At 40.2% G+C, this 72089-nt stretch overlaps 1 protein-coding gene across 2 annotated transcripts; it reads right to left on the bottom strand.

Moving 5' to 3' along the window:
- Positions 1 to 986: 986 nt before the first annotated feature.
- Positions 987 to 50242, bottom strand: IPO5 (importin 5). 2 transcript variants are annotated; one of them, XM_030922030.1, is made up of 26 exons: positions 49935 to 50082; positions 44178 to 44258; positions 41447 to 41639; positions 37596 to 37698; positions 36543 to 36639; positions 36231 to 36335; positions 33476 to 33598; positions 33265 to 33385; positions 29201 to 29288; positions 26224 to 26330; positions 23601 to 23725; positions 23416 to 23505; positions 23152 to 23325; positions 19888 to 20106; positions 18426 to 18509; positions 16562 to 16694; positions 16351 to 16472; positions 13499 to 13595; positions 11321 to 11493; positions 9916 to 10027; positions 9775 to 9830; positions 8712 to 8834; positions 6852 to 7071; positions 5721 to 5949; positions 4132 to 4273; positions 987 to 3522 (listed from the first exon to the last, which is right to left on the bottom strand). In XM_030922030.1, the coding sequence occupies exons 1-26, from the start codon at positions 50022 to 50024 to the stop codon at positions 3436 to 3438; spliced, it is 3294 nt and encodes a 1097-aa protein (XP_030777890.1). In that variant the 5' UTR covers positions 50025 to 50082; the 3' UTR covers positions 987 to 3435. The 2 variants fall into 2 exon arrangements, with proteins under 2 accessions (XP_030777890.1, XP_030777891.1); XM_030922031.1 differs by lacking the exon at positions 8712 to 8834 and having other exon boundaries at positions 49935 to 50242.
- Between the last annotated feature and the right edge of the window lie 21847 nt (positions 50243 to 72089).

Below are 72089 nucleotides of genomic sequence, written 5' to 3' on the forward strand. Positions count from 1 at the left end.
AAAAATTTTGTAATGTTTTACCAAAAAATCATTATTGTACCACTTCTGGATTCATTCTGAGAAGTGAATAAATTTAGCTAAAATTTATCTTTAAAATGTTTGTATTCATCCATTCAAATATAGTAAATACATAGAAATAATCAGCCCAAATGTTGTCTGGCATAACACTGGAAGGATTACAGCTGTGTGGGGAAAAAGGGTGCAAGTCTAGGGTAGCATGTTGTTAGAATTAACCCCTACTCCCCAGCATCACCCTTCAGAAGTTCCAAGTGCTGGAAGTAAATATCCACGCTTCCTCCCAAGTGTGATGTGCATACATTGTGGGTCATTCACTTTCTTCTTCTAAAATAGTGGTACTCATACTTTTAGGGCTGAGAAAGAAAATCTGGTTAGGAATAGCAAACATGGCAGGTTTTGGCTGTTAATCTTTTGTGGCAAAGAAGGTTAAGAGAAGCAAAGTGATTTCAGGTTTTTTTTTAAAAAATTTTTATTTGAGATGGGAGTCTCACCCAGTTGCCCAGGCTGGAGTGCAGTGGCACAATCTTGGCTCAATGCACGCCTCCCGGGTTCAAGTGATTCTCCTGCCTCAGCCTCCTGAGTAGCTGGGATTACAGGCACCTGCCACCACACCTGGCTACTTTTTGTATTTTTAGTAGAGATGGGGTTTCACCATGTTGGCCAGGCTGGTCTCCAACTCCCGACCTCAGGTGATCCACCTGCCTTGGCCTCCCAAAGTGCTGGGATTACAGGCGTGAGCCACCGACCCCGGCCGGCAAGGTGATTTCTGTGCAACACAGAAAACTGATGCAACAATACTCCTAGGCAGAATGAAGCAATTAAGTAAAACATTTACTTAGCTCCTTAGCCTTTCAAGTTGCTTGAACAGGCACCCACTCAAAAGATTAGATCATAAAAATATAATGCTTGCAAGACTGTAAGCTCCCCCCCCCTTTTTTTTAATCATCAGACCAGGTGCACCAAGGCCATTTATTTGGTTATGTCTTTACTGATGGTTCTGTCAAACTATAACTCCAGAATTATAAGGTTGCCTCTGATTACAGAAGTGTCAAATTAGCTTTAAGACAATTTTACTTTTCTTTAAAGATACAGCATTTTAAAAATACTCCAAATTGAGTTATGCGAAAGATTCTAACACTTGTGCGTGTAACTTGTTACAAAATTCCCAGAAAATCTAAGAGCCACACACATTTTTTTCCCTCCAGAAACAGCTTGCATTTATAAACAATATATATCACTTGCTGACATCAAGACCCCTAAATTTGGTACAAAAGCCAAGAAAAAAACTCCACGAATTTTCATCTTGCATAGACAGAATGAGGTATTAAAAATGTTTCCCCAGGTCCTTTCAAAGAATTGTTAGTTCATGGTACATCCTGCAGTTAGTTCTGAGCTCTGGATTTCAGAATCATGTCACACTAACAGCATTTACTACCAACCTTCCCTATTAACTTGATTCAACTCCAATTACCTCTTTGCTTTTCTGCTTTCACCAAGGAGGACGTTGCCAGTCTGCATTGAACAGAGCACTTCTTTCAGAGTTCTTAGAACCTTGCTCTACGTCCATCTCAGGTGTGAGCGGTATGTGACAATACCACTAGTGTTTAAACTGAAAGGTAGGAGGTTCTTGCTCCCAAAGCACTTAGCGCTGTGCCCAGCAAACACTAGGTTCTCCCAAACACATCCTCTGACCACACTGTCATCTCAACTCCTGCAGGTGTGCCATGTTTCCAACATGTTTCTTTTCTGAAAGTGTAGTAATAAAGTGTAGTCATAATTTAAATTTTAAAAACCTACATTGCTCTAGCTGACTGGCATCAGTACATGAATTGGCTTTGCAGATGCTACACAAGAAAGCAGAAATGGGTTGTCTTGACACATTTTTTACTCCAATTCCCATCTTTTTCTCCCAAGAAATACAGGCTATAAAGTTCCAAATATTACCACACACATTACAAGAGCCCACAGGTATCCATCCAGTGAAACCAAGGACTGCGCAGGTGAAGTCATTTAATATTTTGTTTTGCTAGATTCGGAAACCTCCAGGCAATGGTGTTGTGCTGCAAACGGAAAATATATTTGAAGGGCATCTGCTAACAAGTAAACCATCTGTATGTAATCCATTCCATTTTCTATTCCATTTCAGATTTAGTTTTAATAAAGTAATACAAATCATTTAAAGAAAAAACCTTTAATTTAAAATTCTGATCTATGCATAAAATTCATTTTTATATCACGGTTAAATTTAGTACAAACTATAAAAATGTTAACACTGAAGTTTTCAACAGAAGTCTATTAAGATGCCTTAGAAAAATTAAACAACAGCAAGTCATTTACTGCTATGAGGTTAATACATAAAGAAACATTCACACATTTTACTGAAATTTTCAGCAAATAACTTTAGCCATAATACTTATAAGTTCAAAAGTTGTGTGTGGCTCTACAGCAATTATAATTTGCAATGAAAACACTAAGCCAAATCTTTTTGAGCTAATCAGAACAATCCTAGCTACAAAATTGGTTGGAATTTGCAAACCTTAAAAAGAACACCAATTGTGAATGGAATAGGTATCATAACTTAGCTTACAGTGGAAGATGGTAAAAACTCGATGCTTAAGTCTGAATTGCACAAGGAAAATATTAGGGGAAAAAACACTCAGCTATTACTGATAGCTATTACTTTAAAAAAATATTAGATCATTCTTATATTAAAAACATGAAATGAATCCAAGCCAGACAGTACTGAGTTTTTACACAAGCCTCTTTTGTATTCAATGTTGTTTATTGAGGAGTGAATAAGAGACTACTGCCAGACATGCCAATGACACTTCACATTCAAGGGCTGGAAGCTGGAAAGCTTCCCAACTGAGTCACTGTATAAGCCTTCTGGGAAAAAGAACCAAAGTGACATCAAATATGCCATCTTCATGCTTGTTGTCTGTCATCAGTTTTTTTCAACGTTTGGGTCTACTGGTTTGTTGGGTAGTAGGCTTCTTTCTACCCTACAGAAAGACTCACACGCCAATTAACAATGAACACTGAGTGCAGAGCAATCTGTGTGAACACACATCTGCGCTGAGTAACTGTTCTTAAAGCTGTTTTTCCTTAAATTTCCTTATGTCTAACGAGAAAAATTAATTTGATTTCCCTTTCCCCTTCAGGTGGGTGGGTTATACCAATAGAAAAATACTCTTCAGTGCTACTGCAGGGCTTCCAGGAACTCCTTCACTGGTCTGGTAGAAATCCATGGAAACTCCATTCTGCAACACAGCGCTGCTCTTCCTGCTCATGGCTCTCCAAAATGGCCTACACACAACACTACCGCTCTCTTTTGCTCAAAAACAAAACAAAGAAACCTAAACGAAAGGGTAAGCGTTTATTTGTAGTTAGTTTTCTGGTGGGTGACATTAAGGGCCTTCACGCAGAGTTCAGGAGCTCCTGAATGGCGGCCTGCTGCTCAGGACTGAGCTGTGCTATGCACTCAGTCCACAATCCTCCAGAAGTCTAGGGAAAAAAACATGTTCACAGACTTAGACATGGCAAAATGCTCATTTGGAAGGATTTTAATCATCATCATAGGTAGACTGTAATAATGCCAAAATACCTTCTCCCTAGGTAGTTTATTTTGATGAGTATCATTGTAAAAGCAAGAAATCTGTTCATTTTTTTAAAGTTCATTTCATTTACAGTAAGGTTTCTTCATTTTTGCATTGATAAAGCTACACAAAGCAGGTAACATCTTAAAGTAACCCATATACCACATGAACATAGGAAGTAAAAATCATCTAAAGTTTTTTGGCAGGTGCCAAGTTATTATTAAATCTCGGTTTTTTTTCTTCAGATAGGCAGAAAAACTACACATAATAAGCTTGTGTTAAGCACCAACTGGTAGGCTCAAAATGTCCTAAGATGAAGGTTTTAATTCTAACAAATAATAAGAACATATGGATGGATTACATTAAGTATAATCCATTTGAGGCTTACAGACAAGAGACTATGAAAATATAAAAATAAAATTCCCTTAGCTATTAGATTTCTAGTTTCTTCTCATAGAGGAATATAAAAACAAAAAGGCTTTATCTCCCCTTTCCCAGTTCAACCAAATCAGCTTACCTGTACTTGGCGAACGACATTGGCCAGACGTTTGGCACAAGGATCTTCATGTTTAATTGCCTCGTGCATTTCTCCTTCCGCAATTATACTAAATATTTTGGGCAGATTGGTATTGTTTGGGCCAAGAACAATTGGATGATTACTGACAAATGAGAAGAAAACCTTAGTAAGTGAAATTTGTAAGGAGAAATATGATTATGTGTTCACTAAGAAAACCAGCCATTCTTATATATGAACTCTTCATTTCTTCCTAAATTAGAAAAAAAAAAAAATACTGGACTCATCTCTCAGGATTGTTTTAAGGGCCAAACACAACAGAATGCTCTAAATACCTTACAAATAATTTGTGATGTCTTAAAAAAATGTATTACTAAGAATAAGTTTCTTAACAAAATAAAATTTTATTTTGCTACTACAAAATTGGTTCTAAAATAACTCTGAAGTTCAAAAAAATTATATAAACATTTCAAGAATAAACTGAGAAATAAACTCAGGCAAGTTTAACAGGAAAAAACCTAAAAGTGAATTTAAGAATTCTAGTCTTTGTCACTAAGAGAATTTCAGAGTAGTCGTTTTCAAGGGAGATGATCAAATAGCATGATTAAGACCTGGTCTGGCCGGGCGCGGTGGCTCAAGCCTGTAATCCCAGCACTTTGGGAGGCCAAGACGGGTGGATCACGAGGTCAGGAGATTGAGACCATCCTGGCCTACGTGGTGAAACCCCGTCTCTATTAAAAAACACAAAAAACTAGCCGGGCGAGATGGCGGGCGCCTGTAGTCCCAGCTACTCGGGAGGCTGAGGCAGGAGAATGGCGTAAACCCGGGAAGCGGAGCTTGTAGTGAGCCGAGATCGCGCCACTGCACTTTAGCCTGGGCGACAGAGCGAGACTCTGTCTCAAAAAGAAAAGACCTGGTCATTTCAGATGCAGGAGCACGTAGACTGCAGGATGGCTGTTACATTCCTTAATGATGTACTCAGTGGAAGACTCAAACCCATTTCTTATGTGAACCTGAACTTAAAACAAGCATGGAGAATATGCCTGTTGGCCTATTGCTATAAACTCCACTCGTTGTAGCCCTTGAATTTATTCATAACCTAAAAATAATAATCAATAGTGACAGAGCTTAGATCTGATTATATTATGGGGGGAACTTGGACTTAGAAAACAGACACTAAACAACATGCCCTTAGGCCAGGTTTGGTGGCTCATGCCTGTAATCCCAGCACTTTGGGAGGCTGAGGTGGGAGGATATCTTGAGGCCAAGAGTTTGAGACCTGCCTGGGCAAAACAGTTAAGACCTTGTCACTACCAAAAAAATTTAAAAATACAGAAATAAATAATTAAAGTGCTTCATCTGTTGAATCTAATTTCATAAAGAATAACTCAAAATTAGACTTTATTATAAGGACAATGTTAACCGTGATATGGTTTCTTAATATGACTTATAAAGACAGCACTATTATAAACCTATCCAACTGAGGACTGTGCAGAGATCATTGGTTAAACCTTAAAAGACCGATGTTAAGCAAGAAAAATCAGGAAGCACTGTGGAGGGGAAGGAAATAAGGTCACAGTCTGCTTTCTTACCTTTCAATCAGGTCACACAGATAATTGAAAGTCTGAACAGCTTCTTCTTTATCTTCATGTAGTGGAAGCCAAGACAACCAGTGTGGAAGGACCTCTTCAACATTTACACAGTCAGGCTTGAACTTCATGATTTTCCCTACTGCTGAGATGCAGTTCTCTGTAGCATTGACATTTTCTTTGGTCTTAGAATCCGCAGACTGAATAACTCTTACCAGGAGGGGAAGTGCTTCTAAAATAAGCATTTGAAAGAAGTTCAGCCAAAACCTCACATTTTCATGCAAATGAATATACATATTTTTGGTTTTGGTCCAGATATTGATTATGGTAAAGAAATGTTAAAATGTATGGGAAGTGTTGTCTTCTTGGCTATGTCATTACAGAATGGTAACAGAGGGGGACTGCCACAGCATGGACAGGAGCACTAGTCCTCTACTAACTTAAGAGACCCAGAGAGATTAGTGGCCTCCAGATTTATAGTACTCACCACATCACCCAAGGGTACTGCAGCTTTAAAAGCTGCTTAACTATACTCCCCAGTAAGTTTTAAAAGTCCTATTCTGCCGGGCATGGTGGCTCATGCCTGTAATTCCAGCACTTTGGGAGGCTGAGGTGGGCCGATCACGAGGTCAGGAGATTGAGACCATCCTGGCTAACACGGTGAAACCCCGTCTCTACTAAAAACAGAAAAAATTAGCCAGCTGTGGTGGCACGCGCCTGTAGTCCCAGCTACTCAGGAGGCTGAAGCAGGAGAACTGCTTGAACCCGGGAGGCTGAGGTTGCAGTGAGCCGAGATTGTGCCACTGCACTCCAGTCTGGATGACAGAGCAAGACTCCATCTCAATTAAAACAAAACAAAACAAAACAAAAAACTCCTATTCTAAGGCTATTGTATATCACCAAAATGCAAAGAGAAATGCACCCCGGAAGGCTGGGGGCAGGGGATGTCTTTGATTCTATTTCTACGAGAATAAATCATATCTTTTTATCATCTAGAATCCTAAATGCTACAGATGAGATGTTTGAAAACAGACTACAGCAGAAATAGGCAAATAATGTTTGGGAGTGTGGTAAAGAGTAAAGTGGGGATACACAGGATGTCTGGAATGCACGTAACTGAATAAGCAAAGGTACCTGTACAAAAAGGGCGATAATTATCTCCACCATACTGTGCCATGACTCCCAGGCCATATGCAGCTGCTTGCCTGACTTCTGGGCTGTTGTCACATACATATTGGAGCATTGGTCTTAAGAAATATTCTGCATATTTAAATGAGGCTGGACTACAGTGTTCTATGACATCATCAAAGATGCATAATCCCCATTGTCTGTCTGGCCATGGTCTATGTGGACACTACAAAAGAAATTCTCTTTTAAGCTTCAAATACTGGTGTACATAAAGAATGTAAAGAAATATTCACTATAGACTATCTGTTTACATTGATATTCCTGATATAGGCAAAAGAAAGAAGAAAACATAGTAACAACCACTTCTTGTGACCAACGATATTCAATAAAATACATAGATTTAATAAAATTTAGGTTTCAAAGACATGTGTGATTTGTTACAGAACTCTACAATCTGACATTATCACACAGAAGGACTGACAGTGGCAGCACTGTATATAAATCTACTTTGTAAAAAAGACAATGGTACTGCTACATTAAAAAAATACAATAATAATAAAAGCTGCAAAGATCTTAACATATAGTATTTATTCAACAGGCTAAGTCATGTGTGCCTGAATCTTTTAAAAAATGTAATGCACTACTTAATACAATAAAATGCAAAATTGAAAGCCAAAAAGAAAAATTCCAAACATCTGATGACAGCTGCTAATTTATAATATATTTTAAAAAAACCCAATACACGGCTGGGTGCGGTGGCTCACGCCTGTAATCCCAGCACTTTGGGAGGCCGAGGCAGGCGGATCACAAGGTCAGGAGTTTGAGACCAGTCTGGCCTATACGATGAAACCCCGTCTCTACTAAAAACCCAACAAAAAAAACACAACTAAAGATACAAAAAAAAAAAACCCCAAAAAACTGAATAGGCCATTATATGATGTGTTGATGTAGGCCCATAAATGGAAACACATGTATCTACTACCGTGATGGGGGGTGTTAATGGTGCTGAGGCCATACATGCACGGGGGCACAGGCACATGGGAAATCTCTGTACCTCCTGTTCAATTTGGTTGTAAATCTAAAACTGCTTTAAAATAGGAAGTCTAGAGCTGGGAGCAGTGGCTCATGCCCGTAATCCCAGCACTTCGGGAGGCTGAGGCGGGTGGATCACAAGGTCAGGAGTTGGAGACCAGCCCAGTCAACATGGTGAAACCCCATCTCTGAAAATTCGCTGGGCGTGGTGGCGTGCGCCTGTAATCCCAGCTACTCAGGAGGCGGAGGCAGGAGAATTGCTTGAACCCAGAAGTCGGAGGCTGCAGTGAGCCGAGATAGCACCACTGCACTCCAGCCTGGGCGACAGAGCAAGACTCTATCTTGAGAAAAACAAACAAACAAAAGTCTATAAAACATTTTTTAAAACATCAAATATATGGGTGAGAGAAGGTTAAAAAAAAAATATATATATATATATATAAGCTCATTATCCATAATCCATGATTGCTGGTAGTACATAACAAAGATAATTGAATTATTTATGGTCCACTAAAAAAGAAGTAACCATTCTGTTTCCTTTTATTAATTTAGGAGGGCATATATAATCTGAAATAATAAAAATAAATCACTTGTATGTCTTTCAGATGTGTTAGAACTGAACTGGCCTATGGAAAACTAAGTTAGGAATCTTCGAGCACACAATGAATAAGAAAACGTCCAGGGTAATGCAGTCAACTTGATAAAATCAAAGATGTACAATGGAAACAATCATTTCTGAGACCCATTTTAACTTCAAGCATTAGATTTTATGCTGCAGTGAAAAGAATTCTAGGTTAACTATCCAAAACAACTACTAAGAAAGGTAACACTTACAATGAGGTTGACAATTAATGGAAGCAGCTGTTCAAACCATGGTAATACCTTTTCTTTGTAGCTACTGAATATTGAATGTAAAATATCTGACACTTTGGTCAGAATATAAACATCATTATCATCCTAAAAAAAAAAACACACACACACATACACACCCATATGGATTAAAAAGTATATTTTCTATTACCAATAGTAACATTTATAAAAACCTTAAAAAATGCAGAAAATCAATTTCTCATTCCTGTGTTAAGGGTAAATCAAGAGTCTAGAGACTGAAGTCAAGGGTGGGTTATCATGTCTCTTACTAATCAAAGGCCAGTCTTGGAAAGACAAAGGTGTGTGGCAAGAACTGTATTTACTGCAAAGATTTTCCTCAGAACACAATTAAAATAGATGGGTTGAAAAATTATCTCTAATTTCTACATTCTGAAATGAAGGTGTTTTTACTATTTTTACTTTGTTTTCAGCAGAATAATCCTCACTTCGGGGTGGATGGTGGGGAGAATGGGGTCCCGCTGTTAGTGGCAATTTGGGCCTACAAGCATGTGGGCACCTTCAGGAAGCTGGTACTACCTACATGGTAGCACTGGCCCACCAAGTGGCCACAGATGAGATGCTGGACTCTAAACACACAATGAAGTATGCTTGACAGTCCTAGGTGGTTTGATGAGAGAACTAAGTAACCTGGTGAAAAAGGCCCCAGACGGTCAATAGTGTGACTCAGGGCAATCATTTCACACTGGAATTTCAGGTTACTCATCTTTAAAACAGTGAAAGCACCACAAAAAACAAATGGTTGTTGTGAGCAATATGTAAATGAACTAGGAAAACCTCAAGGTGTTTTGCTGAGTGAGGTATTACAACAAAATGCACATAGCACCAAAAGACATATCAGTTTAATTTCAAATTACTCATTCATAAATTAAGAGGGGAAATATATCCAATTCCTCTGCTAAAGACTGATAATTACATCAGAATGACAACTCACATATATCAGAAACTGAGGCATTTACAAGTCTTTCAGATGCAAGTGATCATGTAAGTTCCAAAGGGAAAAATTTACCTCATCTTGTAGTGACTCTTCGACCTGTTCATCATAGTCTTCATCTTGTCTTTTAACTAAAACATACCCAAATAAATGTTTTTAAATGATCACCAAAATGGTCAAGGATTGTATTCAGAAATAAAAGCATGGAAAACTTACCTTGTCGTAATTCTTGATTTTTAAAATGTTCTTCAAGCTTTGCTTTCAATATACCTCCCAGTTCTTCAAAGTGTTCATTATTAAGGCATCCATCTCCCATTACTTCAATGCACTAATGAGGTTGAGAAAAGAAAACAATCCATAAGATTAGGGGTGTTGAGAGTCTAAAGTTAAACTCCACTAAGAATCATACGGAAAAATGAACACAGTTCAGTATCCTGGAAGATTAATTATTTACATATGCTTAGCTTGTATTTGTTAGAATGACAGCATTGTAGAGATTGGAGTTAGAAAAAACATTTTCTTTTAAACATTACTGAGCACACCTAGGTGCCAGGCATCATGCCAGGTACTGAGGATTCAAAGATGGAGCACACACACACCAGCTCCTAAGGAGCACAACTGCTATATCCATACTCGGTACACACAACATAAAAGAACACTGAAGGAAGGGTATTAGAGGTAGAAGAAATAATATAGGCAAAGGTATGGAAGCACGCTTTTTTTGGAAAAACAGAAGGAATTCTGAATTACAAGAGTGTAAATAAGGACACATAAAGATGCTGAGAAACTGTAAATCTTCAATCAAGATTGGAGCAAACTACAGTTGTGCAAAATGGGAGTGACACTGTATGAGAAAGGAAGTGATTCAATGAAGAGCAAGGCAGTGCTTGAGGAAAACAGAATGAACTGAGAGCAAAAGAAAGGAGATATCTGGAGTAGACCAAGGGGGCTATTTCAACGGCATGAAAAAGAGATGCGGCAATGAAAAAAAAAACAGAGAGGAACTGAGGAAAGTAGAAAGAACAGAAACTAGAGATGATACCCAAGCTTCTGTAGTTGGATTATTAAGTACAAGACTAAAATACTATTCAGAATTTCTTCTCTTTTTCCAAAGAATGCATGCTTTCATGCTGTTGCCTGTATCATTCCCTCTAACTATACTGCCCTTCCAAGGCAAATTTACCCTCTTTAAAAGAAACATAATAATACCAAAATATTAAAACAAAAAATTTAACATTTTTATTTTTAAAAAAATCATACACTACAGCACATAAAAATTTATTTAGCTGGCCTACACCTGTAATCCCAGCACTCTGGGAGGCCGAGGTGGATCACCTGAGGCCAGGAGTTTGAGACCAGCCTGGGGAATATCTACCAAAAATACGAAAAGTAGCAGGTGTGGTGGCACATGCCTGTAATCCCGACTACTTGGAAGGATCACGCATGAGAATTGCTTGAACCCAGGAGGCGCAGGTTGCAGTGAGCTGCGACTGTGCCACTGCACTCCAGCCTGGGTAACAGAGTAATACTCTGTCTCAAAAAAATTTTTTAAAAAACTTTTAGCAAGACTAATAAATGAACATACCACCTTATACATATTTTTTAAGAGAAAAATATTCACCTTTGCAAAAGAATGCATTATTTCTGAGAGGACGTCTGAATCTGGTTCTGTACCAATGGCCTTAATTAGAGCATCACACATAAAATGCCACATCTGTGTGAGATACTCAGGACCACGGACTCTTGCACACTCCAGGAGAAGAGGCATGGATTCTGCTGCTGCCACTCGAACACGTTTGATTGTTAAGGAACCTCAAAAGACTGTTTATTATTTCACTTAAATGTTAAAGGGTTCAATGCATTAATAGTAGTGCTAGGCAACTTCTGTTTATCTAAGATATCCAAGAGCTTGTGTTAAATATAAAGCATGTATGAAAATAGAAAAGACATACCTCCCATCTCCTCTGTCACCTATAATAGTGGCAGGAATGAGTCCAGCAGCAGTGAAGGGCTGCCTACTGCTCAAATGCAAACCAAAATACAAAAATGACTATGAAAGGACCTATGACCATTAGCATGCCTCAAGGTGTACCTACCTCAAAACCTTAGGTAGTATCTGTTTCTAATAAATGCAACTCAAGCATTTCCCTGAAAAAAACCACCGAGGACCTCTTCCTATGCTGGCCTTTTCAGTTTTTCAATAAAGATTAAATTGTCTTTCCCTATAATCTCATTTACAAAATAAGGTCTTGATAACTTCCTCTTAAAAGCAATTTCGCTTTGTCCTCTGGCATCCTGGGAAGTAGGTCTTTGCTGGGTAAAAGCTGTCTTCTGTAAAGGACACCACTATAAGATATTGTAGGCCGGGCGCGGTGGCTCAAGCCTGTAATCCCAGCACTTTGGGAGGCCGAGACGGGCGGATCACGAGGTCAGGAGATCGAGACCATCCTGGCTAACATGGTGAAACCCTGTCTCTACTAAAAATTACAAAAAAAACTAGCCGGGCGAGGTGGCGGGCGCCTGTAGTCCCAGCTACTCGGGAGGCTGAGGCTGGCGTAAACCCGGGAGGCGGAGCTTGCAGTGAGCTGAGATCCGGCCACTGCACTCCAGCCTGGGTGACAGAGCGAGACTCCGTCTCAAAAAAAAAAAAAAAAAAAAAAGATATCGTAAGAGGAATGATGACAAAGGGGCTTTGGAGTCAGAGAGATCGGGATTTGTGTCTGGGCTCTAACATTCTCTTGTGTGTAAAGACATAACAATGTACCGGAAAATATTAATTTTGACTATTATTATGTTAAGAAGGATATTGGAATGCAGTTGTGGGTGGATCACCTGAGGTCAGGAGCTCGAGACCTGCCTGGCCAAAGTGGTGAAAACCCGTCTCTACTAAAAACAAAAAACAAACAAAAAAACAACAACAAACAAAAGTTAGCTGGGCATGGTAGCGCATGTCTGTGATCCCCGCTACTTAGGAGGCTGAGGCAGAAGAATCACTTGAACTTGGGAGGTGGCAGTTGCAGTGAGCTGAGATCGTGCCACTGCACTCCAGCCTGGGCAATAGAGTGAGACTGTCTCAAAAGAGAATGCAGATGTATCAAGTGACGTTTCCCCCTAAAGGTGCTATCCACATTGGAAATGGAGGATTCTCACTGCTACAGAAAGTTGACTATCTATCGCTGGTTCTCTAATCTATTAAGACAGGTCTTTGCCAGGCACAGTGGCTCACGCCTTTAATCCCGTAACTTTGTGGGGCCAAGGCAGGAGGATTGCTTGAGCCCAGGAGTTTGAGACCAGCCTGGGCAACATAGGGAGACCTTATCTCTACAAAATAATAATAATAATAATAAAAATCTAGCTGGGCACAGTGTTGTGCACGTAGGTCCCAGCTACCTGGGAGGTTGTGGTTTCAGTGAGTCCTGCTCATGCCACTGCACTCCAGCCTAGGTGACAGAGTGAGACACCATCTTTTAAAATAGAAGTCTTATTTTCTTAACGTTTACCAAAAGATATTTGGGGAAAGTAGCAACTATATATAATTGTAATCATTTGCTAATTATTTATCCTTAAATCCTTAAGTGGGCCACAGAAAGCTGACAAACAGAGGATAGCTGACATTTTCTTTTTCATGTTTTGGCACAAGTGGAAACAAAGGCACACGCAGAGGACCGACCTTATCACCTCGAAGTACAGTTAGTGCAAATACAATCATGGTGATGTCTACTTCAGTGAACACTGTCTAATACTCCAAGAAACAACTTTACTAAATCTACACGTTTTGTATTCAAAGGTTGTAGGATATCATCGTGGAAATAAAACTTCAGTAAAGGGACCATCAGTTTGACAACCTGTTCGGTGTACTCCACAAAGCCTTCCTTTAACTCCTTAGCATAGCAAACCTGTAACCAAAGTATTGGGAGGAAATAAAGATTCATGTTAGTTTTCAAGCATTAATATTAACAAACAGCAAAATCATTAAGGACCATAGGAAGTTGTACTTTGACTAGAACTACATTTAAAGCTGCATGTACAACTGTCAAATTAGTCTTCCAACTAAAAGGAGTATGAAAAGGGTCATGAAATGATTGTAGTATTGGTGAGCGACAAAAAGAAAAAGAAAGGAAATTATTGTTGTATATATTGTCTTTCCAAGGCTGGAATCATTCACACTCTATTCAGCAAGTTTTAGCCAATACATCGAACAAAATGTATCACTTATTGAGGAAAAATCATTCTAAAAGATACAACACCCCTCCCCCAACACATCAGTTAACTGTAGCATTTACTTTGTAAATGTGTAGCAAATAGGCTTCTGATATTTTGGGTTTTTTTGTTTTTGTTTTGTTTTGTTTTGTTTTTTTTGAGACGGAGTCTCGCTCTGTCTCTCAGGCTGGAGTGCAGTGGCGCGATCTCCGCTCACTGAAAGCTCCATCGCCTCCCAGGTTCACACCATTCTCCTGCCTCAGCCTCCTGAGAAGCTGGGACTACAGGCGCTTGCCACCACGCCCGGCTAATTTTTTTGTATTTTTAGTAGAGACGGGGTTTCACCATGTTCGCCAGCATGGTCTCGATCTCCTGACCTCGTGATCCGCCCGTCTCGGCCTCCCAAAGTGCTGGGATTACAGGCATAAGCCACCGTGCTCGGCTGGTATTTTGTGTTTTTAAAAAATCATGGCTGGGCATGGTGGCTCATGCTTGTAATCCCAGCACTTTGGGAGGCCGAGGCGGGTAGATCACGAGGTCAGGAGTTCAAGACCAGCCTGGCCAACACAGTGAAACCCCATCTCTACTAAAAATACAAAAATTAGCCAGGCCTGGTGGCGGCCGCCTGTAATGCCAGCTACTTGGGAGGCTGAGGCAGGAGAATCGCTTGAACCCAGGAGGTAGAAGTGGCACTGAGCTGGGATCGTGCCACTATACTCCAGCCTGGGTGACAGTCAGAGGGATCGCAAGGTCAGGCGTTCGAGACCAGCCAGGCCAATGTGATGAAAACCCGCCTCTACTAAAGATACAAAAAATTAGCCAGGCGTGGTGGTGCACGCCTGTAATCCTAGCTACTCAGAAGGCTGAGGTAGGAGAATCGCTTGAACCCAGGAGGCAGAGGTTGCAGTGAGCTGAGGTCAAGCCATTGCACTCCAGCCTGAGCGACAGAGTAAGACTCCGTCTCAAAAAGCAAAAAGAAACCCCAAAAAACCTAATTGTTTCATTCTCTTCTACTACATCTAAAGATTACTCTGTTTTAAGATGTTATTATTTGTATTTGCTCTCCAGTTGAGGGGAAAAAACCCACAAAAATCCAAAGTGTTTATAATTTATAGCTACTAAGTATTGTAGATAACAATAAGAAATATACTTTTAAATGAATTAGAACATGTAATATAAATACAAAATAAAATTGAAGCAACTTTTATTTAGGTTTACTTAACTGCTAAATTTGTAATATACCATAATTTCTAAAATCTAACTTTAAAAATAAGTATTGGCCAGGTGCAGTGGCTCACGCCTGTAATCCTAGCACTTTGGGAGGCCGAGGCAGGCAGACCACCTGACGTCAGGAGTTCAAAACCAGCCTGGCCAAAATGGTGAAACCCCATCTCTACTAAAAATACAAAAAGAAGCCGGCTGTGGTGGCAGGCGCCTGTAATCCCAGCTATTCGGGAGGCTGAGGCAGGAGAATCACTTGAATGCCGGAGGTGGAGGTTGCAGTGAGTCGAGATCATGCCACTGCACTCCAGCCTGGGTGAAAAAGAGAGACTCCATCTCAAAAATAAATAAAATAAGATAAAAATAAAATAAAATAAAGTATTATCCTTCACTTTAAAACGCATGCTCATAAAGAAAACTAGGAACTAAATACACATACGCACACCATAAGCACCATAAGGGATAATAACCGAACATTTTGATTTTCCTGCCGTATTCATTTTTTTACACAACTGAAATCAAGCGTTTTGTTTCACATTAAATAGCATGAACACACTTCTGTTAATTTGTTTAAAAAATATTCCATGGCCACCTACTATAGACTAAGAACAAAACAAACAAAAATCCTTCCCTCGTGTAGCTTATATTCTAAAGTCTTTGTAATGGCTGTATATTTATCATTCATCTTCCCGCTAACAGGAATTTGGGCTATTTGCTGTTTTTTGCCTTTTTTTTTTTTTTTTTTTTAGACGGAGTCTGGCTGTGTTGCCCAGGCTGGAGTACAGTGGCGCGATCTCGGCTCACTGCAAGCTCCGCCTCCCGGGTTCATGCCATTCTCCCGCCTCAGCCTCCGAGTAGCTGGGACTACAGGCGCCCGCCACCACGCCCGGCTAATTTTTTGTATTTTTAGTAGAGACGGGGTTTCACCATGTTAGCCAAGATGGTCTCGATCTCCTGACCTCGTGATCCACCCGCCTCGGCCTCCCAAAGTGCTGGGATTACAGGCTTGAGCCACCGCTCCCGGCCTGTTTTTTGCTATTTAAAACAGCACTGATAACGAAAGGTTTATCCACACGATTTCTTTAAAATGGAAAGAAAACTTTGCTTTTTAAGGAATATATTCCTGGCTCTCCAAAGTAATTTCTTTAGCAGCTATTAAAAGCACTCATATAAAATGTATATAAATGTAAGATGTAAAATAAAAGTTTAGTAAAAATAGTGCTCTCTTACCAACATCTGGCAAGCAGTTGATTTTTCTTCTAGTCCTGCAGTTTTAATACCAAAGCTTTGCTGATCTCCAAGGTTCACAAATTCCCAACCATCATCATCACTCATATTCTCCATGTCTTGGGCTATTAACGGAAAAGAAAACAAATGCATATGACAAATAACAACAAAGAGAGAACTATGACAACCGATAGGTCCTTCTAAAGACACCTACTATCTAAAAGGGCTACTTCGGGCTTAATTGAAGCCGTCTTCATTAAAGGCCCCATAACCACTGGAAGGTACTGCTGAAATTCTTTTCCAAGGATTTTGCACATTCTGGCCCATGCTGAGATCATGTAAGAGATCTGGGGGAAAAATTTAAAATTAAAAAAATAGATTAAAAAGCAATGGGTAAATGTGATAAAGAAAGCCATTTCCTTATTTCATAATGTTTTATTGATATGTTTACAGTACTTAAGCAATAAGAGCATTTCTAAAGGTTATATACTTAAAAGGTTCAGAATCAATAATGAAATCCCTGTGAACTCACCCTACACTGGGATGTGGACAGCAGGTGAGGCAAAAGACAAAGACCAGAACCTTGGGTATTTCTTTCTACTTTCAGTAAGTGATTACAGTTTTCTTTCTTAGCATCTGAATCACCTAAATGAAACTAATCACCTGAACAAAACCAAACATTTTGAAAACTCCCAGTCACAAATTTTTTGAAGGCAGAAATGTATTTTATCTGACTCTGTATCCCTATTGCCTGCCACTCCATTCATTAAACATTTATTAAAACCCAAGAAACAAAACATCCTTTTCCCTTAGCTGTTGTAATTTTCTCGTTAAGTGGCTGAGTATCTTTAAAACACCTCTTCTCCTATTACTTTGTTTACACAGACTTCATCATCTGCAAATTACCTAGAGAATCTGGTTCCATTCACCATCCCTGCAACCTAGAAAGTGATTCTTATCCCGGTATCTGTCATCCACCTACCTATTTATTAAGCATGGACAGACACATGCCCCACCTCTTAATGATTTCATATGTAAAAGTCCACCCACTCTTCAGATAGGTACTGGGTGTTTCTCACATGCCAGGCATTAAACTATATGCTGGCTGATACAAAGGTGAGCAACATGCCTTGTCCTTACCACTCTCCCCATGGCTTACAGTCCCCTCAGCCTCCCTACTGTTGGCAGCCTGCTAAGTATCCCTCCTGCCTGTTATCTCTGTACATACAAAACATACATGTATATTTGTATGTCATTTTGCAAAGAAAGCAAACAACAACAAAACATGCTTTCTCTGCAAAATGATATGTTTTCCTATTTAAACTAATACAGTGTGACTATGTAAAGTCAAAATTTAATTCAACAATTATTTATGGAGTGCCTTGTTATATGTCAGGCGTTGGGAATACCATCAAGATTATGACAAACATTTATGATGTTACTATAACACAGTGCTGGAACTGCCCACCATTGAGACTGAACAGATCAGGAAAATCTTGTAAAGGATGAGAACTGTGAGCAAGCGTTAGCTGGGCGTGTATACCTATGTGTGTATGTACATGTGTCGAGAGGCAGGGGTTCTTCCTAATGAAATGCCTTTGTCTGCTCACAGGCAGAGAGGCAAGCAGTGTGTCCTGAGATTCTTGGGTTCTGTATTTTCTGCCAGGGGAAGGAGATCATGCAGACTTCAAAGGGCTAGGAGACACCTGAATGGAGATGTCTATTACATGCTGGAGAAATGAAACTTCAATTCTGAAGATCTGAAAGTTGCAAGCATACAGAGGAAACTGGAAGCCATGTCTATGAGTGACACTGCTCCATGGGAGTAAGAAGATAAGAGAGCCTTGGACAGAACTCACCAACACCAAAACTTGAGAGTCAGAGAAAGCAAGAGCAACCTACAACAGACTACAAAAAGTGGCTTGAGAAACAAAAGGAAAATCAGTGAAGAATGTCTCTGCTAGTAGGGGTTGACAGAATGTCAAGGAACCTATCACTCCTTTTGTTTTAAATATATTGAACCGTGTGCTGTCCATAACTCATTAGCAGACCAAGGCAAATGCATTAAGACCACTTACCTGAGGATCATCATCTTCCATGTCATTGAAGTCTGTCTGGGTCTTTAACAACAGCTGCATCACATCTGATGCATCCTGCATGAACTAGAGGAAAATATGTAGAGAACACTCATTGCTACCGAATTTGTTTCTTAATTAGCAAAGCGTTGCCAAAAAATCGACAACATTGCCCACACAGGTCATAACCTCCATAGATAAAACTATCATATTGAAAAATTCTTAGCTATATTGTGACAGATTTAGTTCACTTTCTAGAAAAATATATTTTCCACTGAAGGGCAGTGGACTACAGTATAAAGGTACTTCTAACGGCATCAGGTATTAGTCTATGGTTTACGCATTTCAAGCAGTAAAACTGAATTCAAATTCAGAAAAAAAATTTTGGATTGTTTATAGAATTCACTACATGAAACTTTGTCTATGATTTTCACTTAACTCTTTGCAGTTCTGGTAATCTCCATTGTATAGACAGGCAGCGTTTTAAAGAGACAATGAACGCCAGATATACAGAGTATGGGACACACAAGTATTTTATTGGTATAAAACATACCAATGTTTTAGTGGTCAGTGTCTCACAGAAACCAGTTCCAAATATAAATTAATACTGATGCTGGTTTTGAAGAAGGCAAGACAGAGGTTCCCTGATGATAATTCTGAGGGTCAGAACATGAGGGTTCAATGACAGAGAAATTTCTTTTGCATTAGCTTGAACAATTCTGAGATGTTGGCTGAGAAACACACTGGCCAATGGTCCTTGGTAATTATTTTCTGAAGATCTATATGCATAGATTTCTCTCTTAGAGAACACTTGACGCATTTTAGATTAATAGGAAAGCAAGTGACATGTTTCCAAGCACATATTTAAAGGGAACTAACATGGATACTGATTTCCACACACCTCCCACAAGATACAGTGTGTGTGGCGGGGAAAGAAGGAGGCGTCAAGAGTACAGCTGAGCTAAAAAGAAACCTTAATATTAACAATGAAAAGACGGGCTGGGAGCGGGGGCTCACACCCATGAGCTGACTGCTTGAGGTGAGGAGATCAAGGCTAGGCCGACCAACATAGTGAAAGCCCACTTCTACTAAAAACAACAAAAATGAGCTGGGAGAGGTGGCGTGTGCCTGTAATCCCAGCTACTTGGGAGGCTGACGCAGGAGAATTGCTTGAACCTGGGAGGCAGAGGTTGCAGTGAGCCAAGATAGTGCCACTGCACTCCAGTCTGGGCGATAAGAGAGAGACTTGGTCTCAAAAACAAAACAAAACAAAAAACACCAAACCAAACAAACAATGAAAAGATGAAGGCAGGAATTCATTTGTATATAAAACAGGAGCAATGTGAAAGGAGTAAGGAAAAAACCAAACATCCAGAAAACCATTTATCAGAAGGAAAAAATCCCTCTAGTACTCTCAATTTATGCTAAATTTTATAGTAAATTTAACATAATAGAAATTACTTACTTTTTCCTTCCCAACAGCCAGACCAATGAGGCTAATGCATTCAATAGTTTTTCCTCTCAGAAGTCTCAGTTCTTTTTGAACCGCATTCTCAACGATGTGCTTCAGTGATGGCATAAATAAATCATAGTAGGGGACAAATTTTTCTTCTGCAGTATCTGCAACTGACGCAATGGATGTCACAACTTGTTCCAAAACTAACTTGGTGCCTTTCTGAATCAGCTAGAAGGAAGACACACAAATTATTACTTCAAAGGAAAACTGGAAGAAGTATTTAAATTTACAATTACTACTCCCTTCAAGTTCTTGAATGCTTTTCTGAAACAGCAGAATAAGACCACCTCTCCAGAAGCAGAGACTGTAGGTTTTGGAGGAAATTTTTATAAAAAGAATTTATGTTGAACTATTTATGTTTTTTTTCTGTCTTCTGTTAACACAATACCCCTTACTCATTTTTGTCTTGTCTCAAAGCATAGTTAATTCTTGAGTATAGATACGGACTCAAAATTTTTGTGTTCATCAACTTTAATCTTCATACTCATTTTTTTCTTCACTGATTTCCTCTACTTATATTTTGTGCTGTCTTACTATGTCATAAAGAAAATTCCCTCTTTGGCCCCTTCCTTTATCTTCTAACCACCCCCTCCCCAGAAGATCTCAACAAGGAAACTTGCTGCCTTCTCCTGCATCTGTCTTGCTGAAACAGATGAGATGACCTTTTCCTCTGCACCAAAGATCTGGTGTTCTCTGACCCAGCTAGTAACAAATGCTTACTACCTATCTGCTGCTGGGTCTGTCCTGCCACCAGCAATATTTTAAAATAATTCTTCTGTAATCCCAGCACTTTGGGAGGCTGAGGCGGGCGGATCACTTGAGTCAGGAGTTCAAGACCAGCCTGGCCAACATGGTGAAACCCTGTCTCTAAACAAACAAATAAATAAATAAACAAACAAATAAAAATTAGCCAGGTGTGGTGGTACACCCCAGTAATCCCAGTTACTCGGGAAGCAGAGGCAGGAGAATTGCTTGAACTGGGGAGGCAGAGGTTGTAGTGAGCCAAGATTGTGCTATTGCATCCCAGCTGGGCTGACTAGAGCGAGACACCGTCTCAAAAAAAAAAAAAAAAAAAAAAGGAAGCCAGACATGGTGACTCACACCTGTAATCCCAGCACTTTGGGAGTCCCAGGCAGGTGGATGACTTGAGGTCAGGAGTTCAAGAACAGCCTGGCCAACATGGTGAAACCCCGTCTCCACTCAAAAAACAAAAATTAGCCGGGTGTGGTGGTGCATGCCTGTAATCCCAGCTACCTGGGAGGCTGAGGCAGGAGAATCGCTTGAACCTGGGAGACAGAGGTTGCGGTGAGCAGAGATTGCATTACTGCACTCCAGCCTGGGTGAGACTCCATCTCAAAATAAATTAAAGAATAAAATAAAATATTTATTGACTCATATGAACCTGACCCAATTACTACTTCAGATTTTCGTAATTCCCCCCGTCAACTATACCCACACTGTCAGCAGAGTTCTTTACCTTGTGTTACACATTCAACCATGTCTTGAGGAAGTTATCTCACTTCCTGCTTCTGCATCTCAACCTCTGCTCCACGTTTAGTATGGACTGTGCCGCTGGCCTCAGAGGAATGTCTTTCCTCCTCCGCTAGGCTACCTTCTCTTCATACAACTCTTCCTCATGAACACTGTTCTCCTATCATCCCATTCCCAACAATTCCTTCCACTTATCTTTAAAAACCCACATAGTGCCTCACTGCAGGAAGGAAAGGCAGGGGTACGGTACACAGGGCCTCTCACACCACAGCCACCCACCCAAACCTGTAAAGTCACGCTGGATCCATCCATTACTGATTTAACCAACCAACCTATCTGCCTTCAACTTGGTGTCCACCTCAGTCTGCCTTCGGGCACATGCATGTTTCCTTTATCATATTCTTAGTCTGCTGTCATCTGACAGTGAGCACTTGGGCCTTTGTTTATAAGTCCTCTCTCTTTGGCTTCTGAGACATTGCATTTCTCGTTTGTCTTGCTCTCTGACCAATCACCAGTGCTATGCAAACTGTGGTTTGTTAACTATTTGCTACCAGTTCATATTAAATATAGGAATTGAGGGCATTAGACACTTTTACAGCAATTTGAGAGCAGGTTCCTATCTTTTATTTTCTATGCCTTCTGTTCATTTCATTTTTATAACAGTAATCCATTTTCATTGCATTTGACAATAAACTAGGCTAAAATCCTTGCTTTTCACATCTATATCTCTCATGCACTGTGCTGGACTAACATCCTTCAATTGTTTTCCGGTTGCATCCCTTACTTCAGCTGTAACTATAATCATTTTTACTTGGATACTCAAAAATGATCTTGTTACTAAACTTCTGTGTTTCTGTCACTCTGGTTAGAATAGTCAACATTTTAAAATTTATTCTCTTTTATCTTTTTTTTTGAAACACAATTTTGCTCTTGCTGCCCAGGTTGGAGTACAGTGGTGCCACCTCAGCTCATTGCAAGCTCTGCTTCCCGGGTTCAAGTGATTCTCCTGTCTCAGCCTCCCGAGTAGCTGGAATTATAGGCATGTTCCACCACACCCGGCTAATTTTGTATTTTTAGGAGAGATGGGATTTCCCCATGCTGGCCAGGCTGGTCTTGAACTCCTGACCTCAGGTGATCCACCTGCCTCAGCCTCCCAAAGTGCTGGGATTACAGACGTGAGCCACCGTGCCTAGCCCTTTCATCTTTTAAAATTCAAACTGCCAGAAATAAACTGTTAATGCTTCCCATGAAATGTCTTTCAGAATCACCTCTTCCACTATTACTATCTAAGCTCCCTGGACAATGACAGTATGATGGTCTTGCCTTAAATCTTCTCCATTATGTGTATGCCTCAACCAATGCCACTACACTAATTTCTTACCATATGATGATTTCTTGCAGCATTTAAGAACATAGAATGGTTTTTCACACTTTACATAAACCAGAGTTCAAAAATTTCTCTGCCTTATTTTCAGGGTGATCCATATGCTGATTTTACCTGACCTTTAGCTGTATCTTTCCCAATTTCGGTTATCAGCCCACATTTTGGTCAAATCTGAATTTTTCTACTCATCACTCCACAACTCTGAACATCCTCCTTGGTTTTTTTACTTTATATTCTTTATGGTCAGACTGCAAGTCCCTCTTTCTCCAGTTCTTACCCATCAAATCAACCCAAATTAATCTACGAAGAGAAGGCAGCCTATAGATCTTAAAACTTACCTCTTGAAGCTTAAGTACCATAATGGAATGCAGATGTTTCACCAAATTATCCAAGTATGGAATAAGTAGTGACTTGGGACAGTCTTCAGTAAAGTTAATGAGGGCAGCAGCTGCATGGGCCTGTACACGTTGATTGCCTTGGTCTTCCATGGTCTGCAGCAGAGCTGCAATCACCTGTGAAATGAAACCAAGTGGGCATATATGGTGAAATGTCCACCCCTCTTCCTAAAGTCTGATTTGAGTGTCTGAGGACTTGTTACTTACCTTCTCATGAAATTTCTTTTGGAAACCAGGTGCAAAATCTGTAGCCATCTGTCCCACGGCATTACAGGCTGCATACCTCACTCTTGGATGCTGGAAAACGTTCCCTTTCATTAGTAAAAGCAATAAGGTTTCCACATGAAGTTACAACACTAATCATTTTCAATGAAATATTTACTGGTACTTACAGGATCCTGAAGAAAAAGTAAAACAAAATTTACTATCTCATTTAGAATTCCTTCCATTTGCTGGTGGCACCCTTCACCAATGGCAGATAAGGCCATCAATCCTGCATGCCGGTATTTCCAGTCAGCTACAGAAAAAAATTACAGATGCAATACCAATTAGACACTATAAACATGTCATGCTGGTAGAGGGAGACGTAAAAAAGTTCTTATTTGGGAAAAAGTAACAAAATTTTTTTGCAAAGCGTGTATGTATATATAATGTAATATAAAAACATGTATATTTACTTTTTAGAAAAATGAACAGAAAATGTGCCCAACTAGACTACTTGATTCTAAAAGTATGTATCAGGCCAGGCGCGATGGCTCACACCTGTAATCCCAGCACTTTGGGAGGCTGAGGCAGACGGATCACTTAAGGTCAGGAGTTCAAGACCAGCCTGGTCAACATGGTGAAACCTCGTCTCTACTAAATAATACAAAAATGAGCCAGGCGTGGTGGTGGCGGGCACCTGTAATCCCAGATACACGGGAGGCGCAGGTTGCAGTGAGCCAAGACTGAGCCACTACACTCCAGTCTGGGTGACAGGGCGAGACTCTGTCTCAAAACAAAAACAAACAAACAAACAAACTCCTGTATCAATGGTGCGACCTTCATGTCTGCTTTTTAAATCTACTCTATAAAAATATTCACACAAGGTAAGCCAGAATTTCTGTAGAAGAGTGTTTACATTATTATTTGTAATCAATAAAAACAATTAGCATGGAATGGGGATTGTGGAATGTATGTGTCAATTAAAAAAAAAGAGGTAGGCTGTTATGTGGTGATAGGACAAACTGTTGAGCAAAAGCTTAAAAAATATGATGTGTCCATACAGTATATTCACTTTAAAAAGCCTCTCTGTATATGCATAAATGAGGTCAGAGGAAAGTCTCAGAGAGCTATTAACAACGGTTACCTGTGAATATGAATTTAAAACCTTGCAAGTTGGCCGGGCACAGTGGCACACGCCTATAATCCCAGTACTTTCGGAGGCCGATACAGGCAGATCACTTAAGGTCAGGAGTTCAAGACCAGCCTGGCCAACATACTGAAACCCTGTCTCTACTAAAAATACAAAAATTAGGCCGGGTGCAGTGGCTCATGCCTGTAATCCCAGCATTTTGGGAGGCCCAGGTGGGCGGATCACTTGAGGTTAGGAGTTTGAAACCAGCCTGGCCAACATGGAGAAACTCCGTCTCCACTAAAAGTACAAAAATTAGCTGGGTGTGGTGGTATATGCCTGTAATCCCAGCTACTTGGGAGGCTGAGACAGGAGAATTGCTTGAAACTGGGAGGTGAACATTGTAGTGAGCCAAGACTGCACCACTGCACTCCAGCCTGGTTGACAGTGAGATTCTGTCTCAAAAAAAAAAAAAAAAGAAAAGAAATTAGCTGGGTGTGGTGGCATGTGCCTGTAGTCCCAGTTACTCAGGTGGCAAGGGCAGGAGAATCGCTTGAACCCAGAGGGTGGAGGCTGCAGTGAGCTGAGATCACATCACCCTGGGCAATAGAGTAAGACTCCACCAAAAACCAAACAAACCAACAAACTTCTAACTTAAAACTTCTGCATTTTAATTTAAGAAAAGAACACATTAATTTATAATTAAAAAAGACAAATGAAAAATAAAACATATACAATAATCAACTTTGGGATTGAGGATTGATATATATTATAGGTACAAAGGTAACTGACCAAATAGTAGGGAAATATTCACAGAAATAAAAAAGAAGGATGGCCGGGTGTGGTAGCTCATGCCTATAATCCAAGCACTCTGGGAGGCTGAAGCAGGAGGACTGCTTGAGGCCAGGAGTTTGAGACCAGCCTGGGCAACACAGCGAAATCCCGTGTCAACAACAGCAGCAACAGCAATAACAGCAACAGCTGCCCTCCAAGGCAGGTGGGCTTCCACCATCATGTCAGTTAGGGGCAAAAAAAGAAGAAAGAAGTAGTTTCTTTTTTGATAACATTAGATAGAATTTCTTCTTTTAAAAATAAAAGATACCGGATGAAAGAAGATTATATGATTCAAACATTCTAATACTTCACAAAAATTCAAATAATGTCATTTTCAAATTCAAATCTAAATATTTTTGGCAAGGAAGTAAATCTGTACATTTTCTTTGGGATTGACAATTTCATCAGTAAAATAAATGAATTGGGTTAAATATGGATGGTAAAAAGACAAGATTATTATTATTATTATTTTTTGACGGAGTCTTGCTCTGTCGGCCAGGCTGGAGTGCAGTGGTGTGATCTCGGCTCACCGCAACCTCTGCCTCCCGGGCTCACGTCATTCTCCTGCCTCAGCCTCACGAGTAGCTGGGACTACAGGCGCACGCCACCACACCTGGCTAATTTTTTCGTAGTTTTAGTAGAGACAGGGTTTCATCATGTTAGCCAGGATGGTCACAATCTCCTGACCTCGTGTTCTGCCTGCCTTGGCCTCCCAAAGTACTGAGATTACAGGTGTGAGCCACCATGCCTAGCCAAGATTAATTTTTAACAGTCTAAACATATCTTAGAATTTAAGCTTTAGAAAGGGCATAACTTCACTATTTTAGCATTTGAAGGACATAGCTTACGATTTTGAAGCATTTGCATAATGTGTTCCTTGATCATCGGCAGAACGAGCTTTCCACCAAGTCCACAAGCCATTCGGTCTAGAGCACTCTCGCCTGCAACTGCATTGCTAAACAAATACACAAAATTATGTATTCAATATATCTGAAATACAAAATAAATAGTAGACTCTACAGACATACTTCTAATCACATTATTATTAAACTAAGACTGAGAAAGAATTCAAGCTGTCTTTAAATGTGGAATTGAAATTAGGGGTTTAAAAACCCTACAGCTTAGTAAAGAAAAAAAGAGTAATTGCTTTATATCATGATCCACCATAATTTAGAAAGTCATGTCTGAATCTTATTTTTCTTTTCTTTTTTTTATTTTTTGAGACAGAGTCTCACTCTGTCGCCCAGGCTGGAGTGCAGTGGCATGATCTCAGTTCACTGCAAACTCCGCCTCCTGGGTTCACGCCATTCTCCTGCCTCAGCCTCCCGAGTAGCTGGGACTACAGGCGCCCGCCACCACGCCTGGCTAATTTTTTTGTAGTTTTAGTAGAGATGGGGTTTCACCATGTTAGCCAGGACGGTCTTGATCTCCTGACCTCGTGATCCACCCGCCTCAGCCTCCCAAAGTGCTGGGATTACAGGCGTGAGCCACCGTGCCGGGCCTGAATCTTATTTTTCAAGACCACCCTCACCCCCTACTGGCTAAAAATTGTTCTCAGAAACAGCTTCTGACACTTGCAACACTCCAGCAAAAGCAGTGTTGAAAGAGCCTCATGTATTTCATTTCCTAGAAATACAGTCTTCAAACTTGTCAACAAACAGAACACAGAAAACTGAAAAGGGTGCAGAGAATGTATAATTTTCCCCACTGAGTTTATTCACCTTTAAAGGGGTGCAAACTGCACTGCCAGAAACTATGCATAGTTATGTAAACACAATTCTACTGTTTTCTCTGAAAGCTGAAGGAAGTGGGCATAAAAGCATTTGGACTTATCCTGGCTTACAACTGGAAGATCAGTAGTGAATTTCATGTGCATTATCTTTACTGTTTAAAGACAATACTACAAAAATGAAGCTATAAATTATCTTCAGAAGAGGTTTTTAGACTTAAAAAATCTCCCCTTGAAAATATATTTATGCCTTGTTTACTCACAAATTAGAAAATCTTATTCACCTAGTCTAGAAAACAAAGTTTCTTAAACTGTATAAATTTAAGTGCCATTTACAGGGCAAATTAAAGGACAGGTAGCAGCACATTACAGTAACTGAACCAGAAAGGAAATTCGAACTAGCCCTGGTCTTCTCTTCAGCTGTTATCAGGTGATTTCCAGTGAAAGATTACTTTCATATACTTCAAAACAGTATTAAAGCCAGAAATCAGTTATTTTTAATAATGGGATTAAGTCTCAAAAATGCACCATATATTCTAAAGACAAATGTCTTTAATTTTTTTCTTTTATTAACCTATTGGTTTATACTGACTCCAAGTCTTTCGGGCGAATAATTTCAGCTCCTTTTTTTTTGCGACAGAGTCTCACTCTGTGGCCCAGGCTGGGGTGCAATGACGTCATCTCAGCTCACTGCAACCTCCGCCTCCCAGGTTCAAGAGATTCGCCTAGCTCAGCCTCCCGAGTAGCTGGGATTACAGGTGTTTGCCACCAGGCCCGGCTAATTTTTGTATTTTTAGTAGAGATGGGGTTTCAACATGTTGGTCAGGCTGGTCTCGAACTCCTGACCTCATGTGATCTGCCCGCCTCTGCCTACTAGAGTGCTGGGATTACAGGCGCGAGCCACCACACCTGGCCAATGTCAGCTTTTTTAAAGAAAAGGTGGTAGTACAATGCACTGGGAAGAATGAAAGAAACAGTAATTAACCCCAGTACATTAACTGGCTACATAACCTCAGACAAATCACTCAGTCTTCAATCTCCCTTTCTGCATCTGTAATATACCTCTGGGACTACTAATAAAGTTGATTAAAGTAACAGAACTCTGAAGTGCTATGCTTCATATACATTCATTACTACTGCACAGTGAGTATGGATTTTGGTTGACTTTTCCTGTATTCATGGGACTTCCTAAGCTGAAATAAATAAGTACAATAGTAATTCCAGTGTTACTGTCACCCAGTGTGACTTTTAATCTTTTCACCACTGGATCCTGTCTATCCTAAAGTCAAACTACTTTTTACTAGGAAAAAATGATGTGTATCGCAGGGAATTTTGTTGAAACAATTATTTTTTTTTTTGAGACGGAGTCTCGCTCTGTCGCCCAGGCTAGAGTGCAGTGGCCGGATCTCAGCTCACTGCAAGCTCCGCCTTCCGGGTTTACGCCATTCTCTCGCCTCAGCCTCCCGAGTAGCTGGGACTACAGGCGTCTGACACCACGCCCGGCTAGTTTTTTGTATTTTTTTTTAGTAGAGATGGGGTTTCACCGCGTTAGCCAGGATGGTCTCGATCTCCTGACCTAGTGATCCGCCCATCTTGGCCTCCCAAAGTGCTGGGATTACAGGCTTGAGCCACCGCGCCCGGCCCAAAAAAGCTTCTTTATACATGTTTTAAAAGATACTCAAACTGAAAAACAAACAAACAAAAAAAAATCTTGGAAATAATTTAGAGTAAGACAGTTAAAAACACAGCTACTTTATTTGCTGTTTTCATGTCAAACTTTTTTAAAAAAAACTTCCTTGTTTGTTGTTGTAGGTATCTTTCCGTTCCTCATTACAAAATACAACTTTATGTATTAACTATTAAAGTATTTTTATGAACTTTCAACAAACATAAATTTTATTAATATATATTATATATGAAAACTAAAGAAAAAACTATCTATAAAATGTGACACAGCAATACATACAACAACAAGGCAAAGTGCCCCATATTCCAGGCTTAAAAGTTTACCTTCAGGTTACAGGGTGCAATGGTGAAGAGATGGGCCTTGGAGCCCTAGGGCTCTCACTGTCACCCTGGACACTATGTTTGATTACCTGTCAAAATCATCATCTTCTAGTTCATCTGCATTTGCCCAGTCCTCATCTTCTTCCAAATCAACCATCATTGCTAACATCTGAGGAACTAAAGCAAACAATTATTTCATATCTGAAGACTGTGACTTTATTTTACCCGTATCAGTATTTATAAACAAGAATTTTAATATCTCACTTTGCCTCCAAGAGAGTAAGACAGAACAATTATTTGTTCGTGCCCCCAAAACCTGGTTTGTTAAATTTTAACCTTGTCATATTTGCTTTTATCTTTTCTTTAAAAAGTAACATTCATAAGTCAAACCCTCCTATGAAATTCCCAAATCCAATTACAATCTCCCTCCGCCACCAGAGGTAAGAAGCAACATCACAAAACAGATGTTTCACATTCCCCAATTGTTTTTTTCACACTTGAACTACAGATCTATATCTCTATACAAAATTACAGTACTATTTCAAGATTCGATTTTTTATATAATAAATGCTTTTATAATATATGCACCTCGGCAATTTGCTTTTTTCTCAACACATAAGGATTTCAATTTAATTAATAGCATTCCATTACATAAACATACTACCCACTGTCCAGCTGATAAACATTTTAGTTGTTTCCAATTTTTTCCTCCTATAAAATTTGCTTTGATGAGAAAATTACATCTTCTCTTTGACAAGCATGAGTCTAGGCATGAAATCGTTATTACTATCTTCAAATAGTACTAAAAAATTACCAAGCAAGGCCAGGCGCGGTGGCTTATGCCTATAATCCCAGCACTTCAGGAGGCCGAGGCAGGCAGATCACAAGGTCAGGAGATCGAGACCATCCTGGCTAACACGGTGAAACCCCAAATACAAAAAAATTAGCCGGGCATGGTGACGGACGCCTGTAGTCCCAGCTACTTCGGAGGCTGAGGCAGGAGAATGGCATGAACCTGGGAGGTGGAGCTTGCTGTGAGCCAAGATTGCGCCACTGCACTCCAGCCTGGGCGACAGAGTGAGACTCCATCTCAAAAAAAAAAAAAAAAAAATTACCAAACAAGCTGTGCTCTGCACAGCTGTTGCAGAAACTATGTGAAGTTTCAGTGGAGGTCTGTATTATTTCACAAAAATGTATGAAGTGCCCTGTGGCCGGAATAAGCATCCTCTTGGTTCCACATCTTTCATCAACAATTGATATTGTCAAACTTTTGGACGACTTGTATTCCATAATTACACTGGTTTTTATTGAGACTTAGCAGGGTTCATTAGATATCTCAGATCCCTCTTTTTATGAATTTCCTGGCTGGGCCTGCTGGTGCACACCTGTTATCCCAGCACTTTGGGAGGCTGAGGTGGGAGGATCCCTTGAGCCCAGGAGTTCAAGACCAGCCTGGGGAACATGGTAAAACCCTATCTCTACCAAAAAACAAAAATTAGCCAGGTGTGGTAGCACGTGCCTGTAGTCCTAGCTACCTGGGAGGCTGCAGTGAGTTGAGATCACGTCACTGCACTCTAGCCTGGGTGACAGAACGAGACCCCGTCTTAAAGAAAAAAAGCAATGAATTTCCTCTTCTCAGCCTTTGTGTATTCTCTAGATAACAAAACTGTTGATTGTGTGCACTGTAATTATTTTCTTCCAGTCTGTGGCTTTTCAGTTCATTTATATCTGATTGGTCAAAAAACTGTTTTAACATTTACAAATTTGGCAATGTTTACATCAATGGTTTGTGATTCAGTCTTAAAAAAAATCTACTATTAAGCATTACTTGTAAAATGTATCTGTAATATTTAGCTCTTAATTTAATTTTTTTAACTAGTTCTAGTGTGCAAGGTAATATTCAAGTCTTCAGGAGAACCCAAATTATTTTTTTAATAAGCTGTCTGGAGTTGAAATTTTTTCCCCATAGAAACAACCAGTTATATTCTCAACTCATAAGTGGGAGCTGAGCTATGAGGATGCAAAGGCATAATAATGATACAACGGACTTTGCGGACTCAGGGGAAAGGTGGGGAGGGGAGTGAGGGATAAAAGACTAAACACTGGGTACAGCGTACACTGCTCCCGTCATGGGTGCACCAAAATCACAAAAATCACCACTAAACCAAACACCACCTGTTCCCCGTAAACCTATTAAAAAAAAAAAAACAACAAAAAACGAACCAGTTATTCCAGCAACCTTTTTTTTTTTTTTTTTTTTGAGAGAGGGTCTCGCTCTGTCACCCAGGCTGGAGTGCAATGGTGTGATCTTGGCTCACCGCAGCTTTGACCTCTTGGGCTCAAGCAATCCTCCATCTCAGCCTCTTGAGTAGCTGGAATCACAGGCGTGTGCCACCTTGCCTGACTAATTTTTGTATTTTTGGCAGAGACAGGGTTTTGTCATGTTGCCCAGGCTGGTCTCAAACTCAGGAGGTCACGCGATTTGCCCACCTTGACTTTCCAAAGTGCTGGGATTACAGGCCTGAGCCAGTATGCGGGGTCATAAGAACTTTTGATCAATTATCTTTTTAAAAATGGCTTTGTTCCCATGTGAGTGGATCCTCTCCTCCACTCTATCCTTTGTTCTATCCGATCCATTGTCAACACCCACATTATCAATGCATTCTAAATTCAGAGTTGATGGGGCAAGATCTCTCCACTTTATTCGTCAAAATTGTCTTGGCTACTACAGGCCCTATGTTCTTTCAGAAGAATTTCAGGATCATTCTATCATAACCCTAGATTAATTTGAGAACTGATACTTCGTTCTTCTATTAAGTCTTTCAATATGTTATTCAACATTCTCCATATAAGTCTTATATACGTTTTGATTTATTCCCAGTTACAACTCATGCCTATAAAATTTTCTAAGTGATTACTATGTATAACGGAACACTTACAATAAAATGCTCTCATATCTAAGGATCTTGCTTAACCCTTTGATTAGCAGTTTATCTGTTTAGTCTTTAAAATTTTTTGAAGACGATCAACTCATAGCCTACAAAGAAGCAATATTTTTGTTTCTAATTCTTTTTTGTTTTGAGACAAGTTTCGCTCTTGTTGCCCAAGCTGAAGTGCAATGGTGCAATCTGGGATCAATGCAACCTCCGCCTCCTGGGTTCAAGCAATTCTCCTGCCTCAGACACCTGGGTAGCTGGGATTACAGGCACGCACCATCACACCTAGCTCATTTTTTGTGTTTTTAGTAGAGACGGGGTTTTAGCATATTAGCCAGGCTGGTCTCGAACTCCTGACCTACGGTGATGTGCCTGCCTCAGCCTCCCAAAGTGCTGGGATTACAGGCATGAGCCACCGCACCCGTCCATTGTTTCTAATTCTTATTTTTATCTCTTAATGCATCAGCTGGGGAAGTCAGTACAACACGAACAGTGATAAAGGAGATATTTTTCTTGTTCCTGACTTTAATGGGAATGTTTCTAAAATTCCAACCACTACCTCAGTGTAAGACAAAAGGTAGGTACCACTATGAAATAAATCTGGTGATGTATATACCCTCTAAATTAAGTGTTCAAATACTCATTAGCTCATTAAGAAATGGCTAGGCCAGAAAATGATCAGGTTAGTTCTCAAGTCCTTATCCCAGCACAATGAAACTTTAAAGTAGTATTTCCATAGCACAATCGCCATTTAAGTTTCTGCTGCAATGAGGGCCTATAAAACAAAAGCAATGTAATATAGTGAACAGAGCCACGACTAGATGTTAGACCTTGTTCTAATCTTGTCTTCACTGGTAAGTACCACATTATTTTGGTTTGCAGTTCGCTACTGTATATCTATATATCCCTGCTGAATTGTTTCTGACTGTATTAACTGTGCCCAATATTTAACATATAAATGATAGAGTCTGTCACGGTTCACTCTAGAAATGTTATTTTTAACACTAGATTTCAGGGTGCCTGCAAAGTCTTAAAGGCATAACCACAATGTGGGGCTCCATGCTTGCATATATTGAGATGCATTTTCCCAAATTCATCTGATTCTAAAAGGATATTCATTATATTCTCAACAATCTGAGAAATTACACAACCCTCAGCAAATTTATCCAAAAATTTGGCCACATTACACATAAACTATCTGAAGACCGTTGACTTACTAGTCTGTGCAACAATATTGGTATGTTTTCTTAACATAGCAGCTGCAGTCTCGGAGAGGGTGACAATCACTTCAAGGGCAAGCTGGCGTTGCATATTGTTGAGGCTAGTGTCTCCACACAACTACAAAGAAGACATATTTGTATACATTTAATAGTTTAGATTAGTCCCTGCAAATAACAAACAGAACGTTTACTAATGTACTTAATTTACCTTTAGACTTAGCTGTAGAGTTGCTTCCAAGTGAGGACGCAAATACTTTGGAACAGTATCTGCAATCTCAACAAGAGATTTTAGGACAGAATCATCATTCTGGTAGCACGAGTCATTTACAGCCTAGAAAAGATGAAATAGAAAGTCTGTGTTGAAGATTCACTTTATGATGCTTCCTTAGCCAAAACATTCCTAAGATGCTGACAATATTACTAAACTATTTTTCACTAAGTAATTTAACAATCTATATTATGCAAATGTTCTACCTGCAGTCACATGTATACCTTCCTTTCGATGGATGTTAACTAGAAACATACAAAACAGACTTACATTTAAGTCAAAATGAAAATCAGTGAAACTATAATAACCATTACAATACTTAAGGCTGCCAAGGAATTACTTTTTTATAACCAGGAGTCCCTTTCCTTTGTCCTTTTATTTTTTCAGCAATAAGGTCTTGCTCCGTCGCCCAGGCTGGAGTATGGTGGCACAATCACAGCTCACAGTACCCTCCAACTCTTGTGCCTCAGACTCCTGAGTAGCCAGGACCACATGTGTGGCCATGACACCTGGCTCTTCTGTCCTTTCTTATATCCATGTCCTAGTTGTTTTCATACGCACAGTAAGTACTAGAACCTATTAAGTGTCCAATATTACCCATTTTATTTATCTTGGATGTTAAGTCTGGTCACTGTGGTATTAAAGTATGCATTTTGTGTTTATCATTATCAATTTCAGAATAACAACTCTTTTTTTTTTTTTTTTTTTGAGACGGAGTCTTGCTCTGTCGCCCGGGCTGGAGTGCAGTGGCCGGATCTCAGCTCACTGCAAGCTCTGCCTCCCAGGTTTACGCCATTCTCCTGCCTCAGCCTCCCGTGTAGCTGGAACTACAGGCGCCCGCCACCTGGCCCAGCTAGTTTTTTGTATTTTTGAGTAGAGGCGGGGTTTCACCGTGTTAGCCAGGATGGTCTCGATCTCCTGACCTCGTGATCCGCCTGTCTCAGCCTCCCCAAGTGCTGGGATTATAGGTTTAAGCCACCGAGCCCGGCCCAGAATAACAACTCTTAAAAGTTGTGGTAAACATTTTAACTTACTCTAAATCCAGAGGAAGAAAACCGGGATTAGATTTCAAAAGTAACTAGAGATTTCAGATAATAAACTACTAAAGCAATAATATGTTATAGTTAATGTTCTGTCACGAAACTATCTTTTAATTGTGATCGCATGGGGACAGAAGTTTCACTAAATCCTTTAAATAAACTTTTATCATGTGGAAACCTTCAATTTTAGCTCCTCTAAATCCTCTCTAACTCAGTGGTTCTCAAGGGGAATGGTTTTTCACCCAGGAGATATTTCCTGATGGTCACACGGTTGAGGATGGGCAAAGGCCATGGATACTAAATGCCCTGACCTGAGACACGAGCACAAGGGACTTACATGATCTTCTCATTATGCATTTCACATCTGTACAAACCCCAGACATTTACAAAAAAGGAAAAACTCTTTATAATGATCTGAACCTAGAGCCTAACTCACAAATTATGTTTTGCCTGGTTTTAACAACTGTTATCCCCCCTCCAATGTAACTACTGTATCACATCCCAAATCCAAAATGCTCTGAAATCCTCAACTTTTTGAACACAGACACATCACTCAAAGGAAATGCGCATTTGAGTATTTCGGATTTCTGACTTGAGATGCTCAACTGGTAAGTGTAACATAAATACAGTGTTTCAAAATTTGAAAAAATTTTGAGATCCGAAACACTTCTATTCCCAAGCATTCTGAATAAGAGACACTCAGTCTCTACATTGCTTTGTTCAGAACCTTACTATTTTAAGAAATCTTATCACCAATTCTAATGGGAACTGTGGTGTTTGACTTACCAACATCTTTGTTATCAGCCCAGTTTTAGCTATTACATTTGTATAGATCACTTGGAAACCACCTAGTCTATTATGTCTTTTAGTGTAGTCTTGTCTGACCATTTACATAGAAGAAAAGCAAGCCATTTTATTGTATGTTTTCTTTGTAGTTCTTTATATTTAGTTAAGGCCATATATATATATAGTCTAAAAAATTGTGCACATATATGTTACATTACTTATGCATTTCATCTTTAGAAGAGTATATGAAAAATTACTAAAAACTGTCATAAAAAACGAGTTTGGAGGCTGACAAGGTTGGGAACCACCAACTTGTACAATCTTTTAAATTTTATTTTAATTAAATTTTTTTCCCCCAGGAGCATAGATTCAAGTTGCCCTGAATATATACTCTATCTTGTCTAATCTTATTTTGCTTTCTGATGAAAGCAGAAAGTATCCTTAAAACATTAACATCCTTAATGATAATGTGAATTAACTATAAACTTACATTATAATACAAACTATTACACACCCTGTAGTTAAGAGTAGTTTCTCCTTATGTAAAATGGGCCTTAAATCTCACAGGTTATTTGACTGATTTAACGGAAATAATCTACATGACCATATATTCAATAATAAGCATATAACTGCTTACACCATTTACTTTACAGGAAAATTTTATAACTATAAATATTTAAGAGACTAAAAATGTCTTTCAAAGGCAGTAGCCATAAGTTCAATGGAGACTGAGATCTGCATGTTTTGTTCACTCTTGTATCCCTAGTGCCAGAACATAATAGGCAATAAGAATTTATTGCATAAATGATTGAATGCATTAAAGAACCAAGTAAGATATAAGTATGATTTATTCTATATTGTTTTCATACCTGTAGAAATCCTGGTAGCAAGTCTGCAAAATGTTTGAACAGAGCAACATTATGCTCATTTGCAAGTATAAATGCAGCTGTAGCTCTAGCAGATAAAGTTCTAATCTAAAATGAAGAGGAAAAAATGTCAAGCATGAGAAATTTTTGATAAACACAAATTCAAGCTTTCTTATTCAAGATCAAATTATTCTTTATCAGTAAAACTGGTGTTTACATTTTAAAGTATAAAAGTAAAAACCTCCTAATATACTAATTTCTTTCACAAATCAGATTAAAATAGATGGCAACATTAATACGATTGAAATTATTTACCGACGGGTGTTCCTGATCTTGCATACACTGAACTAACATCCGTTTGATGACGTCTAAATAGTGCTGCTGCTGGTTCCCAAAAATTCCAGGGAAGTTCCTAAAAGGTAATCCAAACATTCTTTAAAAGCTACATTATATTAATATCTTGGTAAAGTATGAGCTAGAATCTCTAATGAACTGTTTGTTTACCTGACTCAGTACGCATTAATCCATAGGTTGAACATCATCTACCCATTTTCTAAGCAATCCTGTTTTTGGGTTAAGTGAATGAAAACATACTGGAGAAGTCTGGGCTGGGAGTAGAGGCTACTCAACAGCCCATTCCCAGCTACATGGTTTTATCCTTATTACTCTGTCTCAGTCGAAAGCTGACCTGGAGTGCAGGATGGGACAAGAGCAACCACAGCTTTTCAGATGAAAACTACAGTAACTATGCTCTCTGACCATCTGCATTCTCTAATCTGAATTACTGATATTAACAAAGATACATAAGAGAACTAAAGTAGAAAATGATATAATGCCTAAAATGTGCATGATCTTGATCACATTTTAGGTGTAGTAGAAAAATATAACACAGTGGGGCAAAGAATAATCACTTAATTCTAAACTTAGACTATTTACTTATAAATATACAGGTTTGTTAAAATATTATAAAATTTGGTCACAGAAGATCCAGAAAACATAATGGGATTCACCTGCATTCTCCTTCTCCTCTTCAAGACACCATTATTAACGTGGTTTTCGAAAAGCTACATTCAGTATTGTGTTAATCTCCAAACAAATGAAACTGTTCAATAAAACTTTCAGAATCATAAAAGACAAAGAGAAAGCAAGCAAGCTGTAGAGAACCTTTGTGTACAAAAAAGATCACAACATGAAATCAAAGGCCCTTTAAAAAAATTTTTGCTTCCAATACAAATACAAACAAAGCTTATGTAAAGGCATTATTTTCATTTTAAGTATCAAGTTAAATTAGGCTAAAATAATCAATTAAAAGGTGTTTAGGGTATTCATGAAATCAAATGTCTCAAAAAACTAGATGAATGTATATACCAGAAAATGTGAAGGGCAGCTTCCCGCAGTCCCACATTTTGAGAGCTGACTGAATCAAAAAGGAACTTCAAACCTTCAGGCCACTGGTTATTGCCATCTTCATCTAAAAGTAAAGAAATCCAGACATAAAGTATGTAAGTCAGAACTTCAATATTCTAGGAGTAAATCCTTTCATTTCATAAGCTTCATTCAAAACATGGAGTAGTGAAAAATGTCACTTTTGCTATTTTTAAAAACTCCATAACATTCTGTCCTTTAGCCATAAAAATGGCTTCATAATCGTGTTAAAAAAAAAACCCAACAAACCAACAAACCAAACAACTCTGTATTTGGGTTAATCAGGTATCAGCAGAGGTTTTTTTTTTTGAGATGGAGTTTCGCTCTTTTACCCAGGCTGCAGTGCAATGGCGTGATCTTGGCTCACTGCAACCTCCACCTCCAGGGTTCAAGCAATTCTCCTACCTCGGCCTTCCGAGTAGCTGGGATTACAGGCGCCTGACACCATGCCTGGCTAATTTTTGTATTTTCAGTAGAGACGAGGTTTTGCCATGTCGGCCAGGCTGGTCTCAAACTCCTGACCTTGGGTGATCCAACTGCCTCTGCCTCCCAAAGTACTAGGATTACAGGCATGAGCCACCGTGCCTGGCCCGCAGAGGTTATTTCTAAGGAGTGGAATTTGAAGAGAAGGCAGCACTTTTAACTGTACAAATATCTGATTGCTTGACTCCTTTATATACACCATTGTCATTAAAGAGTTGAAAAAGTAGGCAAAGCTAGTATTTGGTGGCAAGGTCTTGAAATCAAAGTAACAATTACTCTGGAACTTGAGAAGACATCAGGGTTAGAATCTCAGGACTCATACAGGGTGCTCACACGTTGCAGTTTGGTGCAAATAGTGCCAGAGGACGTTATTAATATGTTTACTATTTAACAAGATTAAGAGATTTTAAATAATACTTTATAATAAAAATGAGTGACCACAAAAATCTACGGTGCCATTTATGAGACTATGGTTATATTGCCGCAAAGACCTTAAGAGTTACACAACTCACAAAGGAATTACAGATGTTTTCTTTTTAAACTTCCCCCCATATTTGAACTCTTGTGAAATGACAAGTGTGCTGCTAAGCTGACATTAAATGTCTCTTCAACCTAAAGGTGATAATTTGAGGGGAAATAAAATAGTAGCTTAAAAAAAAATCTATGAGAGCACTTTGAACACTTTGGAAAGGTTTGCATTGTTAAGTGTTTCTGAATGAGAAATGATGTCACCTATAAAAATTCGTATCTGCATACTTAAAACTGGAAAGTAGAATTTTCTTTTTTTTTTTTTTCTTTTTTTTTTTTTTTTTTTGAGACGGAGTCTCGCTCTGTGGCCCAGGCTGGAGTGCAGTGGCCAGATCTCAGCTCACTGCAAGCTCCACCTCCCGGGTTCACGCCATTCTCCTGCCTCAGCCTCCCAAGTAGCTGGGACTACAGGCGCCCGCCAACGCGCCCGGCTAGTTTTTTGTATTTTTTAGTAGAGGCGGGGTTTCACCATGTTAGCCAGGATGGTCTCGATCTCCTGACCTCGTGATCCACCCATCTCGGCCTCCCAAAGTGCTGGGATTACAGGCTTGAGCCACCGTGCCCGGCCACCAGAAAGTAGAATTTTCTAAACAATTTAAAAATATTCAAAATTAGGGCCAGGTGCTATGGCTCATGCCTATGATCTCAGCACTTAGGGAGGCCAAGGTGGGCAGACCATTTGAGGTTAGGCATTCGAGACTAGCCTGACCAACAGGGTGAAACCCAGTTGGCACCATCTCTACTAAAAAAATACAAAAATTGCTGGGCGTATAGGAGGCTGAGGCAGGAGAACCACTTGAACTTGGGAGATGGAGGCTGCAGTAAGCCGTGATCACACCACTGCACTCAAGCCAGGGCAACAGAGCAAAACTGTCTAAAAAAATTAATTTGAACTCATCTAAAATATAAAGAATTGACATATTCCCCATTAGTTTCTAAGAAATGCTTGATATAAGAAAGGATACAATCTGCTAGCTGAATTGAACGAGAACTTACTGCATTACTGGTTGATGAGATTTTAAAATTAATGTCATAATGTACTAAGCTCAATCAATAATAATGTCCCATTTAACCTTGATCTTCATTTCAACTATTAAAAATGTCATCTAAACAAGCTGCGCTTACAATCACACTTATAAATGCCTGTCCAAAAAAAAAAAAAAGAAAGCAGTGGCCACACTCTCTTCTACGAGCAGGAAGTACGAAGATGAGTGGGACAAAACCTGAGACACCATGGAAGCTGTCATGGCCCTGGAGAACAACTTGAACCAGGAGCCAGGCCCTTTTGGATCTTCATGCCCTGGGTTCTGCCTGCACAGATTCCCATCTCTGTGACTTCTTGGAGAGCCACTTCCTAGATGAGGAAGTGAAACTCATTAAGATGGGTGACCATGTGACCAACCTCCACAGGCTAGCTGGCTCCTAGGTTGAGCTGGGCAAGTGTCTCTTCAAAAGGCTCATCATTAAACAACACTAAAAGCCCAGGAATCTCTGAGGGTCCCCCTCAAACTATCAGGGCTTCTGCCTGAGCCTCTCCCTCCAGCCACCACGCTGGAGACCTCTCCCAAGCCCTAGATCAAATGGAAATAAAGCTTTTTGTGCAAGATAAAAAAGTAGCATGTTCAATTACATTATTATTATTTTTAGTTGGCCAAAAAGGATTTTTTACTTTTAGTAAAATGCATTTTATGTTTGCCTTTTACCTCACTTAAAAAAATATTTTTTGGGCATTAAAAATGTACATGGTAGGCTGGGCGCAGTGGCTCACGCCTATAATCCTATCACTTTGGGAGGCCGAGATGGACAGATCACCTAAGGTCGGGAGTTCCAGACCAGCCTGACCAACATGGAGAAACCCTAAAAATACAAAAAAAAAAAAAAAATTAGCTGGGCGTGGTGGCGCATGCCACCAGCTAATTCCAGCTACTCAGGAGGCTGAGGCAGGAAAATCACTTGAACCTGGGAGGCAGAGGTTGTGGTGAGCCAAGATCGCACCATTGCACTCCAGCCTGGGCAATAAGAGTGAAACTCTGTCTCTTAAAAAAAAAGACATAGTATAGCTGCATAACAGTATATGTATATTTATCATCACATATGTACAACAGCAAAAGCACTGGAGTCACTGATTTTTAGTTCAACTGGCAAGTTTAATGTACAAAGTAGGTTATACTATTAATTAGCCTGTGCTTCTAAAACATTACAGATTTAGGAGGAAATATAACTGCCAATTTTCAAGCAAATTACAAAATTACTTTTCCACATGGATTTTTTTTTTTTTTTTTGAGACAGAATCTTGCTTTGTTGCCCAGGCTGGAGTGCAGTAGCGTGATCACGGCTTAATGCAGTCTCCAGCTTCTAGGGCTCAGGTGATCTCCCATCTCAGCCTCCCAAGTAACTGGGACTACAGGTGCACACCATCACGCCCACTAATTTTTTGTAGAGATGGGGTTTTGCCATGTTGCCCAGGCTCGTCTTGAACTGTTGGACCCAAGCGATGTGCCCACCTTGGCCTCCTAAAGTGCTGAGATTACAGAGTGAGCCACTGTGCCTAGCCTCACATGCGTACTTGGAATACCAACAGGTAAGTCCTATGACTGGATTTCACAAACATCTATCTGTAATCTCTGGCTCTAAATGCAAAATCCACAAGCACACTCATTTTAAATAGAATAAATGCTACTCAGGTACTTATGAGTCTTACTCTAAAAGATTCCACTAAAAAAAAAAAAAAAAGGAAGGATATACCCATGTTTTTGGTAACATGAGTGCACCTGCATACACACCTATTAAATTCCTGGCCAGTTCTGCCGCAATATCACAAACTTTTTTCCTCATGCTAGATTGTGTTTCCATCTGAATAATCATGAGTAGCTCACTCTTGATGGCAGTCTGAACATCAGAGGGAAGTGTTGGATAGACTTCATCAAATGCAGAGGACAAGAGACGTCTTAGGAGAACGGCGGCCATTTGTCTAGCCTATAAATAGATAACATTGTTAATAACTAGATTCACTCTGCCATTGATGTATTTCACTGTTGTATTTTTATATTTCAAAAGTGCCTTGCTAATTTTCTAAAGAAGTAAATATATAACTATTTCTAATTACATTATCTATTACATGAACTTATTTTCTTAGTGCCACAAAATAAGCCATTTGTACTCAAGGTGAGGAGAACTCCTAATCACATTACAATTCAATTAGGAACACATATCTTAGCAATGATAAACCTGTCTTTAATCCCTATTTTTAACACATTATTTGGGAGAAAAACAAATCTTAAATTGTAAACCCTATAATGAATGCTCTTTTCCTACCTTTCTGTCTGGTCTCATTCTAGAATATCAAGTGCCTTTCCCACCCAACCTTAGGCTCCCAGCCTGACCTAACTTGTTACATAACTGCCCTTTGATAACATCTTAGATAAAATGCTTCTTTCATGCAAACAAACATTACAAGTTCCCAATACCTAAAAAGTGCTAATCCATCTCAACATGTGTATTCTTGGATTTTCATTTTCAAATCTGTGTAATTAAGTTTGGCATTTTCTGTATAACATTTCTTGAGATTATCAAAAGAAAAGCTAAGACAAATGCCATACTCAAATTTTATCAAATCGAACCAATAAACTATTGGGAATATTGAACCTAATCTTTCCTGCTCTTGATTTCTCCAAGCTGATGTTACTCATTATCACTATAATTACTTTGGGAATTTGACCAACAAAAAATGTTAAGCTATACAAATAAAATTGACAATTTTTTTTTCCTCCACTACTTTTCACTGAGAAATCTTTTTATTGAAACATTTATGGTAGGTAGAAACCTTTACAAATATTTAACATGTTCTAGAAATAATTCAAAGTGGTTACAATTCTTATGAAAGTGGTTAAAACTCATGTGCAATTCTTCCCACACATATACCAAAAACTATAAAGACACAATCAACATGCTGTCACTAATTCACAACAATCATCTAATTCTTAAATCAAGTTAAGATTTAAATAAGGCTTAATACAAGTTTTTAAAAATAAAATTCAGTAATTTTCATTATTATTCTTGGCTTTAAATTCTGTTTACTAGCTAACTTGCACTAATCTTCAAGAATTAAAACAGTCATCTGTTTTTAGTGATAGAAGTCACCCTATATAGGGTTCTTCACATTTGACATCCATTTTGAGTTACAGAAAAAAACATGCTACAAAAGCAAAAAAGCACCTCTTGTCATCTAGGAAAAAAAACCTGGGATACTTTTATTTGGCTTTTAAAGCGGTTGAGAGAACATGAAGTTGCTAGTCTAAACTGATTGACTATTCATCTGCTTAGAGAAAATTGATTGACTGGAAGAAGTCAGGTGAAACATAATGTAAAAGTTTGGCGTGACTTATTTCCATTAAGGATAAACATTTGACATATAGTTTGCTAGCAAAAAATTCTCACACTATGAACTCTAAATGTAATGTTTTGTAGGTAGAATAGTTTTCTAGACTTGGGTATTTTTATACCTTTTCCAAAGTAAACATATTCAATGGCATTCAATATTTATGAGGATATTAACTTGTAAGTGGGGGTGGGGGGAAGAAAATTAGCTACGAAATGCCTCAATTAGAAGTATGAAACTATGAAATCCTAGAAAACAGCCTTGTTTTTACCATAGGGAAAAATAATTCTTAAAATGAAAACAAATTTGAATTTGGTACAGGAAGTAGGTAATTAGCTAAAAACCATGATTCTAATAAAATATTCTAGAAAATGTCTCCATTCCTAAGTATACCTTTAGCACATACACTTCATCTAGAGATGGTTATAAGCATAAATTTTTAAAGATTGGAAAAAAATGTTTTTTCAAAAACATTGATAACACATCAAAACACTGAACTAATTTACTTCTTCAGAATAAATTGTTTCAAGGAAAGACTTTTAGCTGCAAAAAGCACTTCAATTAGGCTGGGTGTGGTGGCTCATGTCTGTAATCCCAGCACTTTGGGAGGCTGACGGGGGTGGATCACTTGAGGCGAGGAGTTCGAGACCAGCCTGGCCAACATGGTGAAACCCTGTCTCTACTAAAAACACAAAAATTAACCAGGCGTGGTGGCACAGGCTTGTAATCCCAGTTACTCGGGAGGCTGAGGCAGGAGAATTGCTTGAACCCAGGAGGCAGAGGTTGCATTGAGCCGAGATGGTGCCAGTGCACTCAAGCCTGGGCAACAGAGTAAAACTCCATCTCAAAATCAATCAATCAATCAAATCAAATCACTTTAATTTAATAATTCTTATGCAATTTATAAAACCATTAACCTTCATCTACCCTAGACACATTATCTTATATGGAAAAAAGGCAATTATCATTAATACAAAGTACTTAAAAAAATTACATTATAACTCCTAGGTAGCTTTTAGTAAATAATAAGTACAAAGTTCTAGTAAAGTCTATGTGGTAAATCACAATTCTCATTCCTACTACAATCATCATCTTATTTTCTAAGAATTTAATAGTCACAAATATTAAGGTAGTACCTCTTCAGCAGCTGTTGTATTTCTGATGGCTTGTAAGAGGAATGTGATCTTTGACTGGCCTGGGATATTCTCATAGGTTTCCTGCGTGGGAAGAAAAAAATGGTTAGGAAAGAATGTTAGAAAACCTCATGAGTAAATCAGTGAAAGAAATGAAGAGTGGGAAGGATGCACGAGAAATTTATTTAGTCTAGGTCTGGTGTTAATACCTCCTGTGACATGAAATACACTTCAGATATGTTAGGGAAGAGAAGATGTCCAAAGGGTTGTTATCAAGTTCCTTTCTACCTAGATCTCTTAAACAAATGTCTCTAATGTGTGTGCATGTTTTCCCAACTTATGATCCCTGGTTAACAAAACTCAAGGTGTAAGAGGGCCAAAAAATTGCCAAATGTGACTTAAGCCATTGTGCTGCAAATATTAGTACTCACTTAAAATCACCTTACATCATGAGAAACCGTTTTGTTAACATTTTTTAGACTGGATGATGTACAACTGGTTCAAATTACCACTACTTAGAGTGGGGGGCATCACACCTAGAAATAAGTCAGAGAAACAAAGTATTCAAATCCTTTATGCTACATTTTCTTCCAAGCAAGGATCATACTAAAACCATACTACATAGATAAATGAATGTGGTCAGGATAAATTTGGCCAGGAGGCTTTAATGTCTTTTGTACATCTATCAGCAAGAGATTTGTGACTCAGGACACTCTATCCTCTGTTAATAATGTAAAATCACAACAATTTGGTTAACAACAAAAAGTTGACACCAATTAAAAGACAGATGATCAGAATGGATTAAAAAACAAGAACCAACTATATGCTGTCCAGAGAAGTGCAGATTTATATGTAAGAATTCTAATTCGTTCACTGTGGAAAAGAAATCAACTTAAGTACACTTGGAATTGCTTCCCCTAAGAAGCCTCTTAGTTAATAGATAATCCATTCTTATTCAGCAATTTAGAGTTGAGTCTTATGTGGGTAACATTAATTTCTTTAGAGCCTACCTGCTCTCATTGCTACCATATCTCTATATCTATGCGGCTTCTCTGGAACAAAGTGACAAGGGAGGAAAAACAAGGCTATTTTGAATCCATATCTACCTTAAACCTTTTACTAAGCGTCCCATGGCATCCATGAGATATTAACAGATAAGGAAATAAAGGCTTATAAGTTAATGACTTGCCCAAGATCACAGACAATGAATAGCAGACAGAACTCTGGTCCTCTACGGCCAACCATATTCAAAATCTCTCTGGTACTGAAAGCTCTGTTTCACTTCATTAAACAACCAGTTCTATTTATGCAGTGCTACAGTTTTCAAACTTTTCAAACATATCTGTCTGGGGAAGAACAGATTTTGGGGGAAAGGAGAATTCAAGATCTTCTGATAACCTCAAGGTCCCATTCTAGTAAAAAGCACATAGGATCATAACAATGCTGAAAACTGTGCCAAAACGTATTCACAGCTGAGGAGAAGATGGTCTGAATTTATTTATCCAGAAGAGATAACTTATGTAAAGATATTCACAAGCTGAATGCAAAAATGGCTATGTACCTTTGAGACTTTTCACTTAATATTTACCTTATACCAGCAGTATAATGTTTTCATTTAAAAAGTATCTCACTGTACAATAAAAAGCACCCAGGTTAGCCACTTATACACTGGTAATGTGAACAATGTTTAACACTTAAATTTCCAGTAGTCTAAATCAAGTTTTTGCAAAAACTTCTTTTTTTTCTGAGATGGAGTCTCACTCTGTAGCCCAGGCTGGAGTGCAGTGGCGCGATTTTGGTTCACTGCAAACTCTGCTGTCCAGGTTCAAGCGATTCTCCTGCCTCAGTCTCCCGAGTAGGTGGGATTACGGGCACCTGCCACTGCACCCAGCTAATTTGTTTGTATTTTTAGCAGAGACGGGGTTTCACCATCTTGGCCAGCCTGGTCTTGAACTCCTGACCTCGTGATCCACCCGCCTCGGCCTCCCAAAGTACTGGGATTACAGGCATGACCCACTGCGCCTGGCCCAACACTTCTTTACTAGGCTATCACTCTCAGAAAACCTAATATAAATCCTGAGGCTCCCTATTCTTGCCAGGGGGAACTGTTGGTTTGACTACGTAGACTGTTGGTCTAACTCTAGCAGACTCAACACTGGGTCAAATATTAAACTCTACTCCATAATGAATGAGAAGCCAATGGTGGGAGAGTTTAGTATGAGTGACAGATGACTTCTGTTAAGAGAGGGTTCTCTCCATCTGATATGTTCCATTGTGGTAATGCAAATATAGTGTCACATCAATACCATCACAATGGTCAAGGATAATGGTTAAACAGTCTAAGTTCCACACAGACAGGAATGGTAACTCTTTATCTTTGTATCTGAGTTCCTAGCACATCAGCGTAAAAGAGTTATAAAGACTGTTTCTAATACTATTCCTAGCACTAGTTGTTAGGTTCAGTGAATGTTACCAGTGTTGTGGCAAACAAAATTTCAATTCTATCTGATTCCACCTTATACAATTTACACAATGCAAAGACTTCTCCTCTGCCTCTTCCCTGCCCACGAAGAAGAAATGCTCATATGTACTCATCTCATTCCATAAATATTTATAGTGAGTCTACCTTGTATGAGGAAAAGTAAAAGAGGGGACGCATGACTTTTATCTATCAACATCCTGGTTCCTCAACAATCAGGTATATTTTTCAATGTTATCCTCTGTCTATTGAAATCTCAACAACAGGCTGGGTGTGGTGGCTCATGCCTGTAATTCCAACACTTTGGGAGATGGGAGGATCACCTGAGGCCAGGAGTTCAAGACCAGGCTGGCCAACACAGCAAGACCCCGTCTCTACAAAAAACACTCAATTAAATTCTCTATTAGAATCAATGAGGAACAAATTCTGTATGGAGAACCTTAGTAAGAAAATAAAATCCATGCATATGATTAATAAATACTTAAGCTTACGTCGTATAAAAATGTCTAGTGATAAATACCATGAATACTCTGTACTACTTGTCAACTATTTATTCAATAGTTATTGTATTCTGAGACTTAGGGACATTCACATATGTTTCTTCAAATGAGAAATATTTTCTATAAAGTTAATATCCTTACACATTTTAAAAAATAGAAATAAACTATAAAGCCTATTGAATGGCATATACGATGAAAAAAGTTTTAACTTTTTAGAGTTTTGACATCTCTTCAATGATATCAACCAAATATATAACCATATTTGAATACAAAAGAAGTCACCTTAGTCAACAGTTTGGTATTTATGTGTCAACTAAGTATTTTTATTTTGAATGAGTAAATTACAAAGATATTTACTGAGCCCTGGCCAATTTTTCAGTTCATAGAAAATATTTCTATATTTGCTGTATCAGACTTAACATTAATTTTATTTCATTTGATTTGTTATAAAACCATTATTTCATTAGGCAAAAAAGAATAGGGCATTACATGGCACCAGAGAACTTCTCTTAACATTTATTTTTTTGGGGGTCAAATTAGAAAATTCTGTGATACTTTACATATTAATATATTCTCAGGATATACAAAGAAAGTAAAAACCTAGTATCTGAATGTTTTCACTAGGAATAAAGAGACTAAGAGAATAACAGTACTTATTTCCAATTATTCTTTATGAGAAAATGTGCTGAATGCTGATAACTATCCCCAATGTGATGTAAGTGATAAAAGATTTACAACAGGCACCAATTGGAATTCAAGCTAAACCAGACACTGGTATTTAGTACAATAGAAGAGAGATTCCCCACTAGGCTTGACAATAGAGACTTAAGCAACTGGAGGGAAGAGGGAGAATTAAACTAGCTTACTAATTACAATGCTGTTCTGCTTTGTAACACATGGAAATTTCTATTATAGGCTGGGATTAAAAACTTATTTTGGCGAAAAATTACCTCAAGAGTTAGCAGAAAGCATTAATTTTTTCTTTTTAAGCATCATCATATCCCCAAGGCAAATTGGTGCAATACATGCATACTACTTCTAGGAACAAATGCCACTTTTCAGTATTCTCCAAGTAAACCTGGGAAAGTATGCAAAGATAGGTATATATGTACTCCTGTGCATAGATAGCACTGTTTTTAAAAGAGCAGGTCACTGGAAACCACAATATCCATTTCCTAGAAGGTTGCTTATATAAATATCTATCCATATGATGTATAATCTATAGCTGACCAAAAAACTCATTTATGAGGCAATGTGAAATATACTGAGTAAAAAATTCAAGTTGCAAAATAGTGTAAATAGTATTATAAGCCCATTCAAGTAAAAAATCAGTGTGTATGTTAAATTTGCAGGGAAGACTCACGAGACACTTAAAAGTGGTTACCTTTGGGAAATGGGATAAGAACCTATTCACTGTTTGAATTTTTACCCTGAACGTGTATTACATATATAACAAAAACTTAATAAAGTGAATAGTTGAAAATGCCTCTTCATATAGAACAGAATTTTGGGTGTGTTTACTTCACTTAATATAAAACCTCTAAGTGTAACCAGCACATCCACCATCTATTCAAAACAAGGATTAACACTGTTGTTTTAAAGACACCTGGAAAAGTCTTCAGGTCTGAGTTCAGAAGAGGACCTGTAGTCAATTTCATTGACTATATACAAAATTAATTTTTGCTCTTTAAAAATATCTGGCTGAACATTCTTCATTTAATCTTATAAAACTCTTCAATCGCATGGTTGCAAAAAACCCATATATAACCAGGTTTAGCGGTCAGCTAAGAAACTGGAAAGTTTCTCCCTCCCCTGGAAATATCCTATAATAATCGTGGTCTCAACGCTGACGATGTAACATCAGTCTTCCAGTGAACTTGGTAAATGAGCTTACAGATATATTTAAATTACTGTCACTTGAAATTATCTCCACATTTTGGAGGCCAGGAACAAGAGGAGGTTTGAAAAACAGATTACGGTTATATTTAATGAAGTTGAAGACTTAAACATATGGTACTGGCCCAGTTAGACAACGGAAGTCCCACTACATCCATTTATCCCACGATTCTCTAGAGAGCAAAGAAAATTTGTCTGAAAAGCAGAGTAAGTGTATTACAAGCCCAGAGTAAGGTGGAAACTGCATAGAAAGAAACCCTAAAGGCAACTTCACAAAACTGGGGGTGGAAAGGGGTAGGGAAATCTGGCTTCTGATGTTAGGAACTAGAATGAGAAAGAACTAAATGAAAAAAGGCAGTAGGGACAAGGAAGGGCACACATTTAAAAAGAGAGGGACAGACTGTGGGAGATGAGCAGGGGGTAGAAGCAGGCGTGACGGGTAAGGTAGCAGCCAGGGTTTGGGAGACCCACAGCGCTAGGCTGGGTGGAGACAGCAGCTGGAAAGGCGGTGGGGGCTCCCCCTGGGAGAAAGCGGGAAAGGGGCGAGCGGGGAGCTAGGAAAGGGGGTGGCCAGCGAAGTTGGGGCCCCGGGCCCGCCCTGCACCCCACACCTGGACTGGGGCAGCGCTTCGGGAGCGGCCGCACGTGGGTGCGAGCGGCTGCAGGGAGGTAACTGGTGCCGGGCGCCGCGACGGCAATGGCCGGAAAAGCCTGGGGGCACGAACCGGAGCCGCGGGCCGCCTCACACGTGGGCTGCGCGGCCGCCGCCCGCCGGGCCCAGCCTGCGCGGCCGCCGCTGACCGGCCGAGGCCCGGCGCGGCCGGCGTCGGGAAAGGGTCGGCGCGCCGGCCAGGGCGCGGAGACGGGGGCGGTGAACTCGGTTACCTCTGCCTGTTTCCGGACCACATTGTCGGGGCTGAGCAGGTTTCCCAGGAGCAGGTAGAACTGTTGCTGCTCCGCCGCGGCCGCCGCCATTGCGCTAGGCGTGAGAGAGAAGGAGGGAGGGGAGACAGGAGCCGTGAGGCGCGCTCGCGGGCCGCGGGAGGGGCGGGGGCGGGCCCAGCGCGGGGACCGGCACCAGCGGCGGCGCGGGGCTGTGAGGGGGGCCGGGCGGGAAGGGCGGGGCAAAGGGGAAAGGGGAGGACGGGGCGGGGCCTCGCGGCCTCTCACCCCGCCGCGGCCGCGGGCGCCGGCGCCTCACTGGCCCTGGGCGCAGGGGGGCGGGGCCGAGGCCGCCTCCTCGGGGGCCGCGCTGATTGGCCACGCACCCTGCGGTGCCGTCACTGGCCGCGCGCCGTGGGCCGCCGACTGTGCGCGGGTGGGGTCGGCAGGCGGCTACGTAGCCGGGCCAGGGCTGGGATCGGGGTCGTGGTCGGAGTCGAGGCCTGGGCTGGGGCAGGGCTGCGTCGCGGGGACAGCGGGAGGAGCCAGCCGGCGGGCCGGGCCGCTTCGAGGGGCCTGAGGCCTGGCCAGGAGGAGGGGCCAGCTCCTGAGCGCGGGAGATTTCGGCGCCGCGGGCTGGTCGGCCTACTTCTCGCGGACCCCCGGCCCCTCCCCGCGGCCGCAGGAGCAGGCCCCACCCTTTCGGTCCTTTTTCTCCTGGGATCCAGCCCTTTACCCACATCTAGGAAGGCAGCCCCTTTAGACCCACTTCCTAGGTACCTTCCACCCACAGGCTCCTCTTGCTGTCAGACCCTCCGACCTCCCCCAGGACTATGGGCTCAGGACGCCCCTTCCGCCGCTCTCGCCAGTGACTCACGCCTGGGGCTTGCGCGGAAGAGGGGTTACTCAGCCCGGGGCTCTCCCGCCAGGCCGCCCTTCCCCAGCCCGTGGTCGTCTTCGGACGTCCACGTAGCAAACATGCCTCCACCCGAGGATCTGTGACTGTTCCCTTGAATCCCTTGTTTAGGGATGCTGTTCTCGCAATGATTTGGGAACGTCAGGAGACACCTTTCTTCCTAAAGGAGCCCTGGTTTACAGGGCTGATACCTCAATCTAAGTCTAGGAACCCAGAGGTGTAATTTCAATTTCAGCATTCTAATGCGTAGATAATACACACAATGTTCTTTAACTGCTGGGGCTGCCAAAGGCAGAGAGAGGGGTGTACAAATCAAAGGGTACTTCTGTTGAGACCCTGTTGTATGCAATACATTGGGCTAAGGGTGTCAGTGGAAGCCTCGCTCTGTCTCCTAGGCTGGAGTTCAGTGGCACAATCTCGGTTCAGTGCAACCTCTGCGTCCCGGGTTCAAGCAATTCTCATGCCTCAGCCTCCCAAGTAGCTGGGATTACAGGCATGTGCCACCATGCCCAGCTAACTTTTTTGTATTTTTAGTAGAAACGGGATTTCACCATGTTGGCCCGGCTGGTCTCGAACTCCTGGCCTCAGGGGATAACCCCCTCCACCCCCGCCTCGGCCTCCCAAAGTGCTAGGATTATAGGCACGAGCCACCGTGCCCAGCTACGAAAACAATTCATTTCTGCCCCAAAGGGACGCTACATCTCTAGTGAGGAGGTTTCATATTGGGTGAGATGGAGAGTAGCTCTACACAGCTGGCAGTACATAGTATTTACCTTAGGGAATTTAATTTCCTGTTGGCTATTCTGCTGCAGTTCTGCTCTTTGAAAGTCAAAGCATTTGCTCTTTGGTGAATGATTTTAAATCTTGGCCACTGTGTCCAGAATCTGGGCTGAGCCCTGGGATCCACGTGCAATTGTGATGGCCAGCCAAGATTTTTTTCTAACGGATTCTAATTGATTCCTAGAGAAAATTCTCTTAGAAAGGTTTGGGCCATGACAATGATGGGTTCTCTACAGGAGGTCTGCAGACCTATCTTTGTTGAACTTCTATTTCTTAGATGTGACAAGTTTTCATTCTCATGCTACGTTATTTCTTCTAGACAAACCACTACGCACCTTACTTTGGGGCAGTTTTTTTTTTGTTTGATTTTGGGTTTTGTGTGTGTGTGTGTGGGTAGTTGGGGTGTCTGGATTCTGAGGAGGTTTCATCATCAGCCAAGGTTATTAAGATTTTAAGGCTGGGCATGGTGGCTCACGCCTGTAATCCGGCACTTTGGGAGGCCGAGGTGGGCAGATCACCTGAGGTCAGGAGTTCGAGACAAGCCTGGCCAATATGGTGAAAGCACGTCTCTACCAAAAATACAAAAATTCGCCAGGTTGGTGGTGGGCGCCTGTAATCCCAGCTATTCGGGAGGCTGAGGCAGGAGAATCGCTTGAACCTGGGAGGCAGAGGTTACAGTGACCTGAGATTGCGCCATTGCACTCTAGCCTGGGTGACAGAGCAAAACTCCATGTCAAAAAAAAAAAAAAAATTACAGACAAAAACAACTCATTCAAATGACTAGGTCAACAGTGAAATTTGATAAATTGCCTAGAGGCTTGCTTAGGGCATGGCCCAATCTCCAGTTACTTTTTTAACACCTGTTGTGGTATGTGTTTTTATTGGCAATGAGTCTGTAGATTACATATATTTGCTTAATAGTTACTAAATAATAGAAATTTCAATCAAGTTTGCAGATTTTTTTTACTGTTATTATTATTATTGTTATTGTTATTATTTTGAGACAGAGTCTCACTCTGTCGCCCAGGCTGGAGAGCAGTGTTGTGATCTTGGCTCACTGCAGCCTGCACCTCCTGGGCTCAAGCCCCTCCCACCTCAGCCCCTCCAAGTGGCTGGTCTGCAGGCACAAGCCACCACACCTGGCTAATTTTTGTAGTTTTGGTAGAGATGGGGTTTCGCCCTGTTACCCAGGCTGGTCTCAAACTCCTGAGCTCAGGTGATCCTCCTGCCTTGGCCTCCCAAAGTGCTAGGATTACAGGCCTCAGCCACCACACCCGGCCAGGAGCTTGTTTTTTTAATGAGGCAAAGCGTAAACCTAAGATTATTTCAGGCAGTCTAAAAACAAAACGATTTTGTATTAGTGGTGACATCAACTGCTAGAACACAAAATCACAGTCCAGCCTTAACATTTTAAATATCCAATTAAAAGGGAAGGAGAAGCATTTTGAGGTTAATGAATGAAGAGACCACCCACCCCCCTCCAAAAATGGGAGAAATTCCAGTAAACTTGGGGTAGATAGCAGATGTCCTGACAGTGGAGACTGGTTCTGGTGTCTAGAAAACCTCCTAGGTGGGGACTGTATTTCTGGTAGCACGCTTGCCATTTTGGAGAGTTTATAATGCTCAGCCTTCTGGGAAGCTTACTGCACTTAGAAGCCCATTTCTCATAGAGAGTATCCTTATAGTTTATAACAGTATCATTTTCTTATAAGAAAATAACTCAGGGGCCAGGTGCGGTGGCTCACGCCTGTAATCCTAGCACTTTGGGAGGTAGGTGGATCCCCTGAGGTCAGGAGTTTGAGACCAGCCTGGCCAACAGGGTGAGACTCCGTCTCTACTAAAAATGCAAAAAAAATTAGCTGGGTATGGTGGTGCATGGCTGTAATCCCAGCTACTTGGGAGGCTGAGGCTGGAGAATCACTTGAACCCAGGAGACAGAGGTTGCAGTGAGCCATTATCATGCCACTGCACTACAGCATGGGCAACAGAGACTCCTCTCAAAAAAAAAAAAAAAAGAAAGAAAGAAAGAAAAGAAAATAACTAAGATATTGCATAAAGGCAGCCTGCAGCAGTATAGATTTATTTATTTCCCAAGGAGATCAAATGGTAGAAGGTAAAGAGCCTTGAACTTGAGTCTAGAGGATTTGTATCTTTAGTCTCTTACTAGCTGTGTAACCTCAAGTGCTTAATGTCACTAAGCCTCAATTTCTCATTTATAAAATGGGGATAATAAAAAGTATAATATTATTAATCATAAAAGTTCTTCTAGCATTAACCTATAATTGGAAGTAAAAATGCAAGGATAGAAAACTTTTGAGTTTTGCTCACTCCGTATTCGCTGCCATTGCTTTGGCCACATTAAAATAAAAAAACAAAAACAAAACTGCCCCAAAGTAATGTACTTAGTGGTTTATCTTGTGAATGGCCAGCTCCTTTCCCTTGCAGTTTATTGGACTTGACATTACTTCCATTAAGTGCTGGAGGCAAATTTGCTTGGAGCATTTGCAACCCCTTAAAACGAAGTCTCTCTCAACTGGTACGTGAAATCTAGGCAGTTTAGGATTTTTGCTGTTAGGAAGTACTGCGCAGCCTGGGCGTGACCTGTTTGTAATACTGCAGGAGACAAGGCTCCTTAACTAGAGGACATCAGAATCCTCTCCTGCTACTGCTCTTAGTTTTATGGGCTCCCATGTTGATGGGCGTGTTCTGGAAATGGGAGAAAGTTGGAGAAGTTAGACTTGTAAGATCTCTGTGAAAGCTTTTCTCAACTGGGATAGACTTTGGTTTTGTCTGCCCTTTCTGGTTCGCAGAGTGCTGAATGCAAATAACATAAGATTCTCCCAAGTGAATAATCTAATTTTTTTTCAGTTGCCTCGGGTTTCTATGACTCCTCATCTTGGTATTTGTAAGCTCTTATGCTTTTGATATCACAATTTATTATGAGGGTCAATTTAGATGATTACAGATTATAAATCAAAGTGTTATAATCTGTAACTACGCCAATGTAAGCTGGTGGCATTATTGTTTTTATTAATAATTAACCTGGTACAATGAAAAAGAATGCTGGCATCTGTAAAATTGGAATAATAGTTCTTCATAGGAGTGTTTTGAAAGTTTGGACAATATATGTAAATTCACATAGTAGGGTGTCTGCATATGTAGACACTCAATAATTATCTTTTATTAGTAAGATGGATTTGGGAGTTAAATGTGACCTTAAGCAAGTAATTACTCTTTTTGTTTGTTTTTTTAGAGCTGGGGCCTAGCTATATTGCCCAGGACAGTCTTGAACTCCTGGGCTCAAGCGATCCTCCCACCTCGGCCTCCCAAAGTGCTGGGATTACAGGCAGCATGCCTGGCCTTAAACAAGTAATGACTCTTAAAGCTGCATCTGGTGCATAGTCATGTGCATCCCATTTGTGTTTATATAAAATCTACTTGCATATTTTCTATTAGTCTCCCAGTTGTGCAGAGTAAAATAGTATATGGAATGGATTACCGATATTCAATAGACACTTGGCTGATAAGTAAGATTTCTGACTCTAATATTGATGTTTTCTACTGCCTAGATAAGAGCCACAAAAAAATTGGGAACGATTGAAAAATTGTTTATTGAAAATATGCTGAACTATTCACATATTTTTCAACTGATTTTTTAACAAAACTTTCAAGTTCCTGCTCTGAAGCAGTCTGTTACATACAGTCAGTGCACCCCAGCCAGGGGCAAGTGGGACCCTATCAGTCCTAAAGGACATTGTGCAGACATTGTGCACAATAGGCCCTCAGTAAATTGTGGAATGGAACACAGGTCAGGGAAATTTTGACTTGATTGTCTTCTTTTGTGCCCTTTCTTAGTTTTATATTTGAGATTCAGTGGATATCTGCAGGTGGAGGGACTGATTTTAGGGAGGCTGGGAGCAGAGGCTCCAGAGCCGGCCAATGTGCAAGTTCAAATGATAGCTTCACAACCTACATGCTGTGTGATCTTGCCCAAGTTAACCTTCCTCAAGCCCAGTTTCCTCTTCTCTGAAGTGGGCGTAATAGAAGTATTTTTTACTACTGATTAAAATACCTGGCAGTAGTGCCGGGCACAGAGTAAATGCTTAATAAATAGTGGCTTTCATTGCTAATACAGATTGCAACCTCTAAAATTTGTAACTTTAATTTTGATTGGACATCTACCTGTTAGACTATTGCATTTTTATGTTTCCATTATATAAGTGATCATGTTAGAGGAATGCATAATAATTGTGGTTAAGAAAAAGATCAAGTTTGATTTGATTATCACAGAGCATTTAAAGGCTCTTTCCGGCTTTCATTGCTACAGTTGCAATGCCCATTATGGTAATCCACTAGCCATTATGACTGTTGACCAATTGAAATATGGCGTGTTCGAGCTGAGATATGCTTTTTTTTTTTGAGATGGAGTCCTACTCTGTCGCCCAGGCTGGAGTGCAGTGACATGATCTCGGCTCACTGCAACCTCTGCCTCCTGGGTTCAAACGATTCTCCTGCCTCAGCCTCCTAAGTAGCTGGGATTACAGGCGCCCGCCACCATGCCCGGCTAATTTTTTTTTTTATTTTTAGTAGAGATGGGGGTTCACCATCTTGGCCAGCCTTGTCTCGAACTCCTGACTTCGCAATCCACACGCCTCAGCCTCCTAAAGTGCTGGGATTACAGGTATGAGCCTCTGTGCCTGGCCTGAGATATACTTTAAGTGTAAAATACACAGTAAATTTCAAAGACTTAGTAGGAAATTAGGAATAACAATTTTATATTGGTCACATGTAGAAATGTTAATATATTGGGTTAAATAAAATATATTAGTTGTATTTATTAATAAACTTGTTAAATGTATTAATTTCATCTTTTTTTACTTATTAAAATATGGCTACTAGAAACTTTAAAATTGCATATGTGATTTGTATTTGTGGCTAGTATATTTCGATTGGGCAGTGGTTTGCTACAGAATAAAATAGCCAACTAGCTACACATAGGTGTCCTACATGCTTTGTACATTGACATTTAGGAAGTGACTTTTGGGTGGGTGTGATGACTCACACCTGTAATCCCAGCACTTTGGGAGGCTGAGGTGGGAGGATTGCCTGAGGCCAGGAGTTCGAGACCAGCCTGGGCAACATGGCGAGAATTTGTCTCTTTAAAAACAAAAACAAAAACAGGAAGTGACTTTTCCCCAGGTAAAATCATTTACCTTACTGTGTTTTCTGTTGCTTCCAGTTTTCCAACTTGATCCTCAAGCATTTGAAGACATGGTACAGTACTTTCTGAGTAGTGTTCCTTGCTTAGGAATTTCTTTCCTCTGCTGGTTTGACAGAAAAAGAATGGCAGACCATTAGACGCTACTTAATTTTGAAGATGATATTCTTAAAAATCAAATCTGATTTTGAAGAATAAATCCTTGTAAGTTAAATCAAAGACTGGTTAAGAGTTGGAGAAAACAAAAGTATCTTTTGTTTTCTTGATGTTAATTGTTTTCATTTAACAGTGGTAAGTGGATTTTTAAAAATCATTTGTTGCATTTTAAAACCTGAAATAAAAATATACTTAGCAGAGGCCGGATGCGGTGGCTCTCGCCTGTAATCCCAACACTTTGGGAGGCCGAGGCGGGTGGATCACGAGGTCAAGAGATCAAGAACATCCTGGCTAACATGGTGAAACCCCGTTTCTACTAAAAATACAAAAAAAATTACCCCGGTGTGGAGGTGGGTGCCTGTAGTCCCAGCTACTCTGGAGGCTGAGGCAGGAAAATGGTGTGAACCTGGGAGGCGGAGCTTGAAGTGAGCTGAGATGGTGCCACTGCACTCCAGCCTGGGCGACAGAGCAAGACTCCGTCTCAAAAATATATATATATATATACACACACACATATATATACGTGTGTATATGTACACATATATGTATATAAAAGTGTGTGTGTGCATATATATATATACTTAGCAGAAATATTTCATTTCTAAGTTAAATGTTTTTTCTTAGAACACAAATAGGTTGAAAGTAAAAGGATAGAAAAAGATACACCATGCAAACAGTATTCAAAAGCAGATACACAGCCTGGACAACATAGTGAAAACCTGTCTCTACTAAAAATACAAATGTTGCTAGTTGTAGTGGCAGGCACCTGTAATCCCAGCACTTTGGGAGGCCGGGGGTGGGTGGATCACTTGAGGTTGGGAGTTTAAGACCAGTCTGTCCAACATGGTGAAATCCTGTCTCTACTAAAAATACAAACATTAGTTAGCTGGGCGTAGTGGCAGGCGACTGTACTCTCAGCTACTCGGGAGGCTGAGGTACGAGAATTGTTTGAATTTGGGAGGCCGAGGCTGTAATGAGCTGAGATGGTGCCACTGCACTCCAGCCTGGGCGACAGAGCAAGACTCCATCTCAAAAAGACAAAAAACAAAAGCGGTGGAATGGCTCTCTTAATTTTAGACAAAATAAATTTTAAGACAAAATGTCATTAGAGATAAAGAGGACATTTTTATAATAAAAAAGTCAATCAGGAAGATAGAACAGTTTTAAACACATGTGCCTAACAGCACCAAAATACATAAAGCAAAACCTGACAGAATTAAGGGAGAAATAGATAAGCCACCAAAAATAGTTTGAGATTTCAGTTCCCACCTTTCAATAACTCATAGGACAACTGGATAGATCAATGATAAATGGAAGACAAAGAACAAGATAAACCAACTACACCTAAAAGACAAGCGTAAGACACTCCACCCAAAAACAGCAGAGTAAACATTTTCCTCAAGTGAATATGAAGCATTCTCCAGGATAGACCATATGTTAGGCCGTAAAACAAACTTCGGTCAATGTTAAAGGATTGAAACCATACAAAGTGTGTTCTCTGACCACAACAGAATAACATTAGAAATCAAAAACAAAAGGAAATTTGAGAAATTCACAAGAGATTAAACTGCATACTCCTAAATAACAAGTGGGTCAAAGAAGAAATCACAAGATGACCTGGCATGGCACCTTGTGTCTCTAATCACAGTGCTTTGGAAGGCTGAGGTGGGAGGATCCTTTGCACCCAGGAATTAAAAGTTACAGTGAGCAATGATCGCACCACTGCATTCCAACCTGGATGACAGACAGAGTGAGACCCCTTCTCTATATTGAAAAAAATCACAAGAGAAATTAGAAAATACTTTGAGATGAATGAAAACGAAAATATAATGTACCAAAACGTATGGGATAGCAGTGATAGCAACGCTCATAGGGACATTTCGAGCTGTCCCTATGAATTAGAAAAGAAGAAATCAATAACCTACTTTCTTTTTTCTTTTTTTTTTTTCTTTTTCAATAACCTACTTTCTTAGATACTAAAGAAAGAAGGGCAAACTAAATCTACAACAAGCAGAAAGAAAGAAAGCAAGGAAGAAAGAGGAAGAAAGAAGACTAAAAAGGAAATAAATGAAATAGAAAATTTAAAAAAGAGAAAATAAAAATAACCGTAAACTGTTTCTTTGAGAAGATCAACAAAATTCACAAACTTTTGACTGTACTGACCAAGAAAAAAAAGGGGAGACTCAAATACTAAAATCAGGAATGAAAGAGGAGACATCACTACCCAGCTTTCAGAAATAGAAACACTTATAAGAGAATACTCTACACAATTGTGTGCTAACAAATTCGATAACCTAGAGGAAATGGACACATTTCTAAAATGCAAATCAAGAGTGATTCATGAAGAAATAGAAAATATGAATAAATCTACAGCAAGTAAAACTATTGAATTAGTTATTTTATTTTATTTTATTTTATTATTTTTTGAGACAGAGTCTTGCTCTGTCACCCAGGCTGGAGTGCAGTCGCGTGATCTTAGCTCACTGCAACCTCCGCCTCCCTGGTTCAAGCAATTCTCCTGCCTCAGCCTCCCTAGTTGCTGGGACTATAGGCACACACCACCATACCTGCCTAATTTTTATGTTTTTAGTAGAGACAGGGTTTCACCATATTAGTCAGGTTGGTCTTGAACTCCTGACCTCAGGTGATCCACCTGCCTCGGTCTCCCAAAGTGCTTTGATTACAGGCGTGAGCCACCGCGCCCAGCCAAATTAGTAATTTTAAAAGTCACAAAGAAAAGTGACTTTACTGGTGAATTTTACCACACATTCAAACAGCAATTAACACCATTCCTCCTCAAACTTTGCCAGAAAATAGAAGCAGAATGAAGACATACTAAATCATTTTATAAGACCAGTTGTGCCCTGATGCCAAAACCAAAAAAACTGTAGACCAATATTGACACAAAAATTCTAAACAAAATACTAGCAAACTGAATTAAACAACATATAAAGAGAATTATCTACCATGATCAAGTGAAACTGATCTGAGGAATGAAAGGTTGGCATAACATATGAAAATCAATGTAATATACCATATTAATAAAGCATAAAAAGTTTATGAGCATCTCAATTGATGCAGGATAAGCTTTTCACAGAATCCAATCCCTTTTCATTATTAAAACACTCAACAAACTAGGAATAAAGAGGAATTTCCTCAACTTCATAAAAGCCATCTGTGACAGACTCACAGCTAATATCATATTTAGTTGAGAAAAACTGGATGCTTTCTCCCTGAGATCAAGACAATAATGTCTATTCTCACCATTTTTATGCAATATTTTACTGGATGTTCTATGTGTGTGTGTATATATATGTGTGTGTGTGTGTGTGTGTCTGTGTGTGTGTGTATATATATATATATATATATATATATTTTTTTTTTTTTTTTTTTTTTTTGAGAGGGAGCCTTGCTCTGTCACCCAGGCTGGAGTGCAGTTCTCAGCTTACTGCAACCTCCGCCTCCCTGATTCAAGCAATTCTCCTGCCTCAGCCTCCTGAGTAGCTGGGATTAAGGCATGTGCCACCACACCCAGCTAATTTTTGTATTTTTAGTAGAGATGGGGTTTCACCATGTTGGCCAGGCTGGTTTCGATCTCTATCATGAACTCATGATCTGCCTGCCTCAGCCTCCCCAAAGTGCTGGGATTACAGGTATGAGCCACCACGCCCGGCCTGGTAGTTCTGTCTCTATTCACAGGTGACGTGATTTCGTATAGACAAAATCCTAAGGAATTCACACAAGCACAGACATACACACAAACTATTAGAACAAACAAAACAAGTTCAGCAAGGTTGCAGGAGACAAGATCAATATATAAAAATAAATTGTAATTCCATATTCTAGCAATAAACAATCCAAAAATGAAATCAAGAAAACAGTTTAATTTACAATAGCATCAGAAGAGTATAAGACTCAGTAACAAAGTAACAGTGACTTTCACAGAACTGTAGAACTTGTATGCTGAAAATTATGAAACGTTGGAAGAAATTAAAGAAGATCTAAATAGATGGAAACACATTCTATATGCATGAATTGGGAGATTTATTATTATTAAGATGGTGATACCCCCATTCCTTGATCTATAGATTCAAGGTAATCCCAATTTAAATTCCAACTGCCTGTGTTTTTCAGATATGGACAAGCTGATTCTTTTTTTTTTTTTTAATTTGACTTTCAGTTCTGAGATACATGTGCAGAACGTGCAAGTTTGTTACAAAGGTATACATGTGCCATGGTGGTTTGCTGCACCTATCAACCCATCATCTAGGTTTTAAGCCCCACATGCATTAGATATTTGTCCTAATGCTCTCCCTCCCTTTGTCCCCCATCCCCTGATAAGCCCTGGTGTGTGATGTTCCCCTCCTGTGTCTATGTGTTCTCATTGCTCAATTCCCACTTACAAGTGAGAACCTGTGGTGTTTGGTTTTCTGTTCCTGTGTTAGTTTACTGAGAATGATGGCTTCCAGCTTCATCCATGTCCCTGTAAAGGACATGAACTCATTCTTTTTTATGGCTGCATAGTATTCCATGGTGTATATATGTCACATTTTCTTTATCCAGTCTATCATTGATGGACATTTGGGTTGGTTCCAAGTCTTTGCTATTGTAAATAGTGCTGCAGTAAACATACGTGTGCATGTGTCTTTATAGTAGAATGATTTATAATCCTTTGGGCATATACTCAGTAATGGGATTGCTGGGTCAAATGGTATTTGTGGTTCTAAATCTTTGAGGATTCACCACACTGTCCCTATTTAAGAAACGGTGCTGGGAAAACTGGCTAGTCATCTTTAGAAAACAGAAACTGGACCCATTCCTTACACCTTATACAAAAATTAACTCAAGATTTTAAAACCTAAAACCCAAAACCATGAAAACCCTAGAAGAAAACCTAGGCAATATCATTTAGGACATAGGCATGGGCAAAGACTTCATGACTAAAACACCAAAAGCAATTGCAACAAAAGCCAAAATTGACAAATAGGATCTAATTAAACTAAAGAGCTTCTGCACAGAAAAGAAACTATCCTCAGAGTGAACAGGCAGCCTACAGAATGGGAGAAAATATTTGCAATCTGTCCATCTGACAAAGGGCCAATATCCAGAATCTACAAAGAACTTAAACAAATTTACAAGAAAAAAGCAACCCCCTCAAAAAGTGGGCAAAAGATATGAACAGACGCTTCTCAAAAGAAGACATTTATGTGGCCAACAAACCTGAGAAAAAGCTCATCGTCACTGGTCATTAGAGAAATGCAAACCAAAACCACAATGAGATACCATCTCATGCCAGTTAGAATGGTGATCATTAAAAAGTCAGGAAACAACAGATGCTGGCGAGGCTGTGGAGAAATAGGAATGCTTTTACACTGTTGTTGGGAGTGTCAATTGGACAAACTGATTCTAAAAATTCATCTAGAGTTGCAAGAGACTCTGAGTAGCCAAAGCAGTCGAAAAAAACAGAATTCAAAGGATTAACAGTTGCTGAATTCAAGGCTTACTATAAAGCTATAATAATGGCCAGGCACAGTGGCTCACACCTATAATCCCAGCACTTTGAGAGGCCGAGGTAGGCAGATCATGAGGTCAGGAGATCGAGACCATCCTGGCCAACATGGTGAAACCCCATCTCTACTAAAGTACACAAAATTTTCCGGGTGTGGTGGTGCGTGCCTGTAGTCCCAGCTACTTGGGAGGCTGAGGTAGGGGAATTGCTTGAACCCGGGAGGTGGAGGTTGCAGTGAACTGAGATTCCATCACTGCACTCCAGCCTGGCGACAGAGCTAGACTCCGTCTCAAAAAAAAAGCTATAATAATTACACTGTATTACTGGCATAAGGATAGACATATAGATCAATGGAATTGAATAGTGACTCCAGAAATAAACCTTACATGTATTGTCAGATTGATTTTTGACAAGGGTACTGTGATGGTTAATTTTATGTTTCAGCTTGGCTAGGCTGTTGGAGCCCAGTTGTTTGGTCAAATGGCAGTCTAGATGTTGTTGGAAAAGTATCTGTGGATACAATTTAACATTTATAATCAGTTGACTTTGATTAAAGCTAATTACCCTCCACAAGGTGGGTGGGCTTCATCTAATCAGTTGAAGGCCTTAATAGCAAAGATGGAGGTTTCTGGGGGAAGAAACAGTTCTGCTACAAGACCACAGCACGGAAACCCTGACCGAATCTCTACCTGCTGGCTTGCCCTTCAGATTTCAAACTCAAGACTGCAACGTCAACTCATACCTGAATTTCCAGCCTGCTAGCCTGCCCTGCAGGGTTTGAACTTGCCATCTCTCGTAATTATGTAGCAGAGTCCTTAAAACAAATCTCTATCTACCTTTTTTTTTTTTTTTTTTTTTTGAGATAGTTTCACTCTGTCACCCAGGCTGGAGTGCAGTGGTGCAATCTTGGCTCACTGCAACCTCTGCCTCCCAGGCTCAAGTGATTCTTGTGCCTTAGCCTCCTGAGTAGCTGGGGCTACAGACGTGCCTCACCATACCCAGCTAATTTTTTGTATTTTTAAAAGAGACAGGGGTTTCACCATGTTGGCCAGGCTGGTCTTGAACTCCTGATCTCAAGTGATATGCCTGCCTGGGCCTCCCAAAGTGCTGGGATTGCAGGTGTAAGCCACTGTGCCCAGCCTATCTATTTCTTATTGGTTCATTTTCTCTTGAGGACCCTGGCTAATGTAGGAGCCATGACTGTTCACTGTGGAAAGATTGTTGCCAGTACAACTTGATATCCACATGCATTAGAATGAAGCTAAACCCATACTTCACGTCATAAAAACTTCAGAATGGATCATAGACTAAATGTAAGAGCTAAAAATATACAATTCTTACAAGGAATTATAGGACTAAATCTTCATCGCTTTGGGGTAGGCAATCATTTTTTAGCTATGACAGCAAAATCACAAAAGGCTGAAGAGAAAAATAGATACATTGAACTTCACAAAATTAAAACCTTTGTGCTTTTGAGGACACCATCAAGAAAGTGAAAAGACAACCCATAGAATGGGAGAAAATATATGCAAATAATATATATTGTTTGAGACAAAGTCTCACTCTGTCACCCAGGCTGGAATGCAGTGGCGTAATCTCAGCTCACTGCAGCCTCCGCCTCCCAGGTTCAAGCGATTCTCCTTCCTTAGCCTCCAGATTAACTGGGATTACAGGTGTGTGCCACCATACCCATTTAATTTTTGTATTTTTAGTAGAGATGGAGTTTCGCCATGTTGGCCAGGCTGGTCTTGAACTCCTGACCTCCAGTGGTCCACACTCACTTTGGCCTCCCAAAGTGCTGGGATTACAAGTGTGAGCCACTGCGCCTGGCCACAAATCATATATCTTGTAAGGGACTTATATCCAGAATATATAAAAAACCCTACACTCAATAGAAAAAAGACAACCCAAGTAAAAAATGGATAAAACATTTGAATAGACATTTCTCCAGAGAAAATATACAAATAGCCAATAAGCACATGAAAAGATGTGCAACATCGTTCATCATTAGGGAAATGCAAATCAAAACCACAGTGTAAGATACCACTTCATACCCAATAGAATGGCTTAAAAAAAAAGGCAATAGCAAGTGTTGACAAGAATGTGGAGAAATTCAAATGCTCATACTTTGCTGATAGGAACATAAAATGGCACAGCCAATTTGGAAAACAGTCTGAATTAGCTGGGTGTCGTGGCGCATGCCTGTAATTCCAGCTACTCGAGAGGCTAAGGCCTCTCGAATCACTTGACCCCTGGAGGTGGAGGTTGCGGTGAGCCGAGATCGCACCATTTGCACTCCAGCCTGAGTTACCGTTTGACTCAGTAATTTCACTCCTAGGTATACATGCAAGAGAAAAGAAAACATATGTCCACACTAAAGCTTGTACATGCATGTTCATGGCAACATTATTCACGATAGCCAAAAAGTGGAAACCATTCAACTGTCCATCCACTGGTGAATGGATGAACAAAATGTGGTCTAACTGTACAAGGAAATACTACTTGGCAATAAAAGAATAAAGTAACGATACATGTAACAACATGGGTGAACCTTAAACTCATTAGATTGCCTGAAAGAAGTCAGACACAAAGACCACACATTTTTTTGGTCCTACTTATGGGACCAAATGTCTGGCATCAGCACATCCATAGACAGTTGATTGGTGCTTGCCATGTGCCTGGGCATGGGGTGGGTAGGGAATCAGTGAGTGCGAGTAGGTATGGGGTTTTCTTTTAGGGTGAGGAAAGAGTGATAGTGATGAATGTGCAACCTGCTGAATATAGTAAACACTCTATTGTACAGTTTAAAAGGTTGAACTTTAGGCTGGGTGTGGTGGCTCATGCCTGTAATCCCAGCACTTTGGGAGACTGAGGTGGGTGGATCACCTGAGGTCAGGAGTTCAAGACCAGCCTGGCCAACATGGTGAAACCCTGTTTCTACTAAAAGTACAAAAATTAGCTGGGCGTAGTGGTGGGCGACTGTAATCCCAGCTACCCAGGAGGCCGAGGCCGGAGAATTGCTTGAACCCAGGAGGCAGAGGTTGCAGTGAGCCGAGATCACACCACTGCACTCCAGCCTGGGAGACAAGAGTGAAACTCCATCTCAAAAATAAATAAATAAATAAATAAATAAATAAATAAATAAATTAAAAAAATAAAGTAAAAGTTTGAACTTTATGGTATATGAGTATCTCAATAAAGCTATTATATTAAAAATAGATTTCTTTGGAGAGCTGAAGGATATTGATTTAGACCTCAATTACTGATTTTTTCCCCCTATCTTTCACAGTATTTTTAACTCAGTTCTGAATCCCTGGATAACCATTCATAACCTTCAAACCTCGGAGAATTCCTAAAACAGTGTTTGTGGAGAGGGAGAATGGGGAGATTCAGATATGATTTGGCCTGTAGACTTTCCTTCCCATCTTTTTGCTACTTATAGCAAGTATCTTACAATCTGGACACATGACATACACATTTCACCTCCTGCATTATGAGGACGTCCATAAGGGAGTCTGAATTGTGACACTGATCCGCATCTCATAGTTGCAGCTATTGGCAGGATGAATTTTTAGTCACCCACAGTTAATGAGGAACAAATGAAAAGGACCTTATAATGGTTCATAGGCTTCAATTCCACCCACCCTATGTGTAGTACTGCTTGATGCCACATTTAACTGCAGTAGTATTTGTTTAATGAACACTTCATTCATTTGTTTAGAAAAATATTAGGCACCCCTTCTGTGGGAGGTGCTGCTAGGCTGTGGGGATTCCAGGGGGGTCATGCAGACAGGGTTCCCACCTTCAGGGAGCTTAGCTCTTTTGAAAGAATTCAGATAATAAACAAGTAAACTGATAAGATACTTACGTATAGTTATAAGTGAAAAAAGAAGATAATGGGATCATGAATGACTGGATTGGGGGTGGGGTCATACCCTAGGGAGACAGTCTTTTTTTTTTTTCTTTGAGACAGAGTCTTGCTCTGTTGCCCAGGCTGGAGTGCAGTGGTGTTATCTAGGCTCACTGCAACCTCCGCCTCTCCGGTTCAAGCGATTCTTCTGTCTCAGGCTCCTGAGTAGCTGGGACTACAGGTACGCACCACCACACCTGGCTAATTGGGTTTTTTTTTTTTTGTATTTTAGTAGAGATGGGGTTTCACCATGTTGGCCAGGCTGGTCTTGAACTCCTGATTCATGATCTACCCACCTTGGGCTCCCAGAGTGCTGGGATTATAGGCATGAGCCACCGTGCCCGGCTGGGACAGTCTTTTGAGAGGAGGTGACAATGAAAGATGAGGCAAGTGAAGAAATGGAGGAGGCTCTCTCAAGCAGAGGTGACAATACGAAGGACAGAGGCAAAAACAAATTGGGTATTCCAGGAAGGAAAGAAGGGGATAGCTAAAGCTAAGAGGGTTGGAAGGCCAGCAGAGGCCAGATCACCCAGGGCACTCTGATAGCTCAGCAGTGTGTTCTGCTACTAGGGCATTGTGATGGTTCTGTAGTGTGACTTGTTCTCTCTTTTTTTTTTTTTTTTTTGAGACAGAGTCTTGCTGTGTCACCCAGGCTGGAGTGCAGTGGCGTGATCTTGGCTCACTTCAACCTCTGCCTCCTAAGTTCAAGCAATTCTCCTGCCTCAGCCTCCCAAGTAGCTGGGATTACAGGCGCCCGCCACCTCGCCTCTAATTTTTGTATTTTTAGTAGAGATGGGTTTCACCATGTTGGCTAGGCTGGTCTTAAATTCCTGACCTCAGGTAATCCACCCACCTCAGCCTCCCAAAGTGCTGGGGTCACAGGCGTGAGCCACTGTGTCCTCTGCCTCTTGTAGTGTGACTTGTTCTAGGGGAAAGGGGAATCTAGTGGAGGGTTAAGAAAGAGATCTGACCTGAAAACCTTTTAAGTTTCAAAGATCATCTTGGCTGCAGTATGGGGTGGGGTGGGATGGGGTGAGATGGGGCTTGGATCCTTTTTTTTTTTTTTGAGATAGTTTTCTTTTGGAAATAGAGCTGGACAGAGGGTGCAGAGGCCGATCCAAGGGTTTGTGAGGCCTAATCATACAGTTTGAGGGCTTTCTATAAGAAAAATTAAAAACTAAAGACAAAGTGAGATAGAAGACCCTGCAACGAGATAACACAGAAATGAGATAGAGGGTCCTGAGCAAGGGAGAGGCCCTGACGCTGAAGCTTCTGGAGTTCCATGGTGAGTCCCCCCAGCGGTGGGGGTGAGGTTGGGAGAGATCAAGAATGCCCAGGTTTTGTGACTGAGCAACTCGTGATGCCATTAAGATGAGAAAGAGGTGTTTGGGGTAAGGTCTGGAGAGAAGAGCTGGGTTTCCTTCGTGGCACTTTTGTGGTACCCAGGAAACAGCCGCGTGGCTGAGGATAGAGGGACAGTGGAACCCAGGAAGAGGGCAAGGCTGGAAATGGCAAGCCATCACTTTCATGGCATTGAAAGTTGTGGAAGTGGACGACATCAGGTTGGAAAGAGAGAAGAGAGCCAAGCAGTCAGCCACAAGACAACTCCACCTGAGGCCAGGCCCTGGAGGTTTCTAGTTTATATCTAGTCCAAATATAATAGCATATTTAACATTAGTCACTTTAAGTTATAATTCTCTTTTTCTCTCTGATGGCAAGGATTTCTTTCTTTAGTTTTTTTTTTTTCTGAGACAGAGTCTCATTCTGTCTCACTCTGTCACCCAGGCTGGAGGGCAGTGGCGCGATCTCGGTTCACTGCAATCTCTACCTCCTGGGTTCAAGCGATTCTCCTGTCTCAGCCTCTAGAGTAGCTGGGATTACAGAAGACAGGGTTTCTTTAACATTTAAGGAATCCACTGATCTACTTCTGGAATTTTCAGATATAAAAAAGAGAAGGAATCCACTAATGCATGTAAGGATAGTGGGCTGAAGAAGTAGGCACTAATGATCAAAACTAGTCAATTCAAAAAATTATTTGATCAAATAGTTGTTTATTTTTATTGTTTTTATTTTTATTTTTTCCTATACTTCAGGAGTAGTAGGATTTACTTTGTGCCAAGGAAATAACTAGTTTTCTGTAAATTGTCTTCAACCATTCAGGCCTCCTACCATCTAGTGTAATTCTCCACCTCTCACTTAGAAATGTTGTTTAACAATATGGAATGATCATTTAAAGAACTTAGATCAGGCTGAGTGTGGTGGCTCATGCCTGTAATCCCAGGACTTTGGGAGTTAGGTGGATCACCTGAGGTCAGGAGTTCGAGACCAGCCTGGCCAACATGGTGAAACCCTGTCTCTACTAAAAATACAAACAAAATTAGCCAGGTATGGTGGCGCAGGCCTATAGTCTCAGCTACTCAGGAGGCTGAGGTGGGGGAATCGCTTGAAATGGGGAGGTGGAGGCTGCAGTGAGCCGAGATCATGCCGCTGCACTCCAGCCTGGGCAACAGAATGAGATGCCATCTCAAAAAAAAAAAAAAAAAAAAAAGATGTTAGATCAAACTAATATTAAGAGGTCAAAAGACCATCTTCTTCCCACCTTAATCTAAGGATTTGTCTAGTTTTGTTTATACACTTAAGTTTTCATTTGATTATTCAGAGAGATAATAAACCCTACCCTTTTAAAGAATGTGGGAGTGAGTGGGAAAAGTAGGAATGCGTTTTAAGGTCTATCTGCCATGTAAAATCAGTGATACTGGACCCATGTGATAAGAATGCTTGTTTTACATGGCTTCAGCTATCCGTAGACTGAGCATTTTCTCTTCAAACATAGCTACATTTAGAAAATCTTAATATAGCTTAAAATAGGAATTTTGGTATTTGGACCTGGACACTGCCACTATAAAGGGATCCCATTATGTTATGATGTTATTATTCAAGCTGGTTGGAGTCAGTTTGCAGAGACTCCTATTCCACCAATCACTTGGCTTGTGTGAATTGACTATTTAGTGGCTGTGAGATTGAGGATAAGGGCTAAATCTTTTCTAATAAGAGGACTATTTAAAAACCAGAAGAAAATCATAGTGTTTTAGCTGTGAACTTTAGGAAAAACTTTAGAGAAAAGATTTTGTACATATCTTTAGTTTCATATGGTAATAGGTTATAAAACATACGAAATCAAAGTAAAGAGCTAGAAGTGATGGGGTACTGTTAAAATAGGGTGCTCAGGGAAGACCTTCCTGAGGGTGAGATCCAACAATGTATTGCTTTATGAAAATTAATTTTCTGGCAGAGCAAAAGTATTTAAAAGATTAGTATTAAAAATGCTCAACTTACTTTCTTATGACTTCTGTAAAAAAGTACTTTTTTATATGTCAGATTTCTAAGTTATGATAATAACACAACATTTTGATTTCTTTCTATGTTTGAGTGATAACCTTCTGTGCTTTATCTCATTTAATTCTCATATGTAACCAATGATCCTTCAATCATTTTGTCAAGAAAACTCTTTAAACATGTATTCATTCCTTCCTGGCCTTTTGAAACCTTTTGAAACACTGAATTATTTTTCAACTTTCCAGAGCGGGACATATAGGATAGAAGTTGGCCCTTGGGGTCAGGGGATCCTGGCTGTAGTTGCAGCTTCCCCCTTAACTAGCTGTGATTCTGAACTGGGCTCTCCATGCTTCCCAAGGCCTCATCTGTAAACTTCCTCATCTGTAAATTGGGAGAGTTGGACAGCTCCCTAGCCCTCCCAGCCCCAGTGTCTAAGGACCATCAAGTCGGTTATGTCACTGGGTTGTAGGAGAGTGGTGGATACAGAGGACACTTAGGCTTGCTTGCCCTGAAGTGAAATTGTTCTGGAACTCTGGGATTTCAACTCTTGTATTTCTGCCTGTGTTTTGGAAGTGTTTTCCCTGCTCATTTTCTCCATCAGATAGTGTCATTTATTGTAGTTGCCAACATAAAATGACAGCTGTCTCCACTTGTCAGCTGCTCTCATCATCTGGTTTGCTGTGTGCTTTGGAAGGCAGATGACCAAGCACGTATGAACTAGGCACAAGAGCATATGAACCTGGCACAGAGAAGACAGCTGAGGATATTTCCTGTAGAGTAGCATGTGTGAATTTGGTAAGGTATTTGGCCACTTAGGTATTTTTCTTTTTCTTCTTTTTTTTTTTTTGAGATAGGGTCCCACTCTGTCACCCAGGCTAGAATGCAGTGGCACAGTCATGGCTCACTGCAGTCTTGACCTCCTCAGCTCAAGGAATCCTCTCACCTCAGCCTCCTGAGTCCCTGGGACTACAGATGCATTCCACCATGACTGGCTAATTTTTTCTATATTTTCTAGAGACAGGGTCTCACTATGTTGCCTAGGCTGACCTCAAACTCCTAGGCTCAAGTGATCCTCCCACCTCAGCCTCCCAAAGTGCTGGGATTGTAGGTGTGAGCCACTGTGCACGGCCGGTATTTTTCATTTGGAGGTTTATAACTGCATTCCAGAATTTTCACTCTACTGGAAAGCTAACACAATGCTCCAGTACAAATCTGTCTCACATACTAGTTAGCGTCTTTGAGGTTCCATCACAGACAAATGACAGAGGAAAGCAAAACTGTTTAGGAAGGTCTAAATTCAACATTCTATACTAAAGGCATTCCCATTTGACAAGTCCCTGGTATCTAATACTTTGTAAGATGACATTGAGCCGTTTTTACCCCTAGTTAGGGGATTAAGTTCTAGGAGAAGAAGTTAAGCAGGTGGTTCCTTAAGTAGTCTTTTGACTACTTAGGGATTGATTTTGTTTTCCCATAATGAAAATGAATTCTGTTTTCCTTCATTTACTTGACTTTAGTGAACTCTGAAAACTAACATAAAATATAGTCAGCCTCTGAGGGAATACAACCATAATGTACAGAAGACAAAATAGAGACTCTGAAGATTTTAAACAGAACATCTTGAGATTTGAGAAATTAAAGGCAGTAAAAACCAGACTGCTTGTAAGCACTTTTTTTCCCCCATAGGAAAGCAGGGTAGATAATCCTGGTGGGTTGGATTTCAATTAATTGGTGAATAGAAGGTAAAATGATCAAGAAACAAATATCGTAATTATAGGAGAAAATAGGAGCTTTTTTGTTTTAAAGGAAATAAAGAATAGAATTCACAGTGAACAGAGACAGAATAAAATCTGATAATTCTAGACTCACTTGAGTACCGCAAGGATCCCGATCAGGGAAAACAGCTGGGCCTACACATGGGTCCTGGAAAGGCTTCTCCCCGGAACCACCTAAGTGAAATAAAAACTCATTTCTGACTGTTTCAGGATGGCCTCACAGACCTTTAGGATAATAACCAACGTTCTTTTGGGCAACTCTAACCAAGTGATGCCTCCTTAAGGTTTTGGAGTGAGTCCCCAGCTCATGTAAGGCATGAGCCAAAGAACAATGAGCCGTCATAAAACCGTCATTGTTTCATACTTGGTTTTTGTGTAGAATGTTCTCCAAATCATTGTCTCTGACCTTTCCTTCCTCTTGGGTATGACTGTGGTGACTCCAGGAGATGAGCTAAAGGGACCTCCTGGATCTCACAGGGAAAGCCTTTCCCTCCAGTACCATGCTAATTTGTTCCTCAGTGCGGATGAAATTCTTAAATGGTTTCATCTGGATGTGAG

This window comes from Rhinopithecus roxellana, chromosome 18 (genome assembly GCF_007565055.1).
Source record: "Rhinopithecus roxellana isolate Shanxi Qingling chromosome 18, ASM756505v1, whole genome shotgun sequence".
NCBI lineage: Eukaryota > Metazoa > Chordata > Mammalia > Primates > Cercopithecidae > Rhinopithecus > Rhinopithecus roxellana.

Coding starts and splice junctions, on each gene's coding strand:
- IPO5 (XM_030922030.1), bottom strand. CDS start 50,024: ATGGCGGCGGCCGCGGCGGAGCAGCAACAGTTCTACCTGCTCCTGGGA. Junction 36,336..36,542: donor AAGATCAGGAACACCCGTCG/GTAAATAATTTC, acceptor TCTTCATTTTAG/ATTAGAACTTTATCTGCTAG. Junction 23,506..23,600: donor TACTTTTTCTTCAGGATCCT/GTAAGTACCAGT, acceptor AACGTTTTCCAG/CATCCAAGAGTGAGGTATGC.